The following is a 72,089-nucleotide window of genomic DNA, read 5'->3' on the forward strand; positions in this document are numbered from 1 at the left end:
TATTTCAGTAAAAGTCTTTGCTTCTGCCAAGTTTCCCTTCAGAGCTACAACATTTTTGGATTCAGGATCAGTTGGAGACTTTATTGATGCTTCTTTGATCCACAAGTATCATCTTCCTGTCACTCGCCTTGCCAAGCCCTTGTTCATCTCCTCTGCTAATGGACAAAATCTAGACTGTAAGGTTCACTTCGGTACTGAATCTCTTGTCATGCAAGTGGGTGTATTGCATAAAGAAAATTTTGAATTCAATGTTCTGCCACACTGTACTTCAGAGATTCTTCTTGGCCTTCCTTGGTTGCAACGCCATTCTCCGTAAATGGATTGGAGAACTGGAGACATTATTCGTTGGGGACAATCCTGTCAAAATCTTTGCCTCCAACCTGTTCTGCGTAAAGTTGTTTCTCATCTTCCTCCTTTACCTGGCCTGCCACCACCTTTCCAAGATTTCTCTGACGTTTTCTGCAAAAAACAGGCTGAGTCTCTGCCTCCACATTGTCCTTACGACTGCCCTATTGATCTTCTGCCTGGTACCACTCCTCCTCGTGAGAGGATATACCCTCTATCGGTTCCTGAGACCAAAGCCATGGCTGAGTATATCCAGGAGAATCTCCAAAAGGGATTTATCCTTAAGTCCTCTTCTCCTGCTGGAGCTGGTTTCTTCTTTGTAGGGAAGAAGGATGGCTCACTCCGTCCATGCATTAACTACAGGGGACTTAACAAAATCACGGTCAAGAACCGTTACCCTCTACCTCTTATCTCAGAACTTTTTGACCGTCTACATGGTGCCAAGGTCTTCTCCAAATTGGACTTACATGGAGCGTATAACCTCATTCTTATCCACAAGGGAGATGAGTGGAAAACGGCCTTCAATACTTGTGATGGACATTTTGAGTATCTCATAATGCCATTTGGTCTCTGCAATGCTCCAACTGTTTTTGTTTTTCAAGAGTTTGTCAATAATATCTTCCGTGACCTTCTCTACACCTGTGTTGTCGTATACCTAGATGACATCCTAATCTTCTCTTCCAACTTAGAGGAGCATCGTACTCATGTTCGTCTGGTTCTTCAGTGACTATGGAAGAATCCTCTCTACGCCAAACTGGAGAAATGCATGTTCGAGAAATCTAGCCCTCCGTTTCTTGGCTACATTGTCTCTCACCAGGTCCTGCAGATGGATCCAGATAAATTGTCTGCAGTATTGGATTGGCCTCGTCCTTCGGGCCTACATGCTATTCAACGCTTTCTGGGGTTTGCAAACTATTATCGCCAATTTATCCCACAGTTTTTATTCTTGGTTGCTCCAATTGTGGCTCTCACTAAGAAGGCATCTAATCCTAAATCTTGGCCTCAAGAGGCTGAAGAGGCCTTCTCCCGTTTAAAGTCTGCATTTGCCTCTGCTCCCGTGCTTACAAAACCAGATCCGGAGAGGCCCTTTGCTTTGGAGGTTGATGCCTCATCTATTGGAGCGGTTGCCGTTCTTACTCAGGAAAATTCCAAGGGCAAGACTGTTACTTGTGGGTTCTTCTCCAAGACTTTCTCTCCTGCTGAGAGGATTTACTCCATTGGAGATCGTGAACTCCTCGCTATCAAGCTTACTTTGTACAATCTGGACAAAGGAAAGAAGGCGCTTCATGTGCAGGATCAGCAGATCTTGTATGTGGGGGAAGGGGAGGATATTCCCTAGCCGCTTACCAAAGGTGGTTGTGCGCCCACACACAACAAGGTCTAGCGTGATATGAATGGTAGGGTTCACTGCAGCCCTCCTCGGTAGAGAATGAAACAGGAGTAGGATAACCGTAGATTGAGGAGTTAGTCCGGCGCAGAGAGGAACCGTCAGGCCAAGTTAAAATCAGAGGATTTATTAGATGCAACGCGTTTCGCTGCGCATGCGCAGCTTCATCAGGCATGACAAGGGGAAGCTGGCAACAGGTATATATACCCCCAGCGATTAACCATATATGTACCTTTAAGTATGGTTGTACAGAAATATATATATATATATATATATATATATATATATATACAAATAAGTAAAAAAAGACATATAAAAAACATACAAGCAAAATACAAGTAAAAAAATATGAATATTCTTATGGGGCTCAGTGATGTGAAAACAAAAAGGACCGAAACAAACTTTAGGAAAAAACGCATGTGGTGTGAATATACACCACATGCAAATTATACCTTTGATGTGTGCAATCCAAAGCCGACTAAAAAAGGGGCATGGGAGCACCAAATAAGCAGTCTAGATAGAGACCACGAGATACAGGCAATTCAAACAGACAGAAAGGAATAAATCAAGGAATCACAAGTTGAACTACCCCGTAAATGCAATTAGCCATAGGAAGGTCCGAGACCGTGCAGAAGATGAGAGCCGCGGGATGGAAAGCCGCGGCTATCAAAAACCGCAATGTGCGGTCACTCCTCAGATGGTACCAACATGAGGATTTTCAAAACTAGCAAAGAGGCATCTGCAAGGGATAAAACACAGAAGCTCTAGCACAAGTAAGGAATGGAACAGTAAAAAACAAAAAGTGGGTAAAAGTATACATTATAGTACCATAAGATTAACACTCAGTTACAATTCTATAACAAAAGTACACAATAGAAAATAAAAGAAAACGCTCCAGGGTGAACAGCAGAAATGGAGCACAATGGAACAAGAATCATGTAAGGTAATGATATTATTATTATGAATAACAATGGTTTGGTGATTTATTTTACTGTATCAATGCATTCATTAAAACCTTGAGGAGGTAATGTATGTAATTTGTGAATCCAAAAGGATCCTTTCCTTGATTTATTCCTTTCTGTCTGTTTGAATTGCCTGTATCTCGTGGTCTCTATCTAGACTGCTTATTTGGTGCTCCCATGCCCCTTTTTTAGTCAGCTTTGGATTGCACACATCAAAGGTATAATTCGCATGTGGTGTATATTCACACCACATGCGTTTTTTCCTAAAGTTTGTTGCGGTCCTTTTTGTTTTCACATCACTGAGCCCCATAAGAATATTCATATTTTTTTATTTGTATTTTGCTTCTATGTTTTTTATGTCTTTCTTACTTATTTGTATTTATATATATATATATATATATATATATATATATATATATATATATATTTCTGTACAACAATACTTAAAGGTACATATATGGTTAATCGCTGGGGGTATATATACCTGTTGCCAGCTTCCCCTTGTCATGCCTGATGAAGCTGCGCATGCGCAGCGAAACGCGTTGCATCTAATAAATCCTCTGATTTTAACTTGCCTGACGGTTCCTCTCTGCGCCGGACTAACTCCTCACTCTACGGTCATCCTACTCCCGTTTCAAGCTTACTTTGTAGGAATGGTGACATTTATTGGAAGTTTCTTCTCATCCGGTCAGCATCTACTCCGACCATAAAAATCTTCTATACCTTCAGTCTGCTCAGCGTTTGAACCCCCGGCAGACAAGGTGGTCACTATTCTTTTATAGGTTCAACTTCTTCATTCACTTCCGTCCAGCAGACAAGAACATCAGGGCTGATGCCCTCTCCAGGTCCTCTGACGTCATTGGTCTGGGCTCCACGCCTAGGCATATTATTCCTCCTGACCATTTTATTCCTGCAGCTCCTGCCGAGATTCAGCAAGTTCCTCCGGGAAAATCCTTTGTGCCCGCCAGATTGAGACGCAAGGTCCGGAAATGGGGTAATTCTTCCTTGACAGCAGGACATCTTGGAATACGCAAGACAAGACTCTATTTCTTATCTCCCGGCATTACTGTTGGCCCCATCTTGAACGTGATGTTTCTGATTTTGTACGTTCCTGTGAAACTTGTGCCCGGGAAAAAACTCCTCGACAGAGACTTTACCGATTCCAGAGACTCCCTGGTCCCATATTGCCATGGATTTCATCACTGATTTGCCACCATCTTATAATAACACTGTCATCTGGGTCGTTGTAGATTGGTTTTCCAAGATGGCTCATTTCATTCCCCTACCAGGTCTTCCTTCTTCCCCACAGCTGGCGAAGTACTTCAGTTACATGTCTTTCGTTTACATGGTCTTCTTCAGCATTTTGTTTCGGACTGAGGTGTGCAGTTTGTCTCTAAATTCTGGTGAGCCCTTTGTAACCATCTGGACATCAATCTGGACTTCTCCTTGGCCTACCACCCTCAGTCCAACGCACAGGTGGAGAGGTTTAATCAAATCCTAGAGACTTTTCTTCTGCATTTTGTTTCAGCTCGCCAAGACGATTGGGTCGACCTTCTTTCCTGGGCTGAATTTTCATATAATCCTAAGGATTCCAAGTTCACGAGGTCTTCTCCCTTTTTTGTTGTCTACGGACTCCATCCCCGTCCTCCTCTTCCTCTCCCAGTCTCCTCCAGTGTGCCTGCTGTTGATGAGCTGGTCCGTGACTTCTCTACCATCTGGCAACAGACCAAACAGTTGTTATCTCAGCTTCTTCATGCATGAAGGCACAAGCGGATAAAAGTAGAAGACCTCCTCCGTCCTTCTCTCCTGGTGACATGGTGTGGCTTTCATCCAAGTACATCAGCTTCAAGATCCCCTGTTACAAGCTCGGTCCTCGCTACCTTGGTCCCTTCCAGATTCTACAAAAAATCAACCCTGTCTCCTTCAAACTCTGTCTACCTGTTACGTTACGTATTCCTAATTCCTTCCACGTCTCTCTCATCAAGCCATGAACCCGTTTTCTCAGAACAATGGGAGGGCTACGGTCCTGAGGGAGGAGAGATCTTGGGAGCCTGAGGAAAATATCCCGGACCGTGAGCTTCTCAGAAGTTTTCTGAGTCAGAAAAGGAGGGGGAGACCAAACGGGGGGGGGGAGGGGGGGGGGGAGTACTGTTACGTTATGCGCTCCGGCCACATACACTGGCCATGAGCTCATGGTACCCTTTTCTGATGCTGCCAGCGGGGCTGGGACTTGCATCGCGGGATGTGCCCGCATGCGAGCCCCTGTCCGTTACTCAGCTGGTGCTTCTCCTGCCCCAGCCTCTGTCTCACTGCTCTGGCACGCATGTCCCCGTCCCCTAGGGAGTGCGCACGCCGGAGTTTTAAGATTTAAAGGGCAAGTGCGCTTATTAGTGTGATTCACCTGTGGCTCATTTATATATTCCTCCACCCTCCTCACTCCCCTGCCGGATCTTTGTTGCCTTGAGCCTGAGAGAAAGCATTCCTGTTTCTGCCTTGCCGTGTATCTGATCACTTGCTTTGTGACCCGACCTTGCTTCTCTGCCGCCTGCCTATTGACCTCCTGCTACGTCCTGACTATGCAACCGTGCCACCTGCCCTGACCTTCTGCTATCCAGACTATGAGCTGCCTTATGCCTCCTGTGCCTCGCATCTCCGCAGCCGCCTGTGTGGTAGAGCCGTGGCAGGGGTAGCGACCTGGGTGCCGCCTGCCGCAGCAAGTCCATCCCACTTTGCTGCGGGCTCTAGTGTAAACCAGCGACACCTTAGACTCCTCTCCCTGGTACAGTCCGAGTCATCTGCTACACAGGTCCAGCGGATCCACATCCACCGGGGTTCCTGTCTTCTGAAACGTGAGTGTTACAATACCCAGGATTTTATACTTCGTACACGTCAGAGTCTGGATAGGGTATTGCCGTCACCGTGTATGGTTCCGTCTTCCAGATAGAGTCTAATTTATGGGTTCTTGGAAATTTCCGCAGCCACACTTTAACGTCCAATAGAAGCAGTTTGGCAGAGGCATGACGGTTGTAGTCCTGTTGAGTCCTGTCTTTGTTGAGCCTCGCCCATCTTCTTGCTAAAAATTTCTTTTGCTTCGTGTATTCTTCTCTGGTGGTCTGAGACCCATTCATGGGAGGCTAGCAGAGAGTTATTGAACGGGGCCTGGAGCCCAAACGTCCGGTCTTTAGGAAGCTGTCCATATCGCCCCATCATCAAGTAGAAAGGGGTGTATCCTGTAGAAAAAAGGACTGTATTATTATAAATCTCCAATAATTCAGGCAGTAGACTCTTCATGTCTATAGACTCCCCTGGGGGTGAGAAGCAGTAGTCCAGAGTTTCTTGTAGGCATGGAATTGACACATCTCTTGGAAAAGTTGGACCTTGAAGGCCGTTACACAGTCCTTCAGGACAGACTCTGGATACCCAAGGATTTGCACCCAAGTGGTGTAGGACATCTGGACCGCTGTCTTGGTTGTGAAGTCTTTAATGGGTACAATGACAACCCACATACGGTAGTGATCCACCATGGTGAGAGCATAGGTGTAGCCGGACCGGGTAGGAGACAACTTGACATGGTCTAGCGCAAAAAACTGGTTAGGCCTTTCCATCTGGATAGAATGGAGGGGTGCTCTTGCGTCCTTGCGCACGTTCTTGGTGACATTACAGACAGCACATTCACTGCACCATTTCTTAATGTCGCTCCGCATTCTGATCCAATAGAAACTGCGCCTGACAGTAGCTTCAGTCTAGTGGACTCCAAAGTGTCCCGACTGACTTTGATATGCGTTGAGGACTATCGCCTCTTAGGGGAACCATAATCTGATAAAGCCAATTATCAGAAACCGGATCCAAAGAATTTCGTCACAACAGCCTTTTGTGCACAAACAGTCGCTTCCTCTGTCGCCACAGACTTTCAGCTCATAGTCGGCCCGGCATAGACGGGTTGGTACCTTTTTCGCCAGAAGGTAATCCAACAGATCACCCATGAATTGACTTTTGTCCTGAAGAGTCTTCCAGGTGTACAGGTCTTCTTGAACCTTGGACCTGGGTTCGCCGTCCCTGAGAGTGGTGGCCACATTTTGGTTCACGAATCATTGATAAAAAGCGGGCATCTCCATGTCTACCCGCTCGTCTTTGACAGGGGGTTCTTTGCCGGGGCTAATCCGAGACAGCACATGAAACTATAATTGGCTAATGATAGTGAAACTATAATTGGCTAATCTTGAAGCCCAACGTTGTTCGGTGGCACCCAACTTGGCAGTGTTCAGGTGGGACAATGGGTTATTATCTGTGTAGAAAGTAAATGGCTTGGCAGCCAAGTAGTCTTTAAACTTTTTGGTCTCGGTCCATACTAAAGGGAGAAGTTCTAATTTTAATGAGCTGTAGTTTGCATTGTTCTTCTCTGCTCCTCGCAGGTTATTACTGGCATAGGCAACTACCCGCTCCTGTCCTTCCTGGCCTTGGGACAAGATGGCTCACAGACCTTCGAAACTGGCATCGGTATATAGCCGATACGACTGACTGTTGTCTGGATACGCCAGGATGGGTGGTTCTGTCAGCAAACGTTTAAGAGCTCGGAACGCTGTCTCTTGCTCTTCGGCCCATTCAACAGGTAGTCTTCCATTGTAGTTCTCCTTTGCCATACCCCATAAGAGAGCTGTGAGGGGTTCTGCAATCTGGGCAAAGTGGGGAATGAAGCTGCGGTAGTAGACGGCAAATCCCAGGAAGCTCCTGACATCTTTCACTGTGCACGGGGTAGGCCAGTTCTTGACAACTTCCACCTTTTCAGGATTGGTCTGGACTCCCTCAGCGCTGACAACATGACCGAGGTAGTGTACCTGAGGTTTAAGCAAGTGACACTTTGACAGCCTGATCTTCAACCCATACTTGATCAGGACTTGGAAGACGTCTGAAAGATGACTGAGGTGCTCCAGGTAGGACTTAGAATACACAATGACATCGTCCAGGTACAATAGGACACTTTGAAAATTCAGATGTCCCAGGCATATTTCCATCACACGCTTGAACGTGTCAGGGGCATTACATAGCCCAAAGGCATACTTTTAAACTCGAACAGTCCCATGGGTGTCCCGAAGGTGGTCTTCTCCCGGTCTTCCACAGCCATGAACACTTGCCAATATCCACTGGTTAAGTCCAGAGTGAAGAAGTAAGCAGCCGACCCGAGGGCTCTGAGTGACTTCTCGATCCTTGGCAGAGGATAAGCGTCCTTGTGTGTGACATTGTTCAGCTTCCTGTAGTCAACACAGAAGCGGATGGTTCCGTCTTTTTTCTTGACCAGGACTAGTGGCGCATCCCAGGGACTCTGATTTTCTTGGATGACATCTGCCTTCTTGATAGTCTAATGCATGCCTGGGGTGACCGGGTAGTGTCTTTCCTTCATAGGTGGGCTGTCGCCTGTGAGGATTTGGTGTTGGATCATGGACATATGCCCGAAATCTATGGGGTGTTTGCTAAAAGCTTCATGGTACCTTTTGGTGACATTGATGACTCCCTTGACGTGGTCCCTCCGGGTAGTGTTGTCTCCAACTTGGAGTTGTGCCCACAAGGGCTCGGGAGGACTCAGACTGGATCCTTCAGCCACTTGGGCTGCACACTGTGGGGCCACCATACGTTCTGTTAAGATGACTCTACGAGATACAACTGGGCTACTGGGGTGTATTTGGGTAACACAGTAGCAGCTTCAGACAGGTTGACTAACCGGACTGGAACCATCCCTTTGGTAACAGTGACAAGGCTTCTCACAGCTCGGAGCAAGAGGGGGGTGTTCTAGTTGCAGAGGCTCCAGCAGGGCTTGATAGTCATGCAAGGCATCTACTATTTCAACAAAACAGTTTTTCATAATGTTCATACCCAATATAAACTCAGCAGACCCCTTATATGCCACATTAGTTACAATCACTCCCTGCCCACTAAGTACATGCTCTCCCAAATGAATGGTTGACTCCAAGTATCCATGTCTGGGGACTGGTTGCCCATTACCCACAACTACTCGTAAGTTAAAGGAGTATTATGGTGTTTTTTTTTTATTAACCCCTTCGTGCCCGGGCTGCAAAATGAAGCAAACAAGCTTTAACTCACCTGCCTACGTTCCCCCGTTGCTCCGATGTTGGTGTCCCGTTCTCCAGTCCCTGTCTTCTTCCGTTGATACGCTGAGAGCAGCGTGACTCACCGACCCGCAAGAAGTGGAAGAAGACAGGGATCGGAGAACGGGACACCGACATCAGAGCAACAGTAGAACGTAGGCAGGTGAGTTAAAGTTTGTATTGTTTCATTTTGCATCCCGGGCACGGAGGGTTAATAAAAAAAAGCGCCATAGTACTCCTTTAACATCATCATTCTCACGCAATAAACTAGCATCCCAATGCTGATAGAAAACGTTTTTAGGTATAGTAGACACTTGTGACCCTGTATCTATCAACGCCTCCACTGGTACACCTTCTACAACAATTTTTACATAGGGGCAGGAGGCGACATAAAGTGAGAGTCCTGACTTACAGTAGGTCATTCTGGGATTGGACCTACTGACTGTTTTCCTGAGGGCTGGTCCGCAACCTCTGGGGAAATCTGTTTAAATCCCAACACTGCGTTTTCCAATATCCTGGTTAATTACAATGGGTACAAAATGGTCTTTGAATCCCTGGGGGTCTACTAGGTGGAGGGTTGCGGGGGTTGAAATAGTGGGGAGTAGGAGCAAGGGTAGGTTTTCTATGTAGGGGTGGTTCATGGTGTGGTGGAGCGGACCGGGTGGCAAGCTCCTTCACAGCCTTATTCAGTTGTTCAATGTCCTGCCTGACGCTCTGTAAATCTGAGGTCTGGCAAAGCAGGTGACACTGGGGTGGGGGCTGGTGATGGTGGTGGTATAGATCTGGCTACCGCCCCTCTTGGGCATGTGGACAAGCTCACTCTAACGCAGTCCCAGACCCAATCATTTAGATAGCCAGTCTCTTGAAAGCAGGAATGACATGTTGAGGTTTTGGTCTGCTAACATTCTCAGCTGGACTTTGTCCCACTTATTATGTGCCCCATCAACAAATCTGCCCAGTAACACCTTGTTGCCCTGCTCGGGAGTTATACCATCAAGTTTTTGAACAGTCTCTAGTGCATTCTGTACGGCTACGGCATATGCTCTTAAGGTCTCACCTGGCTTCTGTCGCCTTTCATAGAGCTGGATACGTACCTCTGATGGAGAATGTGACTCAAATACCTGGTACAGTCCTTCAAAGATCTGCTCTACAGTCGCCTTCTCGGAGGTGGGCCAGGTGCGGACTTCCTCTAACGCTGGTCCCTGTAGTTGCCCTGTGAGCAAGTGTACCTGTTGATTAGGAGGGAAAGAGTAAAAGAAAAACATACTCTGGATCCTTTCTTTGAAATCCCTCAGGGTGAAGGGGTCTCCATTGTAGGTAGGGAGGACAGGGTTCCCCATGAATACCAGCGAAGACAATGCAACACCAGGGTTGTTGATGTGGACTGCAGGCAAAACTGTCAACATTCCGGCCGCTAGGGCAGGCGATGATCCCGCTGCTGGAGATAGAGGGACATTGTTGCCCGGTTGATCTGGAGAGCTGGGTTCTGACATCTGGTTGGATTTTGAGTGCGCTGTCACTTTAAGAAGAATAAGGTGCTTTCCCTTTTAAGAAAATTGCTGAAGTGCTGCAGCGGCTTGGACTTGGCTAGTGGGGGTACTATAATGGATGCTTCCCCTTTATTTAGCAGGTACCCAGTAGCAATTTGTCTTGCGACCAAACTTGTGGACACTAGGTTAATGCTGATAGCTACCGGCACCGGAGACTTGATACTGGTGATCTTTGGTTGGTGTTTGCAGAGTCTGTGCTGCATCGGGTGCTTGATAGAAGACAGTGGAGCTGGGTGCAGCCCCCCAGAACCTCCAATATGGCTGCGCGCGGGGAACTTCCTGTTTTGGTCCGGTGGGCAAAATCTTCTCCTGTGCAACACAGGGCGGCTCCTTGGTTCCTCCTCGCTTGATTGAAGAGGCATCATTGCTGGGGACTGATGAGACGAAGCTGCGACCGCTTGCTCGAGAAACACCAGACCAAATTTACCCTTTCAGGTGAAACACCAGGCCAAATTAACCCTTTCAGGTACCGACTCTTTATACTCCACAGTGGCAAACAACAGTCTTTCCTTCCCCTCCCCCTCTATTTCACAAGTGCCACGAGTAAAACACTTATCATAGACAAAGTCCCATGCACTTTCTGGCGCAAACTTTATTCGCATTGGCATGCGATTCTGGCAGACAATACTGGACACAGTTCAGAATAAGGGGAAAGCTTGTGGCATGAGACACACACCCGTATCCTGTTTGTGACGCCAAAAGTTGTGGTGTGGCAGGGTGTGAGGTGCAGGGCAGATGTTGTTACCCTAAGGGTAGATGGCATTAACCCCTTGTATTTGTGATGCCAATGCGTAATTTAGCCTATAAACACCCAAAGGTATACCGCTGGATTCTGGGCTAGGCACAGGGGCAATAAAGACTCCAACGCCAATTTACAGACAACAGCAGCTTTATTGAGGGTAGACAGTTGGCAAAGTCTATACAGCTCAGCCAGGACCCAAGGAGGTGACCAGTGACTCAGAGACCTTAAGGGCTTGCTGGGACTTGTAGTAGGACTAGACAATTTGGTGCATGCCACGTTACTTGACTTGACTGATGGCGGACAATGCTGCAGGTTTAAGCTTACTTGCATTTGACTGTGGCTGTAGGACTTGAGTTGAGGCCTCCAATACTCTGGACACACTCACTAGGCACAACTGACCTCAGCAAAGACTGCATGAAGAGAGAGAGCTAGCTCCACCCAGACTAGGAGGAGACTAGCAGGGAGCCCATAGGTCACTCTTGCGATCAGCTGGTCACTGGTACCTCCAGGGTAACAATGGTATAACTTGTTAAAGATACAATATACAGCATGATGCATAACATATTTACAATGGGGGAAACACTGCAGGGGACCCTTGGGACACGGAGGGACACTACCTGAAAGGGCAGGTAAGGTACGGGGTAACACCATCCCGTACTGAGCCATCACAGTAAGTTCACTAAAGCAAAAATATACACTGTCAAATATAAGAAAGTCAGATACTTTATTATTGGATAAAATATATATACAGGGCATTAAGACAGGTGTTCACTAGTTCTTAGTATCATTAGATAGAAAACTGAATACACCTCTGTTCTGTGGTGAATACTGTCTACATATGTCATAGTGTTATTGTAATGTCCCAGTATGGGATGTTGCCGTACTGTACTTGTGTTCTGTCAGGCAGGGTCCCTACGTGTTCATGGGGCTCTCCTACAGCAAACCCTATAGTATTTACAGGTTATATGTATTATAAGTGTAATATCCCTTTAAGTATTTGTACCACATGATTGTATTGTTACCCAGAGAACCCTAGTGATCAGGTGACTTCCCAAATGACCTATGGGCTCCTTGTACAGCCCCCTATATAATATGGGGAGGGGCTGTAATCTCGCTCTTTTCCATGTTCTCGAGTTCCTGTGAGGTTCAGTGAAGTCAAGTGTTCCAGTGTCTGTGCCCAGCCATTGGAGGCCTCAAGCCTAAATTACTGCAGCCACCAGTCAGTCCTGAGTAAGTCAAGTCATCTCAATTGTCTATCCCCATCTCAAGTCAAGTGATCTATAGTCACCGTGGCCTGCATTATAGTCTGTCAAGTCACTGCAAGTCCCAGCAAGCCCATGAGGTCTCCCTGTGTCACTGGCCACCTCTCTGGGATATTGGCTGAACTTACACCTCACATCACATCCCATGGTGCACCACATTATATTGTTTTGGAGTTTATTTACACTGTTTTTGTTTAAATAACACAGGAACTACATGTTACCATAACTATAACATTGTGGACTCTGAAGATCTTCAGACATACTGATACTTTATTAAATTATGATCTCGTGAAATAGATAGATAGATGAATAGATAGATATGAGATAGATACATAGATAGATATATCCAGATAGCAAGGAGGAGCAGCACACCAGGGATGCAGAGGTGTAGCGGGTGCAAGCGGGCCCAATCGCAGCCCGGGTCACTGGCAGCAGCAGTGATGTATAGTAGAATAAAGTGTCCCGCAGCACTCCAGTAGTGATCAAAATAGGTTTATTACCTCAAGGTAAGATACAACGTTTCGACCGTCACCACGGTCTTTTTCAAGCATGCTTGAAAAAGACCGTGGTGACGGTCGAAACGTTGTATCTTACCTTGAGGTAATAAACCTATTTTGATCACTACTGGAGTGCTGCGGGACACTTTATTCTACTATACATAGATAGATAGATAGATAGATAGATATGAGATAGATAGATATGAAACAGATAGATAGATATGAGATAGATGGATAGATATGTGGTGTCTGGGGTGTTGCAATAGTGAATGAAGGATCTGGTGGTCTTATCCCTTGGTTGTTGTGACACCAGGGTGCAGTTTGCTGAATAGTAATGTTCCTGCCTCCAACCAGCCCACAAATGGGGGGGGGGGGGGATGGCTAATAAACAGGAATGTCCACAGCAGATTTTATGAAGTAAGAGGAAAATTTTACTTTAACTGGTATGCAACAGTCTTTACAATTATGCAGTCTTTCTGAGGGAACCGGGATGCAGGTTCCTCACAGGTTTTGCTGGGACTTGAAATAATGAGCTGTTTATGCAGGCCACTGTGCTACTAATTAGAAGATTTTAGCTGGTAGCAGTCACACAGAATTTGATAGGCTGAGCTTGGTAACTCATGGTTTTAGTGGCTGCAGGTTCTTTCAGGCTTTGGCCTAGAATAATTGAAGGAAGTTATGCTGATTGTGCTTGCTTGATATACAGGAGATGAGAGAGTGCAGGAACAAGAGACAAGAGAGTGAATTTAGTGGTTACAGCCCTTTATATATGAAGGGGCTGGACTAAGCTCATTGGTCAGCAAACCTGTAAGTCCTGAACCCAGTGAACTCTGGGTACATCACATGACCCAGTAAGGTCCTTAAACAATTATACATTACAACTGTACATCACGTGACCTGGGAAAGGTCCTATACATATATATTTCCTATACATTAAATAATATATTAACATAAGTTGTATGAGGTGACCAGGGGTAAGCCCTACAGGAGAGTCCTATGGAAATGGAGGGACTCTAGACAGGGACAGGAAAAGGTCCTGTACCGGGACACCACAAACCCCCTTAATTGAGAAAAGTCGTCCTCGACATAGGTCCCCTAAGGTAGAGGGACGGATTTGTCCAGTCAGTCAAGTCAAGTCTTCTATATGGTCACCGTGACCTGCACTAAAGTGTCTCTACATACTGCAAGTCCCAGCAAGCCTGCAAGGTCCCCCTGTGTCACTGGTCACCTCCTTGGGCCCTGGCTGTACTGCATAGACTTTATCAACTGTCTACCCTCAGTAAAGCTACCGTTGTCTGTAACTTGGTGTTGGTGTCTTCATTGCCCCCATGCCTAGCCCAGGACCAGCGGTATTACCTTTGGGTGTTTAAGGCTGAACCACGCCCTGGTGTCACGACAAGAAGGGGTTAATAACATCTGCCCCTTGGGTTATAACATCTGCCCTGCATTACACCCTGCTGACTCCACAATAGATAGATACAAAGATAGATCAATAGATGGATAGATAGAGTCAGACAAATATAGTTGATATGAGATAGATTAGACAGATTGAGAGAGTAAGCTAGATATGAGACTATGACTTCAGAAAGATCCCTTTTATCTAATATCTATCTATACATCTATATTCTATCATCTATCTATCATCTATCTATCCATCTAATTTCTATCTATCTATCTATCTATCTATCTAAAGCAAATAAAAACGGCACAACCAGAGTCCAAAGAAAATTCAGAAGACGGGGTGCCCGTATACTTGGAACCTGGGTCCACTGGTTCCTCAATCCATACACAGAACAATATGATGCAGCACGCCACAAGGTTGCAGAAAAATGGTGGTTTATTCCATCATGTGCATTGACAACGTTTCACCAGTCTCACACTTGAAAAAGCCAGTATCTATCTATCTATCTCATATCTATCATTTATCTCATATCTATCTATCTTATATCTATCTATCTACAGTGCATAGTGAAAGTCTTTGGCCCCCTTCAACTTTTCGACCTTTTGCCACATTTCAGGCTTCAAACATAAAGATATAAAACTGTAATTTTTTGTGAAGAATCAACAACAAGTGGGACACAATCATGAAGTGGAACGAAATTTATTGGATATTTCAAACTTTTTTAACAAATAAAAAACTGAAAAACTGGGCGTGCAAAATTATTCAGCCCCTTTACTTTCAGTGCAGCAAACTCTCTCCAGAAGTTCAGTGAGGATCTCTGAAAGATCCAATGTTGACCTAAATGACTAATGATGATAAATAGAATCCAACTGTGTGCAATCAAGTCTCTGCACCTGCACTGTGATAGTCTCAGAGGTCCGTTTAAAGCGCAGAGAGCATCATGAAGAACAAGGAACACACCAGGCAGGTCTAAGATACTGTTGTGAAGGTGTTTAAAGCCGAATTTGGATACAAAAAGATTTCCCAACCTTTAAACATCCCATGGAGCACTGTGCAAGTGATAATATTGAAATGGAAGGAGTATCAGACCACTGCAAATCTACGAAGACCTGGCCGTCCCTCTAAACTTTCAGCTCCTACAAGGAGAAGACTGGTCAGAGATGCAGCCAAGAGGCCCATGATCACTCTGGATGAACTGCAGAGATCTACAGCTGAGGTGGGAGACTCTGTCCATAAGACAACAATCAGTCGTATACTGCACAAATCTGGCCTTTATGGAAGAGTAGCAAGAAGAAAGCCATTTCTTAAAGATATCCATAAAATGTGTTGTTTAAAGTTTGCCACAAGCCACCTGGGAGACACCAAACATGTGGAAGTAGGTGTTCTGGTCAGATGAAACCAAAATCAAACTTTTGGGCAACAATGCAAAACGTTATGTTTGGCTTAAAAGCAACACAGCTCATCCCCTTGAACACACCATCCCCACTGTCAAACATGGTGGTGGCAGCATCATGGTTTGGGCTTTTCTTCAGCAGGGACAGGGAAGATGGTTAAAATTGATGGGAAGATGGATGGAACAAATACAGGACCATTCTGGAAGAAAACCTGATGGTGTCTGCAAAAGACCTGAGACTGGGACGGAGATTTGTCTTCCAACAAGACAATGATCCAAAACATAAAGCAAAATCTACAATGGAATGGTTCACAAATAAACATATCCAGGTGTTAGAATGGCCAAGTCAAAGTCCAGACCTGAATCCAATAGAGAATCTGTGGAAAGAAATGAAAACTGCTGTTCACAAACGCTCTCCATCCAACCTCACTGAGCTCCAGCTGTTTTGCAAGGAGGAATGGGCAAAAATGTCAGTCTCTCGATGTGCAAAACTGATAGAGACATACCCAAAGCGACTTACAGCTGTAATGGCAGCAAAAGATGGTGCTACAAAGTATTAACTTAAGGGGGCTGAATAATTTTACACGCCCAATTTTTCAGTTTTTTATTTGTTAAAAAAGTTTAAAATATCCAATAAATTTCGTTCCACTTCATGATTGTGTCCCACTTGTTGTTGATTCTTCACAAAAAATTACAGTTTTATATCTTTATGTTTGAAGCCTGAAATGTGGCAAAAGGTCGAAAAGTTCAAGGGGGATGAATACTTTCCTTATGCACTGTATCTATCTATCTCATATCTATCTATCTTATATCTATCTCATATCTATCTATCTCATATCTATCTATCTATCTCAAATATATCTCATATCTATCTATCTTATATCTATCTCATATCTATCTATCTATCTCATATCTATCTATCTATCTATCTCAAATCTATCTCATATCTATCTTATATCTATCTATCATCTATCTTTTACTGTACAGTACATTTGCTACTCATGTGACTATTACCCACCAAGAACACAAAGTAACTATAATTCTTGCTGCAGTATTGGGACCGAGCCCTCTTTACCTGAGTCCTGCCTTCTATACAGGTCTCTGCCATTGAAGACATCTACTATTCTCTGTTATCAGTCATTACAGGTTTACATTAGATATACAATGATGTTATGTAAAGGATATAAATATGTGTATGTCCTGCACTGTTGGACCCTGGCTATCTAGTAATAGCATCACAAGCAGCTACGTGGCACTATGCTTCCTGACAGGAGCTCCTCACACTCTGTGTATACAGAATATACAGGACATGTCATGGCTAAAATCTTCAGGAACATCCCACCAAAAATGATGATCTTCTGAATATTAAAATGACAAGTCCCAACAACCCCCAGCCTGGGAGCAGAGTGCAGACAACGCTAGCCTGTGGCACTCAGCTCACATTTACAGTTTACACTGACATTTTCTCAATTCTTTCAGCGCTTGCTCGCCCTTGTCCTGAGCTTCATCTTATCCCCCCCCCCCCCCCCAGGGGAACTACAAGTTTGATAGCAGAATTTTGATGAGTCTTGTTAAAAGGGGCCTCATCCAATAGGAAGCAGAGTTTGTGCGTCTCCTGTGGACACCAGGCAGGAGTATATAACTTCTCCCAGGTCCCCAGACTGCTGTGTTCTGGAGGTCTCAGACTTGGATACATCTCAGGATGACTGTGGAAAAGCAGGTTAAAGTCAGCAGCTCTGCTGTGCGCTATGGCGCATCCTATGGAGGCAACAGGCTTTTTGCTTCAGCCAGGAGCAGTGGTAGAGTTGGAGGAGGAATTGGAGGAGGATATGGAGGAGGCTTTGGAGGAGGATATGGAGGAGGATTTGGAGGAGGCTTTGGAGGAGGCTTTGGAGGAGTTGGACTCTCCAGAGCTGTCGGGCTAGGAGCAGGAGCAGGTGGAGCAGGCTTTGGATTTAGAGGTGGTCTGGGTGGTGGTGCTGGTCTGAGAGGTGGGTTTGGTGCAGGAGCAGGGTTTGGGCTAGGAGGTGGCATTGGTGCAGGAGGTAGAGCTGGAGGAGCCTTGGGTGTACTTAAGGGTCGCATAGGAGTTAGAGGTTTCAAGGTAGGCAGCTATGGTGGAGGTCCATCCCTGCTGTTTGCTGGTGGCAGGCCAGGATTTGGGGGACCAGGAGGATTTGGAGGACCAGGGGGACTGGGAGGATTTGGAGGACCAGGGGGACTAGGAGGTGGTCCAGGTGGTCCCGACATCCCATCTATTGACCCATCCCTCCCCTCTGTGGACACTGTTCAAATCACCCGCATGAAAGAGAGAGAGGAACTCCAGGGCCTCAACAACAAGTTTGCAAGCTTCATTGACAAGGTAATTTAATAGGATAATGTCAATTACTGATCTATTTAGTGTAACTACCCCATGTCATGCATTCTTGTACTTTCCTATGACTGTGCATTCTTGTAATGCATCTGACCATGTATTTTTGTACCTACCTCAGACAATGTGTTATTGTACCTATATCTGACTATGATTTCTTGTACCTAGCTCTGACCATGTATTCTTGTTCTTACCTCTGATGATGAATAATAGTTTGGACCATGCATTCTTGTACCTACACCTGACTATGCTTTCTTGTACCTACACCTGACTATGCATTCTTGTACCTACATCTGACCATAGTTTGGACCATGCATTCTTGTACCTACCTCTGTAAACATCTGACACTGATCTACATGTGTACTTACATATTTACATGTGACCATACAATTGTACATTGGTTGCATAACTAATAATGCCCTCATAGTCATACTCTTCTATTTTTTATTTTATTATTTTTTTAACTAAATTATTATATATGCAGAAAAATTTGTCCATATATCTCCAGCAGTTGGAGTATTGATCTTTAGCTACGAAGGCCCACGGATAGATAGAGTAAAATGATAGCATGCTTTCTGCATGCAATCACCAAAGGGGGATCTTAGGATTTTACTGCATACAGTTTTATTATTGAGTTCAGTGTATAAGCAGTATGCAGCAAGCTCTCAAGCTCCCCCCAGTGGTGGCTTCAAAAATGTAGATTTGTATATTTTAGCATGTCTGGAGTTGTAAAACATATGGCTTTGAAAACAATTCTGACATAATACGAGCTGAGCAACACATGATATGTAAAAAATGACATGATACTAAAAGGTAGCCATTCACTTTAAGGGTGCGTTCACACTGAGTAATTCAAGAGGAATTTACTCGAGTAATTCCTCTTGAATTCTCTGCTTAGAAATAATTAACATCTGCTTTGCCATTGACTTCATTGTATTTTATAATAAGTATTATTATGCCATATGTAGTTGCAATGACTTATATGTTGACAAATAAATAAACTGAGTCAATAATACTTGGGTACATTCACTGCAATGACCCTTTAACTTGATAATAACCAGGTACATGCTGCAACAGCTTCTGCGTAAACTTGGGGATGACCCATTATGGGCACTACTGTTGCTGCCATTACTAATTGTCACTCTAGGTCTGTTAGGTGTGTGGATGACCAGACAAAGAAAAGTAGTGGGTTAAAGGGGTACTCTGCCCCTAGACATCTTATCCCCTCTCCAAAGGATAGGGGATAAGATGTCTGATTGCGGGGTCCCAGCTGTGGGACCCCTGTGATCTTGTTGCAGCACCTGGCGTTTGTTTAGAACGCTGGGTGCAGGGGCGGTGGCGATCGCGACATCACGGTCACGCCCCCTCGTGACATCACACCATGCCCCCTTAATCCAAGTCTATGGGAGGGGGCGTGGTGGCCCTCCCTTAGACTTGCATTGAGGGAGCGTTGCGTGGTGTGACATCACGAGGGGCCGCGGCCTTGACATCATGACCCCTGCCGCCCACTCCAAGTGTTTGGAACAAAATGCGGAGTACCCCTTTAAGCCTTGTTGCTCTTTCCTAAAAGAAACCTGTCGGCTGCTCCCTCCCTACAAGAGGGTGCGCTCATGTCCTGGATCACCATCAGGAGACTGGAGATGAGCTCCTCAAATATTCATCTTGTTTGTGATACGACCTCCAGCATAGCATAAAGGGGTTTGATGGCATCAACTGTGCAGTAAAGACCCCATAGTACCTGGAACTATTATGGAGAAACAATTCATCTGGCACTGGTTGTCATTTATCAGCCGATTCATTAGAGTAGATCATGTTATACTTTCTAAGGTGGTGTAGGGTTTTATAGGATTAGTATACACTCTTGCCTTTGGGCTGTGTCTGGTATTACAGTTGATTTGAATGTGGCAGTGCTGTAATGCCAGATATAGTAAAACTTATTAGGGAACCTGCTACCGCCACCCGATGACACTAACCACTGCACTATATGTATATGAAAGCCACAATATTTATTCTTGTTTTTAGGTCCGCAGTCTGGAACAACAGAACACCATTCTGAAAGCCCAGATCAATCTCTACAACAGAAGTGACCCCAGTGGTCCAGCCAACGCCGGAGTGGTCGCAACTACTGCTGTGGCCGGCTACAAAGCCCAGGTTGAAACCTTAACCCAAACCAAGACAGCACTTTTGGCAGAAATTGATCACTACAAGTCAGTGATTGAAGAAATCCAATCCAAGTGAGTGAGCATGAAAGTGTACATCACTAACATAGCGGGGCGCTAGTAATGCCAAAACTAAGCACACATCACACATGACACACATATATCACTCACATACACATACATAACACACACACACATCACACATCACACACATACATCACTCACACACATACATAACACACACATCACACATGACACACATACATCACTCACATACACATACATAACACACACATCACACATCACACACATATATCACTCACATACACATACATAACACACACACATCACACATAACACACATATATCACTCACATACACATACATAACACACAATTCACACATACATCACTCATACACACATACATAACACACATCACACATGACACACATACTTCACTCACACACACATACATAACACACACATCACACATGACACACATACATCACTCACACACATACATAACACACACATCACACATCACACACATATATCACTCACATACATACATACATACATAATACACACATCACACATACATCACTCACACACACATACATAACACACATCACACATGACACACATACATCACTCACACACATACATAACACACACATCACACATCACACACATATATCACTCACATACATACATACATACATAACACACACATCACACATACATCACTCACACACACATACATAACACACATCACACATGACACACATACATCACTCAAACACATACATAACACACATCACACATACATCACTCACACACACATACATAACACACATCGCACACAAATACATCTCACACACACATATTACACATACAGACACACATCTCACTACCACACACTTCGCATTACACACATCCAGACACACATACATACATTACACATATATACTGTACATTACACACACATGACACATATACTGTACATCACACACACAACACATATACTGTACTGTACATCACACACACACACATGGCACATATACTGTACTGTACATCACACACACACATGACACATATACTGTACATCACACACACACAACACATATACTGTACATCACACACACATGACACATATACTGTACATCACACACATGACACATATACTGTACATCACACACACATGACACATATACTGTACATCACACACATGACACATATACTGTACATCACACACACAACACATATACTGTACATCACACACACAGCACATATACTGTACATCACACACACAACACATATACTGTACATCACACACACATGACACATATACTGTACATCACACACACAACACATATACTGTACATCACACACACATGACACATATACTGTACATCACACACACAACACATATACTGTACATCATACACACACAACACATATACTGTACATCACACACACAACACATATACTGTACATCACACACATGACACATATACTGTACATCACACACACAACACATATACTGTACATCACACACACAACACATATACTGTACATCACACTAACATGACACATATACTGTACATCACACACACAACACATATACTGTACATCACACACATGACACATATACTGTACATCACACACACAACACATATACTGTACATCACACACACAACACATATACTGTACATCACACTAACATGACACATATACTGTACATCACACACACAACACATATACTGTACATCACACACACAACACATATACTGTACATCACACACACAACACATATACTGTACATCACACTAACATGACACATTTACTGTACATCATACACACACAACACATATACTGTACATCACACACAGACAACACATATACTGTACATCACACACACAACACATATACTGTACATCACACACACAACACATATACTGTACATCACACACACAACACATATACTGTACATCACACACACAACACATATACTGTACATCACACACACAACACATATACTGTACATCACACTAACATGACACATATACTGTACATCATACACACAACACATATACTGTACATCATACACACAACACATATACTGTACATCACACTAACATGACACATATACTGTACATCACACACACAACACATATACTGTACATCACACTAACATGACACATATACTGTACATCATACACACACAACACATATACTGTACATCACACACAGACAACACATATACTGTACATCACACACACAACACATATACTGTACATCACACACACAACACATATACTGTACATCACACTAACATGACACATATACTGTACATCACACACACAACACATATACTGTACATCATACACACACAACACATATACTGTACATCATACACACAACACATATACTGTACATCATACACATGACACATATACTGTACATCACACACATGACACATATACTGTACATCACACACACAACACATATACTGTACATCACACACACATGACACATATACTGTACATCACACACATGACACACATACTGTACATCATACACACACAACACATATATTGTACATCACACGTATCAATTGCTGCAGAGTGTTACAACATTTTTATTGTATGTTGAGTTTTGACAGCTGGTTGCAATTTATAGCTGATATCTGACCATATGGAATGAAATTGAACTTAATAGAAAGCCAGAAATGCAGCTTGCAGTATTTGTCTGCCTTGATGAAACCTTTTAAAATGTTTAAGCTTAAATAGAAGGGTCCTCAAGTTAAAGACCCTCTTCTAATAGCCAAAGAGCAGATGGAAAGCAGCCACACGGTAGAGAGCAAGTACTGTAGTAAGAACACTTCTCGATCTGTAGGGTTTACTATGTACATTATGTAATGCTTCAAATCTCCTGTGGTGGCGCTGCAGGGAAATGGAACACTTAGGCTTTGTTCTTATCATATAACTGGTGCCTGATCCATCACATGACCTGCAGGGCCTGACAGACACATAGATTATAGCTGTGATTAGTATCAGGATCTTATTAAAAGGGATTGTCCAAAGTGAATATAAAAGTAATTGAAACCGTTTTCTCCACAATTCATCAAATTGGACTTGAATGGGATTCAGTGATATCAGTGATATATTCTGTTTAGTTCTGTTTCTGCTTCAATAAACTAAGCTGAATAATCATTGTGGATTGTAGATTTGATGAGGACAGCTCAAGCACCAAGGGCCTGGAGGCTGAATGGACCACACTCAAAGAGGTAAGATCTATCTACATTATCTCCTATCTACACTATCTATCTATCTATCTATCTCATATCTATCTTTCTATCTATCTCATATCTATCTATCTATCCCATATCTATCTATCTATCTCATATCTATCTATCTCATATGTATATATCTCTCATATCTATATCATATCTATCTATCTATCTATCTCATATCTATCTATCTATCTCATATCTATCTATCTATCTATCCCATATCTATCTATCTATCTATTTCATATCTATCGATCTCTCATATCTATCTATATCATATCTATCTATATATCTATCTATCTATCTCATATCTATCTATCTATCTATCTATCTATTTATTTAGCTCATATCTATCTATCTCACATCTATCTATCTCATATCTATCTATCTATCTATCTATCTATCTATCTATCTATCTATCTATCTGTCTCATATCTATCTATCTACCTGATATCTATCTATCTATCTACCTCATATCTATCTATATATCTATCCATCTCATATCTATCTATCTACCTTATATCTATCTATATATCTATCTCATATCTATCTATCTACCTGATATCTATCTATCTACCTCATATCTATCTATATATCTATCCATCTCATATCTATCTATTTCATATCTATCTCGTATCTATCTACTCATCTACCTTTCTATCTATCTATCTATCTATCTATCTATTATCTATCTATATATCTTTTATATCTATATATCATTTATATTATCCATCTATTGATCTTATATCTATTTATTTCTATATTTATTTATCTCACATCTATATCTATCTATCTACTTATCTACCATCTTTTTCCATCTATCTATATATCTATCATGTCATATCTATCGTTCTATCTAGTCCAGAAGAACAGCACAACCAATCCAATGTTTTTTAGTATCTAGGTTGCATGCCGTCATATGGCTCCTGGTCAGGGATACCAAGACGTCAAGCCAAGTAGAAAGGACCGCAGCACACAAGGTTCCATCCAAATAAAGTGAGTTTATGGCATCCTCAGCAAAACAAAGTGCGACACTTCTCCTGTCTCTCACAGCCGCTTGATAAAGGCGGTGAGAGACCGCAGAAACGTTGCACTTTTTTATACTGAGGATGCCATAAACATTTATTTGGATGGAACCTTGTGTGCTGCGGTCCTTTCTACTTGGATATCTATCTTTCTTTCTATCATGTCATATCTATATATAGTTATAGTATTATAACTTGCTTCTTTGTAAGCTCATGTATTTTTTTCTCTCCCTTCCAGGATGTCGATCACTTGTACCTGACAATCTTTGACTTACAGACCAAACTAACTGGAATTGAGGATCAGATCGCTCTTTCCAAACAGCTCTATGATGCTGTAAGTAATGGATACATGAAGTATAGTATACTCTGTAAGAATATTGTGGTCTCTAAACTATGGCTCTCAAGCTGTTGCAAAACTACAACTCCCAGCATGCCCGGACAGCTGTCAACTGCTGGAAGTTGTAGTGTTGCAATGGCTTTAGGATCATAGTTTGGACACCACTGCTTTAAAAGAACACACATTCATTTTCATCAGGCAGCACAATAGGTTTTCTTTAATAGATATGATCACCCTGTCAGATAGATGTTCTGCGTGTTCCTGATGTAATTCATAATGTCTATTACTTCCATGTTTCCAAATTGCAGAAAGTCAGAGAAGTCCAGACCATCATCACCAGCGGCACAAAGGCAGCCATCTCCATCTCATTCGACAACTACGCCCAAGCTGTGGACCTGTCATCGGCCATTTCTGAAATGAAATCGCAGTATGAATTACTTGTTGCCAGGACCAAACAGGAGGCATTCGCAGCAGCCGAGAACAAGGTAATTGTATCAGTATTTATGACCTACATGACATTGTATCCCTTATATACAGTAAATGCATTGAGCGAAACCGTACATCAGAGTTACAAGATATACCACTAAATTCTACAGTATTCCAAGTCAATAAGCATACGTGACTCAATCTATTGTTTTTGAGTTGTATACAAGGTTGTCTGATCTTCTAGTTTTAGTTGTGAGTTAGAAACTACTAAGCACAGGGGTCAAGTCCTGGAAAAAAAAATCGGGAACTCACCCAAGATTTTCACTCAAGGGCTGGCCCTGCAGGACTCCTGCTAATAGGAACAGTGTTTCTCCTGTAGAAAAAGTGCTGGAACTCCATTCCCATGTGCTCCTGCCAGACTTGAGCCCAAGAACAAACAATCATGAAGGCTCCACTAGATCCTTTTGGAAAAAACAAAATGTCATTCCCTACTGGTCCTTTTTTTTAATGCCATTGCACCTTTCCATTCTAGGACAGAAGGGCCTTGTCTTTGACCTCAGGGGCAATCCAATCCACATCTCCCATTTCCTTGTTTCCTTGCTTACTTACATATTAGTGTCTCTATAGACTGGAAGCCCTAAGCAAGAAGTTCAATTCAACCATGGGAATAAGGGAAAGAAACAGCATGAGACAGACAGCTCCCCCCGCTTCACGCAGTCATGGAGATAAGTGATAAAATGCGGAGTTCTTGAAGCCTACTATTGAACTCAGTCAGAGCCGTAACAATCTGTATGCAATGAGATACGTCTAGTGGTTGCTGTAGGCAAAGTCTATGACTGTTTAATAGGAAGCAGTTCTGTGCCACCCCTCCCCCCACACTCATAAAGATACCAATAGTAGTTATGTGATCAGCCTCTATGGTAGGGATGCCAATGATGGAGATTGATCAAGTGAAGGCCCATAATCGTCTGGCAACAATCGGTCATGTTTACAATACTGATTCAGCTAATTCAGAAAGTCACTAAGCTAAGGAAGAGCGGCATGTTTGTAGCCAGCTTTAACTCTGACTACGTATCCCAAAGCCTTACACTACAATTCAGGGGGGATCGCAGAATTTTTGAACATTCCCAGATTTGACCAATGCAAACCTGCCATTGTTGAGGCTGATATGTGCCAGGAAAACAGCTCAGCCCAGCAAGGGAGGAGTTAACTAGTGCTGCTGAGCAGTACTAGTTAACTCATGGGGAGGTTTGCATACATTATACAGTCATTTATATGGCTGTATAATATAAACAGTCAAGGGAGTGATACTTCCATCTCATTGATGATTCGGGCCACTTCTTTTGTAGTTTCGCCCCACTCTTGAGGTCATCCCTACGCCTTGCTGGGCTGGTGCATGGTGCTCAGACCAGAAGAGTGTTACAGTAAACCAGCAGATTCACTGTTTACTGTGACAATAGAGTTAAGTTGTGCTGCGTAGCAGCTCAACTTGACAATTTTACTGCCGAACACTTTCAGAAAGTTTCAAAACGCTTGCTCAACTCTAGTCCTAGCTGTACACATGCACATTTTGATGGACAACCAGGTCATTTATTAAGACATTTCGATGCCCTATGTGCATGTTACACACAGGAATATTTTAAAAGTAATTAGAAGGATCACAAAGAGTCACTATGCTGGCACCTTCAGTAATTATCTAATTGCTTGGAAATCCTGGCAGTAAGTGTTTAATTTTTCTGCAGCGCCGCCACAGGGGAAATTAGGCATTACACAGTGCTTAGTTAAATCAATGGGTTATCTGTGTAATGTCAAGTTCTCCAGAGCATAAGACGGTCATTATATCCTGTCCCTACTTTGGCCAAAAGAGGAAAAAGCTGAAAAGAAGAAGACTACTTTCAGAACTCACAAAAAGGGTCTAGTGAAATGTGGTTTTAGTCTGGACAACACCTTTAGGACTGGGATAGTTTTAGCAACTCAGTATAGAATCGACTTCTTAAAACAGAATGTATTGCCCTGTATTGCCCGCGTTGATATGATTGCTCTAGTTCTGATGTTTATTATTTTATTTTTTATTACATAATGTTTTAATTGTCTTACAGATCTTCTTGGTATCAGGTTCTACACAGCCAACCGTACAAGCACTTACAGCATTCAAGGAAGAATATAGGACGGTCAAACTCCAGGTTGACGCCGTTCAACGCGAGATTGAGAGGGTTAAGTCTGTGGTAGGTTCTTCAAAGGTCTATAAGGTTAATGTCCAATTGTTCAGGTGCATTACAGGGTGTCAGTGACTCTTGTCTTGGTTTACAGAACATTCAGCTGGAGTCTTCCATCACAGAATCCGAGAGCAGCTCTACCAGCGAGGTTGACACCTACCAAGAGCAGTCCGTAGCTCTTAAAACTCAACTAGATGACATTAGAAAGGTAAGGTTCACAAGTTCCATAGGCAGATCCTTGGTAGGAAACCTCTTAAAGGGGTACTCCACTGGTCAGAGTTCGGAACTAAATATTCTGAAGGCTGTTTTTGAGCTGTGGGGATTGACCACGCCTCTCGTGATGTCACTGCCAAGCCCCCTAAATGCAATTCTATGGGAGGGGGCGTCACGCCCCCTCCCATAGACTTGCATTGAGGGGGCATGGTCGTGACATCACGAGGGGCGTGCCCGATCCCCGCAGCTCAAAAACCACCTTTGGAACATTAAGTTCCAAACAAGGGCAAGTGGAGTAACCCTTTAAAGCCTTTGCAACCTAGAGAATATCCAAAAATATGCAGGAACATATACTAGCATTACAACCAAACACTGGACAACCTGTGGAACCCTTTATGTTTCAGACCATATTGGAGTACTCCTGAGCCAGCAGCTATCCCAAACTATTGGATATTAAATACAGTTATTCTTACTATAACTTTAATTTAAAATAAATAAATAAATAAGTTCAATTACATTTATACCAACAAAAAGTCAAAAATAGATGATATTCGAAAAGAAAAAAAAATTCTGTCCACAGTTCCTTGAAATTTAGCTAAAGAGTAGCGATAAATCCTTGTAATGTCATCCAAAATCAACTGTACATTCAGCTTTATGGTAATCAAGTTCTTGTTATTACTTCATAGCAAATTGCTCACTATGGCCAAGAATACCAGGATCTGCTGGCCGTGAAGATGGGATTGGATGTAGAAATTACAGCCTACAAGAAACTGATGGACAGTGAAGAATTAAGGTAAGAAATCATCAAATAGTTCAGGAAAGGTTATGGGAGTATGACAAAGAGTCCAAATATTATTGTTTCTCATGGAACTATCATGTATGTATCATGTGGCGTGTATACTAAGAGAAGTTTTTGGGCAACTGTGGAATCAGCTTATTGCAACATGGGGAAGGACTTATAACAAGGCCGTATATACCATCGTGGCATTGAGTCCCGTCCTTGTTGGTCCCATTCCTTTTTGTATTGCTAAGAAATTGTACAGAACTCTTCCAGGGAACTGCATGATCAGCAGATTAATGGAAGAGGGTATTGTCCAATGGGTCATGGAAAACAATAGGGAATAAATTCTAGAGCTAACTGCCTTGGGGGGCAAAATTAGACACCATAATGGGAGGCCCATTTTGATATTTTCTATATGGCCCATTTCTTCTATGTACATAACTGACGTACTCTGCTAGAAAACATTTTTTTTTTTAAATGAACTGGTGCCGGAAAGTGAAACAGATTTGTAAATTACTTCAATTTAAAAAAAAAAATCTTAATCCTTTCAGTACTTATCAGCTGCTCTTATGCTCCACATGAAGTTCTTTTCTTTTTGAATTTATTTTCTGTCTGACCACAGTGCTCTCTGCTGACACATTTTAGGAACTGTCCAGAGCAGGAGAGGTTTTCTATGGGGATTTGCTCCTACTCTGGACAGTTCCTAAAATTGACAGAGGTGTCAGAAGAGAGCATTGTGGTAAGGCAGAAAGGAATTTAAAAAGAAAGAACTTCCTGTGGATCATAACAGCAGCTGATAAGTACTGGAAGGATTAAGATTTTTTAATAGAAGTCATTTACAAATCTATTTAACTTTGTGGCGCCAGTTGATTTAAGAAAAAAAAATGTTTTCCAGTGGAGTACCCCTTTAAAATATCTTTGGAATTAAAATTTAGGTAAGTATTTCAATGCTGTACATAGATTCATAATCTGCCATTGCATAGATTGCTTCTTTATTGAGCATATGTCAAGTTATATTATATCTCCTCACAGTCATATGAGTTGTTGGCTGTTTATTGTTCATTTTATCTTAGCTAAAAGTGCAGAGGTATTAAAATGGCGTTCTATGGCCTGCAGCCTGGAATACGTTGCAGTCTTTGCTGTTTTCATTGAGAATCTACTGCCTCGCCTGACCTGCTATTCTCCTTACTGTGAACAGCTGTTTCCATGAACCCGGCTGATGGATAGCTGGTTGTGCTGAGTAACGGAGTGTAGCCGACTGTAAATTAGAGAGCGCGGCTCATACAGCCCCGGAACATACAGTAAGAATGGGACGAATTCATCAGAGCCGGACAGATACGGAAATTTAGGACAGCCAGAACCGGATGAGATTTAACGCTGATTGTTTAACTCTACTGACAAAACAGCAGTAAAATATCAGCCTGAGGGTAGAAAAATCACTATGTATATTTCACATTTGGCTATTTTAATACACAGTCCCTGCATTCCTAGTTTGAAGCATTGCAAAATAAAACATGGCCAAACTCAGATGTTCCTATAGCCCTATAGACTTCAGTGTAATATGATTACATGGATACACAAACAAGGGGCCACATCCCAGCGCTTGGGAATGGTAAGGGTCCTATAGGTTGGCTCATTGGAGTGGCTTTGTCCCCCACATTATGGCATCTCAAACTACATTACTCAGGACATTGTGGGGCCTAGTTTCATCCATTCATCTCAACCCCTCTAGTAAGTTGTTGTGTTTTTATAGAGGTATTCCCCTAGTGGAATTATGCACGGGTTTCCATTGCTGTCAATGGTGTTGGGCAGGTCCACCAGGTCCTAGTGCTAAAGGATTTTGGCTGCAGCTGGTCAGGCAGGATCTTTGACTCAGAGATTTTATAGTGTGAACATACCCTTAATTTGAATTATAACAGTGTAATGTTTATTTTTGCCTGTAGGGGCACTGTAGTAAAATTGAAAACTTCCTGTTTGTCCCCCACTGATCACAGCTGATCACCGGGAACACCTTGTGAGATGTTTATCATAAATATTAGCCCTTAAGCTTAAAAATACTGTAAATATCTGGAATGAACTGTATTACTATACCAGTACCACAGTGTATTACACAGTGCTGATCAGCTGATCACTGGGCCTACTACACAGGGCAAATCGGCTGATCACTGGGCCTATTACACAATGTCAGTCAGCTGATCACTCGGCCTATTACACAATGTCAGTCGGCTGATCACTCGGCCTATTACACAATGTCAATCAGCTGATCACTCGGCCTATTACACAATGTCAGTCGGCTGATCACTCGGCCTATTACACAATGTCAGTCGGCTGATCACTCGGCCTATTACACAGTGTCAGTCGGCTGATCACTGGGCCTATTACACAATGTCAATCAGCTGATCACTCGGCCTATTACACAATGTCAGTTGGCTGATCACTCGGCCTATTACACAGTGTCAGTCGGCTGATCACTGGGCCTATTACACAATGTCAATCAGCTGATCACTCGGCCTATTACACAATGTCAGTTGGCTGATCACTCGGCCTATTACACAATGTCAGTCGGCTGATCACTCGGCCTATTACACAATGTCAGTCGGCTGATCACTGGGCCTATTACACAATGTCAGTCGGCTGATCACTCGGCCTATTACACAATGTCAATCAGCTGATCACTGGGCCTATTACACAATGTCAGTCGGCTGATCACTGGGCCTATTACACAATGTCAGTCGGCTGATCACTCGGCCTATTACACAATGTCAATCAGCTGATCACTGGGCCTATTACACAATGTCAGTCGGCTGATCACTGGGCCTATTACACAATGTCAGTCGGCTGATCACTCGGCCTATTACACAATGTCAGTCAGCTGATCACTCGGCCTATTACACAATGTCAGTCGGCTGATCACTCGGCCTATTACACAATGTCAGTCAGCTGATCACTCGGCCTATTACACAATGTCAGTCGGCTGATCACTGGGCATATTACACAATGTCAGTCGGCTGATCACTCGGCCTATTACACAATGTCAGTCAGCTGATCACTCGGCCTATTACACAGTGCAAATTGATCAATAATTGCCCCAAGGTATAGGCTGAGAGATCAGTCAACAAAAGAGCAAATTCCTTTGCTGACCCCGGGTTTTGACATATGGTATTTGCACATCGCCCTGTGTAGTCATTTCTAGAACAGTGGTCTCCAAACTTTGGACCTCCAGCTGTTGTAAAACTACAATTCCCAGCATGCCCGGACAGCCATTCTAGACTGACTGTCGAAAAATGTATATTGAAAAAAAAATCTGAACATCTGAAAATCTGAATTTATTCAGTCCTGACACTGTCTTGAAGAATTCTGGTATAATCCATTTTAAATTATTTAGCGGAGCAATTTAGAGTGGAGAGGGACTTGTCAGGCAAAAATAAGCAGAGATTGAGAGAATGTGAAAAATATACTGGAGCCAAAAAAAAAAAGCTGGGTTATCAAAATGTGACTGATTATATTACGGCCTCCATAGTCTGTCATAGTATGACAGGTATATTGCCCAGGAGGTCAGGCCGCACTCGGGGGGCAATGTTTTAAACTGCATCGACAGTCAGGTCTTGGCTGTGTATTTGTCTTTTTTTGCCTTCTCTGCCACCGAATGATGCTGTGAATGCAGAAAGCAGAGCGGCAGATATTACTTAATAGACAGCCGCCAAGAAGTAAAAAATCACTCTATGCAGGTGCAGAAGGGAAAAGGGACCATAAAAAAAGGCAAAATAGCTACAATGGATATCAGCGCAACAAAGGAAACTATTGTATGTATTGGTTCCAGCTGAATGACCCTTATTTGCCCTAATTTATATATATATATATATATATATATATATATATATATATATATATATATATATACTATATACTCTTTGTCTCAAGGATAATTTAGTTGCTTTGGGATTTATAATCATTCATCCTTACTGAACTGGAAATCTGCTTTACATGCATTAACTTTCGGGTGATCTTGTGCTGGGTTCATGCTTATACACAGCAGCCAATCGGTATAAAAAGAGATGCAGCATAATAAGTAAGTAAGGTGAGGGGCAGATTAACATGCTGGCCATGTAATGTGATAGATGAGATTAAAGTGTAACTGATTATAAATGATTATAGTGCACTGTGCACAATAAAATAGCATGGCTCTGGGTCTCACATTGGGTGCAAGCAGGGTACTCCATTGAATGCTTGGCTGCTCCATGCAGGTATTTTTTACATGCCGAATTGAAAATGAAAAAGTAGTATAGACAAATGGTTATGGTGCACAATACCGCACTATAATCACTTTTCATTTAACTTTACAATTACACTTTAAAGAAGCCAAAATTGCAAAACACTAATAGGTTAATAGTATTATCCAAATATGGTTCCCTGTATATATATATATATATATATATATATATATATATATATGAAAGGAAAAGAACAGCACATCCAAAAAATGATGAAAAACCATCAGTAGGTGCACACCATCATCTGGGTTTTGGTTAGAGATCCCCATACAAAGATATCCACAGGAACAGACGGCAGCACACAGGAGTAAATGAATCCAGGTGAGATTTTATTCCATCCCCAGGCACAATATTGCAACAGCTGGAGGCACCCTGGTTGGGAAACATTGACCTATACTATATACTACTATATAGTCCAACATGCTGGGAGTTGTAGTTTTGCAACAGCTGGAGGCACCCCTGGTTGTAAAACACTGACCTATACTATATACTACTATATAGTCCAACATGCTGGGAGTTGTAGCTTTGCAACAGCTGGAGGCACCCCTGGTTGGTAAACACTGACCTATACTATATACTACTACTATATAGTCCAACATGCTGGTAGTTGTAGTTTTGCAACAGCTGGAGGCACCCCTGGTTGGAAAACACTGACCTATACTATATACTACTATATAGTCCAACATGCTGGGAGTTGTAGCTTTGCAACAGCTGGAGGCACCCCTGGTTGGTAAACACTGACCTATACTATATACTACTATATAGTCCAACATTCTGGGAGTTGTAGTTTTTGTTTGGGGCAGCTGCTGAACCACAGGCTGTATCAGGGCATGCTGGGAGTTGTAGTTAGTAACCAACTGCAACTCCCGAATTAATTAAAAAAAAAAAAAAAAAGCGATCAAAAAGTCCCATCAAAACAAACATGGTACTGTTAAAAGATCGGGGTGCAAAAAATGATCCCTCATACAGGCCCGTATAAGGAGAAATAGAAAAGTTATAGGGGTCAGAATAGGCCAAAATTTCCCCTGCATATGTGTATCCTGTAATGTTACGCATATATATAATTAATTATACAAATTAGCATGGCCGGTGTTTTTTTTGTTCTTGTTTTTGCAAGGAAAGTGGCAACCCGAATTGTGCTGCTCGGCTGCAGGGACTGTGTTTACTCTTGATATTCTGGCGGTTGCCTCTAAACATTGGCGTAGATTTCCGCATCAAACAAGACCCCAGCTTTAATGTGTTTTCTTCATTGCGCACTTGTTAATGGATTGCTAAAAATAGCCGCGCTGTATTCCAGTAAAATATTACTAGTGAAATAGAGCAGAGCACAGAGCAGCGTAATGCATTGTGTCCTGTGCGGCTATACCATCCCGCGCTGACTGCTATCTTCTTGGCGGTGCAGTATTTTCCAGAGCGGAGGAATAAATATACTTAAACCCTTGTTGGAAGAAATAAAATCATATAAAAGAATAGAGCGGGGATTACGTAACCGATATGCCTGGGAAGAGACAGCGTACAGAATCCATATAATAGCCCTCGAGTAGGAGACGCTGGTGTCTTGACTGGCTCTTGGGGGTGACATTTGTAGAGAGCAGTGGTCTCCAACCTGCGGACCTCCAGATGTTGCAAAACTACAACTCCCTGCATGCCCGGACAGCCAACGGCTGTCCGGGCATGCTGGGAGTTGTAGTTTTGCAACATCTGGAGGTCCGCAGGTTGAAGACCACTGGTATAGGGCTTTCAACGGATTGCTTGTTGCGATCAATAAATCACTTGTAATATACTGCATGTTGACCTACATAGAGGTTACTTACCGTCTGTTTTGTTGCCTGTGTGTAAGTGATCTTCCGACCTGTATTTACATTTCTATCTTTAACCCATTGGAGGCTCCGAGACTATGGAGAACTCTGGGAGTCGATGCTTCAATATAAAAAGTGCATTTCCTTTAAAATAGAACATTTTTAAACATATAGGGGGAGATTTATCAAAACCTGTCCAGAGGAAAAGTTTCCCAGTTGCCCATAGCAACCAATCAGCTCACTTCTTTCATTCTTAACAAGGCCTCTGCAAAATGAAAGAAGCAATCTGATTGGTTGCTATGGGCAACGGGTTAACTTTTCCTTTGCGGTAGATTTATCAAAACCTGTCCAGAGGAAAAGTTGCCGAGTTGCCCTTAGCAACCAATCAGATCGCTTCTTTCATTTTTGAAAAGGCCTGTAAAAAATGAAGGAAGCGATTTGATTGGTTGCTATGGGCAACTCAGCAACTTTTCCTCTCCGAGCCCCCCAACCCCCCCCCCCCCCCCCCCGAGCTTATCTCTAGTCCTTACTTGTATCACTGGGTATTACCATCCCCTTGTCAATGAGGTGTGATCTTACTGTCATTGCTGACAATTTAAGGCAGTGTTTCCCAACCAGGGTGCCTCCAGCTGTTTCGGAACTACAACTCCCAGCATGCCCAGGCAGCCTTGCAACAGCCGGGGGCACCCTGGTTGGGAAACACTGGTTTAAAGGGGTACTCCATTAAAAAAAATAAAAAAATAAAAACAACAACTCCAAGTTCTGTCCTGTACTTACAGAACAGTCTAGCAGTTTACTGACTGATCAGGTTACATGCTGACAAGACAAGTCTATGGAGAGAGGAGGGGCGAAGCTGGTGTTGGGAGGCAGAGTGAATTCAGAAAGCAGAGAGCAGAAACGCAGACCGTTCAGATAACATGCTGACCATACAAGTCTATGGCGAGAAGAGGGACAAGGCGGGAGCTGGGAGGGGGAGTGACTTCACAGAGCAGAGACACAGAGAGAATTTACTAACTAACTATATGTATTAATTCTCACCCCCGGGCTTGATTTGCAGAATGTTCACGACTACTCTATAAAGCCCTCCATGCTGCTGCAGCTTCTTAGGGTGTGAATGGAGATATAGGAGACATAGTAGGATCCTCTTCTGTGTGTGTGCAGTGTATAGGTGACACAGTAGACTTTAGTCCCCACCCACTAGCTAAGGGACAACTGAAAAATAGAGATGGAGCCTGCAGAGGTGAAAACTGATGAAAAAATGCCATATAAAAGTGATATAATGGTCATGTACACACAGGGCAGCTTATCCTTAAAAAAAAAAAGTTACCCGAAATGACAGATACCCTGTAAAGCTTTTTTTAATTCTCCCTACAGAAAGCCACAGGTGCCATTCCTCACAGGAAAATAAATTTTTTTTTCTAAGATTGATAGAGAGAAAAAATGTCAGGAGAGGTTAAGAGTTCTTGAAATCCAGCGAAATTGCTAGCAGAGGTCTTGGCGACCCGAATTAATCTTCGGCCACCTCTTATTGTGAACTCCTCAAAGGCTATTTTACATCTTAAAAAAATAAGCCAGATTTAATTAACTTTAATCCAGACACAGTCTGTTCCACAAATATCAGACATTAGTTCTTGCCATTATTAATGTCACTCGCCTCGGAAAATCATTATTATAAGTTGATGACCCAATAGTTTGCTACAGTTTTTTTTTTCTTTTTTTTTTTTCCCCCGAAAATGTTCTGTATACATAGACTTGTTAAAACTTGTGAAAAGGTCATTGGTTAAAGATGTTTTATACATCTTAATAGAGTGTTTCCAAACCAGTATGCCTCCAGCTGTTGCACAACTACAACTCCCAGCATGCCCGGACAGCCGAAGGCTGTCCGGGCATGCTGGGAGTTGTAGTTTTGCAACAGCTGGAGGCGCATTGGATGGGAAACATTGTCTTCATAGGTCCAAAATTTTGTGCAGATTAATTTCTTATTATATCTATATAGAGGCTTATTTTTAATTGATAGCATTCTGGTTTCCTGCAGCCGCCACTAGGGGAGCTACTGCATACTGTTAATGCATTGAGCTCAATACTAAAACTGTATGCAGTAAGTTCCTTAGCTCCTTAGCTAAAGGAGGCAGCACTAAACCAGCACTGTTGCAAAACTACAACTCCCATCTTTTCCTGATAGCCTCCGATTGTTGCTGGGTGGCTGCCCCTTGCAACACTGATTGTAGGAGGACCCCTTTACACAACCCTAAAGTGTACCTGTCGTTTGCAAAAACTTTTTTTTTTTAATATATAATTTAGATTAACAATTTAGAACAACTTTATATATAAATTTATAATATACATTGGTTAAAAAAAATGTGTATATTTTTCGGTGGAAAAAATGCTGTCTCTGCAGCTATTGTCTATGTGTCTCTATGAAGAGACCAAATACATGAAAGTGAGGGCAGGACAAGTAGGGCTGGGGGCTGGGGGCATGTCACAGAGCCCAGTGCACACGGGCAATAGCCACAGGGACAAAAATATATATACATTTTTTAACTAATGCATTTTACAAATATACATTTAAATGGGCACTCTCATTAAAACTAATTTTTTGAGACTACTTGTCTCATTATGCAAAAGAAAAAATAATATTTGCTGTTGCACAACTAATCTTTTTAATGTACTTTGTTTGAAAAAAAAAAAAAAAAAAGAAGTCTTCTATGTTTTAATTGTGTTTAAAAAAGCTGCCACTAGGTGTCTCCCTACTTGTCCAGAGCACATTCCCCTCCCCCCCCCCCCCCTATGTCTTGCACAGACTTTGGACTCCTGCTGGCCTGGCCCAGTAAGTCCAAAATCAGTAAATGCAGTCTGGAGGGCTGAGGGGGGGGGGGGGGGTGCAGCCTTAGCCAATCATAGCTCATCTCACACACTGAACTGATCTGGGCTGTGTGTGGCAGAGTGAGGGAGGAAGTTCTCCCCTGTATGGCTTCAGATGATGTCACGCCTGCTAGGGAACGCCCCTTCCCAGTCTGTGAATCTGACTGAGACTGAGCAGAAAATACAGAGCAATATCAAGGTAGAAAACTAAAAAATAAGAAAAATTAAGAAAAATAAAGGCAGGGGTGGCTTATCATGATGGGGGTGATCTGGGAGGATTATGAAATTTTACAAGATCATGACGAGTACTCTTTAATGGTATTATCTAAATCAAATGACAGGTACACTTTCAAAATTATAAACAGTTTGAAGCATTTTACTTCTCAAAGTGCTGTAAATGTAAATAGTTTCGCAATTCATCTTCCAGTCCTTAGATATCTAGGACAGCAATTATTTTTAAGGTTATAGATGTCTCCGTTTTCTGTATTAGGTAGATTCTCTAATTACTGTGGATTTCTGGGGTGGTGATAAATGAGGTTGTGAGAAATAACATCAGTTGTTTTATAGCCCAGAACAAACACATTCATTACTTTATTACTTAAAGAAAGACTCCAGCAGCAAGACAAACGATCTCCTTCCCCCTCCCCTTTCTTTCCGTTTCTACTTACTTCTAAAAACAAAAAAAGAATGAATATTGACCATCAACTACGGTACTCTGGGCATGGAAAGGTTGGTCAGCATGTCAACCAATTCTGATTGCCACCAGGGTCACCCACCTTCCCATAGCACAATGCAATCTAAATAATATTTTTATTAATTTCTATATTCGTTAACTCATTTTTCAACACCGTTTTCTGTAAAGGAACATTTCAGGCAAAACACCCTAGTTCAAGGCCCAAGGGGATGGAGCTTGACACAAAGGTTCAGTTTTTGGTGTTCTTTTAATCCCCATCAAGTTCCATCCCCCCAGCCCTGCACTAGGCAAAATCAATAAGCTTTGTCCAGATCATTCCTTTATAGAATAAATATTTTATTGTGATGGTATATCACTATGATTCTTCTCTGGTATGTCACTAGGATATGTCTTCACTGTTGCTGGGTGGCTGCCCCTTGCACCACTGATTGGAGTAACCCCCCCTTTACACTATAGGTCATTGTTGGAAACCACATCCTTAAAGGGGTACTCCGCTGCTCAGTATTTGGAACAAAATGTTCCGAATGCTTAGAGCCGTCGCCAGGAGCTTGTGACGTAATAGCCCTGCACCCTCATGACGTCACGCCCCCTCCCATAGACTTGCATTGAGAGGGCGGGGCGTGACGTCATGCGGGGACGGGGCTGTGACATTAAGAGCTCCCGGCACCGGCTCTAAGCGTTTGGGACATTTTATTCCAAACACTGAGTAGCGGAGTACCCCTTTAAGGACTATCAAATGGTTGAAGCATATTACTGGGATCCTTCCATTGGGAACCTCACCATTCCTTAGAATAAAGGGGGCTAAGCGCTAGTCTAACACTGCTAAAGTTTTTCCTGCATAATGGGGCTCGTAGGGCTCGTAGCCAACTGGTGGTGCAGGGAACTGCAGCTGGCCTAATGCGTTCCCCAGCATAGGGGATGCAACAATAGGCCAATATAACATCCCCTTCATTCAAAGGATCATTGAAGGGAACAAGAAAATGACAGCAGCACACTGCTAGCGCTAAGATATATGCGCAATATAACACGTTAAAAAAAATAAAATAAAAAAAAATAGAGGTTCTTAGCATTCCATTTGGCCAAATAGTGTGTACTATCCCACTACGGTAAGGTCACCTCATTACCTCAGGCCCCAAAGGTCAGAACTCCACCAATCATAATGTAATAACATATCCTAGTGAATGTAGTCACTTCATAAGATGTGTAAACCCCTTCACGCTGTTGAACCCCTGTTGGCTGGTGAATTTTATTACTTGAAATATGGGCATTAGATGATTAATTTAATTTTCTCTTTCTCTGTCTTGCAGACTTAACAGCGGAAGCGGCATCACTGTTCACATGACCAAATCAACCGTAGGAGGAGCTGCCGGAGGTGGTGGTGGAGGAGCTGGACTGGGTGGTGGCTATGGAGGTGGCTTTGGAGGTGGCCTTGGCGGTGGCCTTGGCGGTGGCCTTGGAGGTGGCCTGGGCGGTGGCTTTGGAGGAGGCCTGGGCGGTGGCCTTGGAGGTGGCCTCGGTGGTGGACTTGGTGGCGGCCTTGGTGGTGGACTTGGCAGTGGTCTCAGCTTGAGCCTTGGCGGTGGAGGAGGAGGAGGATATGGATTTGGTTCTAGCTTTGGAGGCGGATTACAGTATGGAAGCCTTAACTCCAGCTCAAGTAAGTGTGAGAATATATTTAAATAACATTTATGAATTTTTGTATAACTGTATGACAAAACGGTATTGTCTTTACATGATATTGTGCCAACGTCATTCAGAACTTGCTGCAATTGGATGTCATCGTTGGGACCCCCTGCAATCTCCCATACGGGGCCCCGACTCTCCGACCAGATAGCGCGTGTCGACCACTGCGCGAAGCGACGGCCGACACCGCCCCCCCCCCCAATACAGTGCTATGGCAGAGACGGAGATTGCTGAAGGCAGTGCTCCGGCTCTCCCATGGAGTTGTATTGAGGGGTCATGTCCACCGGTGGTTGACAGGCCCCTTTCCTGCGAACTGCCGCGGTCCCATAAAGGAGACCATGGGGGGTCCCACCACAATCTGACACTTATCCCCTATCCTTAGGATAGGGGATAAAATTTCCAATCCTGGAGTACACCTTTAATGTCATATCCTAGAGCATATCCCTAACCGCCTGTTGAGGTTGAAGAACACTATCCTAGCTATTTGCCACCAATGTTTGTGCGGAGTCATCCGCTGCAATACCAACCACAACCATAAAACCACTATGGTGGCTACATATAGCAAACATAAACAGACTTTAGTCTTTCTGTAAGACACCGACCTACACATTTACCTTACAGATATAACACACCGTAAGCTTGTAATCACAATATCCCTTCCATTGCTCCAGTTCAGAATGAATCTTTTTATACTTGGAAATGTTTGGATTAGTGTAATGATGCAAAATGTAATTTCATGCATTGAGGGACTTATCCATTATGCAGTTAGGATATAGTAGTTTATAAGATACAGGAAGGAAGTATATTTACATAACTTTACACACACACACACACACACATATATATATACATATATATATATAACTCAAAATATGCATTGACTCATTGCAGCAAGCCTTATACCACCTGTGATAACTCTGCTATAGAGTCGTACTGGATCACAGCTACATCCATGACCCATATACAGTTACATATGACAAACACTGAATGAGCCATATGGAGAAGGAACCACAAATCTAATCCTGAATCCTTGATTTGCTATATTCATATCCACCCCCACCATGTACTGTATATCCACATATAGCATCCTAGTCCCTTAGAACAGTCGTCTCCAAACTGTGGACCTTCATGTGTTGCAAAACTACAACTCCCAGCATGCCCGGACAGCTGTTATCTGTCTGGGCATGCTGGTTGTTGGAGTTTTGCACCCAATGGAGGTCCACAGTATAGAGACAACTGCCATAAGGAACATCATGTCTTCCAGAGCTGTCACATCTTTGGACATAGTGAAAAAAGACATATTGAACATAGTGAGGAAGCAAAACACTATGGGGTACTCCAACATCAGAAGTATATAGCATGGCTTGACTGTCTGCCCCAGTTCTGAAACCAAAAATCAATCTGGGGGTCTTGTACTTTCTTGTCCTTCTTCCTGATTGAGCAGCTGCTCAGTTCTATAATTCCCAGAATGCATTGCTTTCCCTCAGCTCTTCATCATAGTCCTCCCTCTCTGTAGTCTCATCCAGAGCTCTTGTAAAACATCTATTTTTACAGCAGACTTTAAGTTGCAGCACCTGTTATTCATTCCCTGTCTGCTTCTCTGCCTGTGGTTTTGTTCAGCACAAGGCAGCATGCCATAAACACACGTCATTCTCCCTAAATGTCCCAATATATATATATATATCTATCAGTTTGAGCACGCAGTCATAAAACCGGACAGCTCCTTTAATGGTAGATGATGTCCGAGATGATAGGGAAAGTGTTGTATTATATCTGCATCTGACCAATGAATTGCCTGCCTTCTTTTCCAGTATCCACTTCCACTGCTTTTTGAAGATCAGGAATGTGTTATTGAAGAACAGCCTCTATTACGAATTTCTGAGAAATCCCATTGAACCACCTTGCTGTGATAATAGAAACCCAGCTGGATTTTTCTCCATACAAAAAAATAAAAATAAAATAAAAAGTTACTGTATATCTGCACTTAACGGGCTTCCAGAGAAGACGACATCGCTTTAAGATCCTCTTTGATTTTCTAACACGGGACTTTGTTGTATTGTTCGTATTGACCATTTTGTATTATGCTTCTTCTGTGTAAGCTTATGGTGATTTTAGGCTTTACATTTGTTGATAGTTTTTTTTTTTCCATTCCTTTCCTGTTCCATTTTTCCACCAAAGGATAAATTATACATGTAACCCCGCGCTTGCCACATAAATCTCTAATTACTGAGCTGCAGGAAATTTAGCCTAATCTGGGAATTATCACTGAGCTATGGACTGCTGAACAGACAAGGGCAAATCTCCTCCACACTGCATGTAATGCGGAAAGCGTGCAATAATATACTTGCGGTATGTGTCATGACGGAGATTGACGTGCTGCCAAGAATTACACTTTCAACTTCCAGGTACAGGCACCATGTTTTGTTTTTACATAAAGGAGCGTGATAGAGTCTCCCGCAGAGTCCTTGTATCCAGAGAACATTTAGCAGATCCCTGTGCGAATAAGGGCTTTATGTTTTCAAAAATGTAAAGAAATCAAAATAAAAGCATTTCTTAAAGATTGACGTGTGGGTTATGAGTTTCTTTAATAACTGCTAAATATCACCGCCCTTGAATTCTTTCTTGAGCCGTGTTCTGCAGACCAGGGACATGCACACACACGGGGAGATTTATCAAAGGATTTAGACTGGTCACACTCCAAACTCCACTATGGCCAAGACCAAAGGGCTGTCGAAGGACACCAGAAACAAAATTGTAGACCTGCACCAGGCTGGGAAGACTGAATCTGCAATAGGCAAGAAGCTTGGTATAAAGAAATCAACTGTAGGAGCAATTATTAGAAAATGGAAGACATACAAGACCACTGATAGGGGGAGATTTATCAAATTATTTAGACTGGTTTTTCCCGTCTAAATTTTGTCGCACAGAAAGTCGCAGTCTAAATATGTGCGACTTTTTTGCGACTTTTGCTTTAGAGAATTTTTAGAACATGATGCATTCTAGTCTATTTTAGACGGAAAAATGCATTGGTGCTGAATTTATCAAAAGCGACTTTTCAGCGACAAGTCCCATTGGCTGAAAGTACGCCAAAATGTCAGACCATGCTGGAGCAGGTTTAAATACAGTCTAAAGCACGGGTGTCAAACACAAGGCCCGCGGGCCTAATCATGTGGCCCACGTAGCCGCCGCCAGCCGCCAGCCTTCACCAAAGTCTGCCCTCTAGCGATCCTCCTTTGGTCCTCCTGGTCCTCCGCCTCTATGGTTGTACGCACGGGACGTCAGTGACGTCCCGTGCGTACAACCATAGAGATGCGGGAGGACCAGGAGGACGGCAGGATCATCGCAGGAGGACGCTCTCCGGCCGGGGCCTGGTAAGTGACTGGCGCCGCGTTATCTTCTTCTCTTCAACATTCCGCTCATCGCTCGACCGGTCCTGGCACCTACTGTTATGGTCCGGTGACCGGATCACAGTGGGGGCAGCACACAGACATACAGCCTCCAGCCATACACTGTATATGGCTGGTGGCTGTATGTCTGTGGGGAGGGAGGGAGGGAGGGGGGGGTGCTGCCATCCTAATGTGGGGGGAACTATACTGCCAACTAATGTGGGGGAACATGCTGCCTACCTAATGTGGGGGGAACTATACTGCCTACCTAATGTGGGGGGAACGATACTGCCTACCTAATGTGGGGGGAACTATACTGCCAACCTAATGTGGGGGAACTATGCTGCCTACTAATGTGGGGGGAACATGCTGCCTACTAATGTGGGGGAACATGCTGCCTACCTAATGTGGGGGGAACTATACTGCCTACCTAATGTGGGGGGAACTATACTGCCAACCTAATGTGGGGGGAACTATACTGCCAACCTAATGTGGGGGGAATGTGGTTGATTGAGGTCATCAAATGAAGATAGAAGAAAAGGTCCGGGTTGTTGCAGGCGCGTACCGCAGAGATAGGATCGGCATCAGGTATTGAATGTAAAATATCTTTAATGATTGCCCAATTTTTCAAACGCGTTTCGAGGCGTGCGCCTCTTTGTCAATGAACATAGGCTTCATGAAGCCTATGTTCATTAACAAAGAGGCGCACGCCTCGAAACACGTTTGAAAAATTGGGCAATCATTAAAGATATTTTACATTCAATAGCCGATGCCGATCCTATCTCTGCGGTATGCGCCTGCAACAACCCGGACCTTTTCTTCTATCTTCATTTGATAACCTAATATGGGGGAACATGCTGCCAACTAATGTGGGGGAACATGCTGCCTACCTAATGTGGGGGGAACTATACTGCTAACCTAATGTGGGGGAACATGCTGCCTACCTAATGTGGGGGGAACTATACTGCCTACCTAATGTGGGGGGAACTATACTGCCAACCTAATATGGGGGAACATGCTGCCTACTAATGTGGGGGAACATGCTGCCTACCTAATGTGGGGGGAACTACAAGGTACTGTACATTGCGGTAGGAGGGGTAGTCTTATATGGTGAGCATATCCCAAACTCTACATTTTAACTGTAAAAGTTGGGGGTCGTCTTATACACCCAGTCGTCTTGTACGCCAGCATATACGGTATGTGGAGGGAGGGGGGGAGGGGTCCTACAGATACAACCGGCCCTTTGAGGGTGACCAAACTGCTGATGCGGCCCCCGATAAATTTGAGTTTGACACCCCTGGTCTAAAGCATAGATCTCGAAGTCCGTGCGCAGAATTTATCAAGAGCCGTGCGCCTTTTGATAAATTAGGCGCACAATAGACCAGCCTAACGCTCTGTAGTTTGGTCTATATTGATGCGGGACATAGACAGCTTTGATAAATCTCCCCCATAGACTCTAGAGGGGGCTTGAGCCCCTGCCCTTTTAATGCACCTGCCCTATAATGCCCCTACTGATTTGGACTGACATGGTTTTTACAAACATTTTTTAATTAGAAGTGCCCTTTTTTTTTCTACTTGAGCCCCTGCCCCACAAAATGTCTATGCACATCACTGCTGTGTACTAGTAGCATAAGGTAGCCCTACAGTGTCTAGGACAGTGTTTCCTAAGCAGAGTGCCTCAAATACAACCATCAGCCCGGACAGCCTTTGTAGCAGTGCTTCCCAACCAGGGGGCCTCCAGCTGTTGCAAAACTACAACTCCCAGCATGCCCAGACAGCCTTTGGCTGTCTGGGCTTGCTGGGAGCTGTAGTTTTGCAACAGCTGGAGGCACCCTGGTTGTCAAGCACTGCTTTGGAGGCACACTTGTTGGGAATCATTGCTATAGACAACAACACATCTTGTTGCGCCAAAAGGATCTGAACTGATTCTGCTGCAGATGCTCCTTGAGGTGGGGCTCAGTGCATTGAGATTTATACAGCAAAAGCCACATTCACAGGGCAGTATGTTATTCATTTCGCCCCCAAAACAAGAAGCAGTGCAACTATTTCTACTTTTTATACTTTGGAATGCCTGGTTTTGACTCACATATATCGATGCAAAATACAGACCTGAATTCTACAGTGTAAAAGTGGCTTAACACTTCAATAGAAGCTGTTAAAGGGGTACTCCGCTGCCTCAGCCTTCGGAACATTTTGTTCTAAACGCTTGGAGGGGCGGCGGGGGTCATGACCTCATGGCCACGCCCCCATTGAGGGGGTGGGGTGTGACCTCAGAATCGGCGTGGTCGTGACATCACGAGCCCCACGCCACCACGCAGCGATCTAAATGAACGCTGGGTGCTGCACAGAGATTGCGTGGGTCCCAGCGTACAACCATAGAGACGCGGGAGGACCAGGAGGACGGCAGGATCATCGCAGGAGGACGCTCTCCGGCCGGGGCCTGGTAAGTGACTGGCGCCGCGTTATCTTCTTCTCTTCAACATTCCGCTCATCGCTCGACCGGTCCTGGCACCTACTGTTATGGTCCGGTGACCGGATCACAGTGGGGGCAGCACACAGACATACAGCCTCCAGCCATACACTGTATATGGCTGGTGGCTGTATGTCTGTGGGGAGGGAGGGAGGGAGGGGGGGTTGCTGCCATCCTAATGTGGGGGGAACTATACTGCCAACTAATGTGGGGGAACATGCTGCCTACCTAATGTGGGGGGAACTATACTGCCTACCTAATGTGGGGGGAACGATACTGCCTACCTAATGTGGGGGGAACTATACTGCCAACCTAATGTGGGGGAACTATGCTGCCTACTAATGTGGGGGGAACATGCTGCCTACTAATGTGGGGGAACATGCTGCCTACCTAATGTGGGGGGAACTATACTGCCTACCTAATGTGGGGGGAACTATACTGCCAACCTAATGTGGGGGGAACTATACTGCCAACCTAATGTGGGGGGAATGTGGTTGATTGAGGTCATCAAATGAAGATAGAAGAAAAGGTCCGGGTTGTTGCAGGCGCGTACCGCAGAGATAGGATCGGCATCAGGTATTGAATGTAAAATATCTTTAATGATTGCCCAATTTTTCAAACGCGTTTCGAGGCGTGCGCCTCTTTGTCAATGAACATAGGCTTCATGAAGCCTATGTTCATTAACAAAGAGGCGCACGCCTCGAAACACGTTTGAAAAATTGGGCAATCATTAAAGATATTTTACATTCAATACCCGATGCCGATCCTATCTCTGCGGTATGCGCCTGCAACAACCCGGACCTTTTCTTCTATCTTCATTTGATAACCTAATATGGGGGAACATGCTGCCAACTAATGTGGGGGAACATGCTGCCTACCTAATGTGGGGGGAACTATACTGCTAACCTAATGTGGGGGGAACTATACTGCCTACCTAATGTGGGGGGAACTATACTGCCAACCTAATGTGGGGGAACATGCTGCCTACTAATGTGGGGGAACATGCTGCCTACCTAATGTGGGGGGAACTATACTGCCTACCTAATGTGGGGGGAACTATACTGCCAACCTAATGTGGGGGAACATGCTGCCTACTAATGTGGGGGAACATGCTGCCTACCTAATGTGGGGGGAACTACAAGGTACTGTACATTGCGGTAGGAGGGGTAGTCTTATATGGTGAGCATATCCCAAACTCTACATTTTAACTGTAAAAGTTGGGGGTCGTCTTATACACCCAGTCGTCTTGTACGCCAGCATATACGGTATGTGGAGGGAGGGGGGGAGGGGTCCTACAGATACAACCGGCCCTTTGAGGGTGACCAAACTGCTGATGCGGCCCCCGATGAATTTGAGTTTGACACCCCTGGTCTAAAGCATAGATCTCGAAGTCCGTGCGCAGAATTTATCAAGAGCCGTGCGCCTTTTGATAAATTAGGCGCACAATAGACCAGCCTAACGCTCTGTAGTTTGGTCTATATTGATGCGGGACATAGACAGCTTTGATAAATCTCCCCCATAGACTCTAGAGGGGGCTTGAGCCCCTGCCCTTTTAATGCACCTGCCCTATAATGCCCCTACTGATTTGGACTGACATGGTTTTTACAAACATTTTTTAATTAGAAGTGCCCTTTTTTTTTCTACTTGAGCCCCTGCCCCACAAAATGTCTGTGCACATCACTGCTGCGTACTAGTAGCATAAGGTAGCCCTACAGTGTCTAGGACAGTGTTTCCTAAGCAGAGTGCCTCAAATACAACCATCAGCCCGGACAGCCTTTGTAGCAGTGCTTCCCAAACAGGGGGCTTCCAGCTGTTGCAAAACTACAACTCCCAGCATGCCCAGACAGCCTTTGGCTGTCTGGGCTTGCTGGGAGCTGTAGTTTTGCAACAGCTGGAGGCACTCTGGTTGGGAAGCACTGCTTTGGAGGCACACTTGTTGGGAATCACTGCTATAGACAACAACACATCTTGTTGCGCCAAAAGGATCTGAACTGATTCTGCTGCAGATGCTCCTTGGGGTGGGGCTCAGTGCATTGAGATTTATACAGCAAAAGCCACATTCACAGGGCAGTATGTTATTCATTTCGCCCCCAAAACAAGAAGCAGTGCAACTATTTCTACTTTTTATACTTTGGAATGCCTGGTTTTGACTCACATATATCGATGCAAAATACAGACCTGAATTCTACAGTGTAAAAGTGGCTTAACACTTCAATAGAAGCTGTTAAAGGGGTACTCCGCTGCCTCAGCCTTCGGAACATTTTGTTCTAAACGCTTGGAGGGGCGGCGGGGGTCATGACCTCATGGCCACGCCCCCTCAAAGCAAGTCTATGGGAGGGGGTGTGGCGGCCGCCACACCCCCTCCCCTAGTCCTGCATTGAGGGGGTGGGGTGTGACCTCAGAATCGGCGTGGTCGTGACATCACGAGCCCCACGCCACCACACAGCGATCTAAATGAACGCTGGGTGCTGCACAGAGATTGCGTGGGTCCCAGCTGTGGGACCCCCGCAATCAGACATCTTATCTAGGGTCTCAGGGCTGAGTACCCCTTTAAATCAATATGCATTGAGCTCCTCCTTGTGGTGACAGCAAAAAAATTTAGTTTTGTCATGTACTGTGAAAGATCGCAGTCTGATGACCAGAATTGACACCTGTGAATTTGGGGTTATTAGTTCTACCAACCAGGTCGGGACTTGAGGCCATAATACAGACACAAAAGTGCTTCCATAAAATGCCTGTGTGAAACCTGCCTAGGTGGAAGCAGAGAATTAAGAGCATTTCGGGTAGATTTCTCTGGAAAAATACGATGTTTGGGATAACACATACGATTTGTGAAGCACCCATGCCACTTTTTCCTCAAAATAAATGTGTTAGAAAGGCGGCCATGGTTCCATAAATGCTACAAGCTTGACTCCATTATGAGTTTCCACCACTTTACTATATAGAAAAATGCCACAAAACAATGGCAGGTCCAACCTGGAGTTATGTTTGGCCAAGGTCAGATTCATCAACAGTAAACCAAGAAAAGGCACTCAACAGTCTTTTTAGGGTGAATGCATCTTCTCCAAAATCATATGAACTACTATAAAGAGACTACAATTCATCAAGAGGGGAAGTTCCTAACTAGGAAAACACTATCTGAAAACTCCAACACCTATAGTGGGGCAAAAAAGTATTTAGTCAGCCACCAATTGTGCAAGTTCTCCGACTTAAAAAGAATTTATTTGCAAATTATGGTGGGAAATAAGTATTCGGTCACCTACAAACAAGAAAGATTTCTGGCTCTCACAGACCTGTAACTTCTTCTTTAAGAGTTGCCTATGTCCTCCACTTGTTCCTTGTTATCAGTATAAAAGACACCCGTCCACAACCTCAAACAGTCACACTCCAAACTCCACTATGGCCAAGACCAAAGAGCTGTTGAAGGACACCAGAAACAAAATTGTAGACCTGCACCAGGCTGGGAAGACTGAATCTGCAATAGGCAAGCAGCTTGGTGTGAAGAAATCAATTGTGGCAGCAATTATTAGAAAATGGAAGACATACAAAGCCACTGATAATCTCCCTCAATCTGGGGCTCCATGCAAGATCTGACCTCTTGGTGTCAAAATGATCACAAGAACGGTAAGCAAAAAATCCCAGAACCACACAGGGGGACCTAGTGAATGACCTGCAGAGAACTGGGACCAAAGTAACAAAGGCTACCATCAGTAAGACACTACACTGCCAGGAACTCAAATCATGCAGTGCCAGACGTGTCCACCTGCTTAAGCCAGTACATGTCTGGGCCCATCTGAAGTTTGCTAGAGAGCATTTGGATGATCCAGAAGAGGATTGGGAGAATGTCATTTGGTCAGATGAAATCAAAGTAGAACTTTTTGGTAAAAACTTGTCATTAGGGATGAGCGAATCAAATCTGACATCCGAATCCGTTAAGAATTTCAGGAAAAATTTGATTTGTAACTAATCCGAATATCGCCATGATTTGATGAAACAAATTGCTTAATTAAACTCCATTTAGTGCGTTACGGGCTCCACGGCATCTAAAATGGTGGATCCACATGTGAGGACATAGAGCAAGGATCTCCGGGAAGGCGGGTAGGCGGGATGACCCTGAATCACATGCAGCATGCAGCCTATCAGCAGCCAGCCCTGTGATGTCACAGCCCTATATAATTGGCAGCCAACTTGCAGCCAGCCATTCCAGTGTTTTATGTCAGCGAGAGCGTTTTATTGCAGAGAGAGATAGAGCAGTGTGTGTGTGTGTGTTGCACAGAAAAACAGTTTCACAGCAGTGATTCAACACAAGCCCACTAGAGAGATTCACCTGCTATTAGTGCATAATAATACTTTATTGGGCTGTACTACACAGCGACTCTGGACTGCATCACTAGTGTGTACTACAATAGTCTTGAGCAGCATAAGCCATATTCCCAAGCAACATTATACTACAACTCTAAAGCTAACCAGTTAGGGTGAGCATAACAAGCCATAGTCACCTGATTTCAGTGCCTAATACAGGTTGCGTAGCAGAGCATATTTTCCTCTCATAAGTGTAACCTGTGCGTACATAGGTGGTGTACGTTTTTTTTTCCTGTCAGACTAATTTGGGCCTACTTACTGAGAAAGGCCAGCCAAAGCTACACACTTGTTTCTGTAGTCTAATACAGTTTTAAGCATAGTGGAGCACATAGTCCTCCTCTCATAAGTGTAAACTGTACGTACACCTACATGGTGTCCTTTATAAATGTTCCTGTTAAACTAATTTGGGCCTAGTTACTGTGAAAGGCCAGCCAAAGATGCACACTTGTTTTTGTAGCCTTATACAGTTTGTAGCGCAGCGTATGGTCCTCCTCTCATAAGTGTAAACTGTACGTACACCTACATGGTGTATGATTTTGTTTCTGTTAACGTCATAAGGGCCTAGTTGCTGTGAAAGGCCAGCCAAAGCTACACACTTGTTTTTGAAGTCTAATACAGTTTTAAGCGTAGTGGAGCGTATTGTCCTCCTCTCATAAGTGTAACATGTACATACTCAGCTGGTGTATAAGTATGTCAGGCAGAGAAGTGCCAGGACATGCACAGAGGAGTGGCAGAGGCCTTAATTCATCAGGCGCAAGCAGAGGTCGCAGCAGAGTAGGGGCATGTGGCAGCAGAAGTTGCAGCGAAAGGTCTGAGCTCTCAGTGTCAGCTAGCCGTCGTGTCTCGACCAGCAACCCAGTAGCCGTGATTGATTGGTTCACTAGGTCATCCACTTCGTCCCAAGTGACATTCGATACCTCCAGTCTCTCTCATTGTGCCGCCATATGGTCTCATACTGCTGCCACATCCAGACTCTGTCATAGTGCCCCCCTATGGTTTCATCATGCTGCTGCCACCTCTAGGCTCTGTTATTGTGCCACCATGTGATATCCTTGTTATATTGATCTTGTAGTTTGACAGCATTTTTTCTAAGTAAATGCTCCTGAGAGAGGCAGTAGCTCGCCTCGCGACGGACCACCAGTTTGATTTTACGATACAAGTACAAGCTTTTTCACTGCTGCAACTTATAGCAGTATGTGCCCACTCATCCAACAGCGCAGAAGCTGAATGTGCTCCTGTCCAAGTTGCTGATGCTGCAGTCCCTCCCTTTTCTAGTGGAGGGCTCTGCACCTTTCAGAGAACTGATGGTTTGTGCTGAGCCGAAGTGGAGTGTCCCAAGCCCAAGCCGCGAAAAAGGCAGTACCAGCCCTGCACAATTTTGTGGAACAGAAGGTGGGCCAGCCCTTAATCCTGTCGGTGTGTACCAAAGTTCATGGCAGCGCCGACGTGTGGAGCTGTAACTATGGTCAGGGACAATACATGTCTTTTACGGCCCACTGGGTGAATGTGGTTCCTGCACAGCCACAACAGCAACCTGGACAGGTCACACTGCTTTCACCTCCACAGCCTCAGGCCGTTGGTCCTGTGACAGTGTGCGACTCCACCTTCTCATCCTCCACCGTGTACTCAGCTTCCACTGCATGGACAAGTCTCAGTGCCCCTATAGCATACCATGTGTGCAGGGCACTGCGGTGTCACAATTTTCTTCCTTGGCTAATGGAGTCACACAGGGGAGGAACTGCTAAAAGTGATTCATCAAGAAATTAAATTATGGCTTACTCCACGAAAACTGGAAATGGGAACCATGGTGACCAACAACAGGAAGAACATCTTGTCTGCGCTGCGTCAAGGAAGCCTGAGCCATGCGCCCTGCATAGCACACGTGTTCAATCTGGTTGTCAAGCAGTTCCTGAAGTGTTCCCCCCTTCTTCAAGATATCCTAACAATCGGAAGTAAACTTTGCATGCACTTCAGGAACTCGTACACCGCAAAGCACACCCTCCTTGAGCTGCAGCATCAGAACGGTATCCCCCAACATAGTCTGATTTGCGACGTTTCCACATGTTGGAATTGCACCCTCCATACATTGGACTGACTATACGAACAGATAAAAGCCATCACCGATTTCTTGAGGATCCACGCGGATAAGGGGACTCCCCTGTGTAACTTCAATGTCAACCACTGGTAGCTCATACGTGACATCTGCCGTTTGCTCACGCCCTTTGAGGTAGCCACATTGTTAGTCATTCACCATGGTTTTTGGGATGAATGACGTCATTCCACTGCGTCATTTCCTACAACAGATGGTGGGAACGATGGCTTGTCAGGGTACTGGAGACGTGGCGCCTACATCTTACGGCCACATGAGCCCTGTGGGGGCTGAACTGGAAGAGGAGGAGGAGAGGTAGGGGGACAGTGGAGCACATGCAAGGTTTTGTGAAATGGGTGGTTTTTATAGACATCTGACAGGAGAGGAGGAGCAGGAGCAGACTGTGGAGTTACAGGGTGATGAGGAAGACGAGACAGAGGACCCAGACACATGTGGTCTCCTCATGCTGCTGGCACATTGCATAAAACTTTTTATGTTAATCTATTTTAAATCTTCAATTTAAATAAAAAAAAATATCTTTAATCTTTTCAATTGGGAGGCCCTATGGTCTCGTCAGGCTGCTGCCACCTCCAGGCTGGGACATTCTGCCACTATATGTCTCCTCATGCTGCTGCTACCTCCAGGCTGTGTCATTCTGCCACCATATGGTCTCCGCATGCTGTTGGCACATTAAATTAAACTTTTAAAATTTTAATCTATTTAAAATCTTCAAATTAAATTAAAAAAATATCTTTAATATTTTTAATTGTGAGGCCCTATGTTCTCATCGGGCTGCTGTCACCTCTAGGCTCTGTCATTGTGCTGCCATGTGACTCCTTGTTTTATTGGGTTTTGTGGTCATACAGTATTAGTTCAATGTAAATGCTTCGGGCACCCGGGACATTAGACTTGTGAATCTAATCAAAATCTTCAATTTAAATAAAAAAAAATTTCTTCAATCTTTTCAATTGTGAGGCTCTATGGTCGTTGTCCTATATTACATGTGGAATTACCACAAAAATCCAATGAAACAGGTTGGAGCAATAACAATCAACCATAACTGATTAAATGAAACATTCGCATTTTCATAATCGGGAGGGAGGGCACTGAGAGGCAGGGGCTGGAACAGGTGGTAACTTGCCTTGCGGAGGACCGCCAGCTCGATTTTAAGATACAAGTACGAGCTCTTTCACTGCAGCAACTTCTAGCAGTGTGCGCCCACTGGGGCAGAAGCTGAATGTGCTCCTGTACAAGTTGTTGGTACTGCAGTCCCTCCCTTTTCAAATGGACACTCAGAGCATGGGGGTACGCTGATGGGCAGGGGCTGGAACAGGTGGTATTTTGCCTAGCGGCGGACCGCCAGTTTGATGCTTACCAGAATAGTTCCTCAAAAAAGGATTTTAAAAACTTCAAATAAATTAAAATTAAATAAAATAAAAAAAATCTCTTTAATCTCTTCAATTGTGATGCCCTATGGTCTCCCAACCCTGTTGCCACATCCAGACGATCTGCGGCAGTGATTCTAATAGTGATGCCTGTATTCGGCATGTCATACTGAATAACAGTATTATTTCACTAACACAGCACACACCCTATGCGTGTTACGACAAGGTAATGTGTTCAACACCCCTATTGAGGCTCTCTGTAGCCCAGAACTAGCTGTTTTTAATAGCAATTCACTGCAAATAAATTCGGACCAAACCAATTTTTTTCGGCAAATTTTATCGAACCGGCTGAATCGAATTTTCAAAAAATGTGCTCATCTTTACTCGTACATCTTTACTTCGTACATCTTTACTTTGCTCGTGTTTGGAGGAGAAATAATGCTGAGTTGCATCCAAAGAACACCATACCTACTGTGAAGCGGGAGGGGGGGGGGGGTGGAAACATCATGCTTTGGTGCTGTTTTTCTGATAAGGGACCTGGACGACTAATCTGTGAACAGGAAAGAATGGATGGGGCCATGTAACGTGAGATTTTGAGTGAAAACCTCCTTCTATCAGCAACGGCATTGAAGATGAAATGTGGTTGGGTCTTTCAGCATGACAATGATCCCAAATACACCACCCGGGTAACAAAGGAGTGGCTTCATAAGAAGCATTTCAAGGTCCTGAAGTGGCCTAGCCAGTCTCCAGATCTCAACCCGATAGAAAAAATTTGGAGGGAGTTGAAAAGTGTATGTTGCCCAGTGACATCCTGAAAACATCACTGCTCTAGAGGAGATCTGCATATAGGAATGGGCCAAAATACCAGCAACAGTGTGTGAAAACCTTGTGAAGACTTACAGAAAACGTTTGACCTCTGTCATTGCCAACAAAGGGTATATAACAAAGTATTGAGATGAACTTTTGTTATTGACCAAATACTTATTTTCCACCATAATTTGCAAATAAATTCTTTAAAAATCTTACAATATGATTTTATGGATTTTTTTTTCTCATTCTGTCTCTCATAGTTGAGGTATACCTATGATGAAAATTACAGGCCTCTCTCATCTTTTTAAGTGGGAGAACTTGCACAATTGGTGGCTGACTAAATACTTTTTTTCCCCACTGTATAAGAATCTGTTATAACATTTATGCTTTCATTTAAAATTTTATACAGCATTTCCACATTGTGCTCAGATCACCACCCAATGTGGACTATTTGTAGAAGGACTCTGGCTGTACTGGGGTTACTGGAGCACGGACTGTGCGGTCCGCTTCCCGTATGCAGCAGATGAATGGAGAAGGAGGTCCAGCTATAAGATAATTTGCTGTTAAAACATAGCTTTTACAGATTTATATTAAAAACAAGGGGAAAAAAACAAAACCTAATAGTGCATTAAAAATAACACGCCAACGCGTTTCGAGCTTAGGGTGACGGTTTACATACACTCATAGGTAAGTGAAAGACTGACCTGAGAATACCCGCGAGGTGCCGGGCGGCAGGGTCAGCGTGTGACAACAGATCCGGTAACTCCTAGTTGCAACACATACAAAACCTGGTGGGGATACTAGTGTTGCAACTAGGTAGACAGGGCCCATAGCAACATTGTATTATATCATAACATGGCCAGTTAAGAAAGCAATGAGTTCAAACAACCCATGCACACTTCATACAAACACAATGGCCCTCATTTACTAAGAAAATCGGGTTGTAAGTCTATGTTGCTTTCTTACCCGACTGCTTTTTCCCCTGGTATTTATTATTATGTCGCATCCTGTTTGTCGCACGTGGGTTTTGTTGGTTTTGGTTTCCAACTCCTCTGAGCTGTCGAGAAAAAATCCACAACAATTCAACAAATTCGAGTTGGAAACCTTAATAAATACGTGGGAAAGCTCAGAAATGTCGGGTTACGCCCCTTTTTCGGGTTTGGGAGAATCCACATCGGGTCCGTCGGGAAAAAATGTTGCATCGTGTCGCAGACTGGCGCACGATGTCTGCGACATTGTCTGCGCCAAAAAAACCCGACAAAAGAGGTCGGGTTTAGAATAGTAAATGAGGGCCAATATGAGTGAAGGTATGTTAGCATATGGTTTCGGTATGTTAGCAAAGGTTTCTGCAGTAATATCAGGAAGTATTACATTACTGAGAGAGTAGTGGATGCATGGAATAGCCTTCCTGCAGAAGTGGTCGCTGCAAATACAGTGAAGGAGTTTAAACATGCACGGGATAAGCATAAGGCTATCCTTCATATAAGATAGGGATAGACATAAGGATATCCTTCATATAAGATAGAGATAGACATAAGGCTATCCTTCATATAAGATAGGGCTAGACATAAGGCTATCCTTCATATAAGATAGGGACAGGCATAAAGCTATCCTTCATATAAGATAGGGATAGGCATAAGGCTATCCTTCATATGAGATAGGGATAAGCATAAGGTTATCCTTCATATAAGATAGGGATAGACATAAGGCTATCCTGCATATAAGATAGAGATAGACATAAGGCTATCCTTCATATAAGATAGAGATAGACATAAGGCTATCCTTCATATAAGATAGGGATAGGCATATGGCTATCCTTCATATAAGATAGGAATAGTCATAAGGCTATCCTTCATATAAGATAGGAATAAGGCTACCCTTCATATAAGATAGGGATAGGCATAAGGCTATCCTTCATATAAGATAGGAATAGGAATAAGGTTACCCTTCATATAAGATAGGGATAGGTATAAGGCTATCCTTCATATAAGATAGGGATAAGCATAAGGCTATTCTTCATATAAGATAGGGGTAGGTATAAGGCTATCCTTCATATAAGATAGGGATAAGCATAAGGCTATCCTTCATATAAGATAGGGATAAGCATAAGGCTATTCTTCATATAAGATAGGGGTAGGTATAAGGCTATCCTTCATATAAGATAGGGATAAGCATAAGGCTATCCTTCATATAAGATAGGGATAGGCATAAGGCTATCCTTCATATAAGATAGAGATAGGCATAAGGCTATCCTTCATATAAGATAGAGATAGGTATAAGGCTATCCTTCATATAAGATAGAGATAGGCATAAGGCTATCCTTCATATAAGATAGGGACAGGGACTATTGATAGGATTCAGATTATTGGGCAGACTAGATGGGCCAAATGGTTCTATATAGATAATCAGTGTCCGCACTGTTTGGCAATGGCTGCACATGATGTATCGCATCCTACACACAGCACATAATATCCAACTACAATGTGGGAGGCATTTTTGGCATAGTTACCAAAAAATTATGTATATAATGTGAAGACACAAAATATTTTTTCACACCTATTAACTTTGGTTATCTCCTGCATGTCAGCATAAAAACTAAGTGCAGTAACACACAATACGGCCAAACGGAAAAAAAATGCTGGTGTTGAACGATATATTGCATCAATAGGTTATTAGCAAGAAAAGTTTCAATATATAAGCGCATGATACTGCCAGAATAACATGTGCGGAATACATAAGAGAATAGATTTCTATAATATATCAATTGATTAACCCCTTCAGGACCAAGCCCATTTTGGCCTTAAGGACCGGAGCGTTTTTTGCACATCTGACCACTGTCACTTTAAACTTTAATAACTCTGGAATGCTTTTAGTTATCATTCTGATTCCGAGAATGTTTTTTCGTGACATATTCTATTTTAACATAGTGGTAAATTTTTGTCGATACTTGCATCCTTTCTTGGTGAAAAATCCGTAAATTTGATGAAAAATTAGAAAATTTTGCATTTTTCTAACTTTGAAGCTTTCTGCTTGTAAGGAAAATGGATATTACGAATACATTTTTTTTTGATCACATATACAATATGTCTACTTTATATTTGCATCATAAAATTGATGAGTTTTTACTTTTGGAAGACACCAGAGGGCTTCAAAGTTCAGCAGCAATTTTCCGATTTTTCACAAAATTTTCAAACTCGATATTTTTCAGGGACCAGTTCAGGTTTGAAGTGGATTTGAAGGGTCTTCATATTAGAAATACCCCATAAATGACCCCATTATAAAAACTACACCCCCAAAGTATTCAAAATGACATTCAGTCAGCGTTTTAACCCTTTAGGTGTTTCACAGGAATAGCAGCAAAGTGAAGGAGAAAATTCACAATCTTCATTTTTTACACTCGCATTTTCTTGTAGACCCAATTTTTGCATTTTTACAAGGGGTAAAAGGAGAAAATTTTTACTTGAATTTGTAGCCCAATTTCTCTCGAGTAAGCACATACCTCATATGTCTATGTAAAGTGTTCGGCAGGTGCGGTAGAGGGCTCAGAATGGAAGGAGCGACAAGGGGATTTTGGAGAGTACGTTTTTCAGAAATGGTTTTTGGGGGGCATGTTGCATTTAGAAAGCCCTTATGGTGCCAGAACAGCTAAAACCCCCCACATGGCATACTATTTTGGAAACTAGACCCCTCGGGGAATGTAACATGGGATAAAGTGAGCCTTTATACCCCACAGGTGTTTCACGACTTTTGCAAATGTAAAACAAAATAATAATTTTTACCTAAAATGCTTGTTTTCCCAAAAATTTTACATTTTTAAAAAGGGTAATAGCAGAAAATACCCCTAAAAATTTGAAGCCCAATTTCTCCCGATTCAGAAAACACCCCATATGGAGGTGAAAAGTGCTCTGCTGGCGCACTACAGGTCTCAGAAGAGGAGTAGTCACATTTGGCTTTTTGAAAGCAAATTTTGCTCTGGGGGCATGCCGTATTTAGGAAGCCCCTATGGTGCCAGGACAGCAAAAAAAAAAACCACATGGCATACCATTTTGGAAACTAGACCCCTCGGGGAACGTAACAAGGGGTTAAGTGAACCTTTATACCCCACAGGTGTTTCACGACTTTTGCATATGTAAAAAAAAAATTTTTTTTTACCTAAAATGCTTGTTTTCCCAAAAATTTTACATTTTTAAAAAGGGGTGAAAGCAGAAAATACCCCCCAAAATTTGTAACACAATTTCTCCCAAGTACGGCGATACCCCATATGTGACCCTTAACTGTTGCCTTGAAATACGACAGAGCTCCAAAGTGAGAGCGCCATGCGCATTTGAGGCCTAAATTAGGGATTGCATAGGGGTGGACATAGGGGTATTCTACGCCAGTGATTCCCAAACAGGGTGCCTCCAGCTGTTGCAAAACACCCAGCATGTCTGGACAGTCAACGGCAGTCCGACAATACTGGGAGTTGTTGTTTTGCAACAGCTGGAGGCTCCGTTTTGGAAACAGTGGCGTACCAGACGCTTTCATTTTTATTGGGGAGGGGAGGGGGGCTGTGTAGGGGTATGTGTATATGTAGTGTTTTTTACTTTTTATTTTATTTTTTGTTAATGTAGTGTAGTGTTTTTAGGGTACAGTCGCACAGACGGGGGTTCACAGTAGTTTCTCGCTGGCAGTTTGAGCTGTGGCAGAAAATTTGCCGCAGCTCAAACTTGCAGCCAGATACTTGCTGTAAACCTCCGCCCATGTGAGTGTACCTGTACATTCACATGGGGGGGGAACATCCAGCTGTTGCAAAACTACAACTCCCAGCATGCGCTGACAGACTCTACATGCTGAGAGTTTTCGTTTTGCAACAGCTGTAGGCACACTGGTTATGTATCACTGAGTTTGTGACCTTACTCAGTGTTTCAAAACGAGTGTGCCTCCAGCTGTTGCAAAACTACAACTCCCAGCATATACGGTGCATGCTGGGAGTTGTAGTTTGCAACAGCTGGAGGCACACCAGTCGAAACACTGAAACACTGAGTTAGGTAAAAAAAAACTCTGAGTTTCACAACCAGTGTGCCTTCAGTTGTTGCAAAACTACAACTCTCAGCAGTCACCGACAGCCAACGGTCATGTTGGGAGTTGTAGTTATGCAACCAGCAGATGCACCACTACAACTCCCAGCATGCACTTTAGCTGTTTGTGCAAGCTGGGAGTTGTAGTTATACAACAGCTGAAGGTACACTTTTCCATAGAAAAAATGTGCCTCCAGCTGTTGCAAAACCATAAGTCCCAGCATGCCCATAAGGGAATGCTGGGAGTTGTGGTGGTCTGCCTCCTGCTATTGCATAACTACAGCTCCCAGCATGCCCTTTTTGCATGCTGGGAGCTGTTGCTAAGCAACAGCAGGAGGCTGTCACTCACCTCCAACGATCCTCGCCACGCAGGTCAGTCCCCCGTCGTCGCCGCTGCTCCTGGGGCCCCGATCCCAATATTGACGCCGGGGATCGGGGTCCCCAGCACCCGGGGTGCACGTCCTGCACCCGCTCACGTCCTCTGGAGGAGGGGCGGAGAGGGTTGCGGGAGTGACACCCGCAGCAGGCGCCCTGATTGGTCGTCCGGTAATCGGGTGGTCGGCCAACGAATCAGGGCGATCGTGAGGTGGCACCGGTGCCACCTCACCCCTGCAGGCTCCGATCAGCCAGTAATTCCGGGTCACCGGGTCACTGGAGACCCGATTGACCCGGAATAGCCGCAGATCGCTGGACTGAATTGTCCAGCGATCTGCGGCCATCGCCGACATGGGGGGGCATAATGACCTCCCTGGGCGATATGCCGGGATGCCTGCTGAACGATTTCAGCAGGCATCCGGCTCCGGTCCCCAACCGGCTAGCGGTGGGGACCGGAATTCTCACGGGCGTATGGATACGCCCTGCGTACTTAAGGACTCGGAATGCAGGGCGTAACCAATACGCCCTATGTCCTGAAGAGGTTAAACCATATGCAAATAATAAAGGTTTAGAAGATAAAAAATAAGTGGCACAAGCCCACGGATCATCTCAGTGGCACACATAGATTGTATCAAAGGGCTTGTTGGCTACAGCCCAGAATAAACCAACTGTATGTGGAAAATTTACTATTTCAGTCATTTTGCTAACAAGGTGGACCACACATAATAGAAAAAAATAATAATCAAAAAAGGGGGAAAAAAGAGGGAGGGAAATACAAAAAGTAATCAATATAAATGGATAATTATGACAAATAACAGTTTCATTTTACCCTTTTTTTTTCACTTTGGTTTTCGTGGACATGCACGAAATTTATCATTTGGTGCAAGTTGTTAGTAATTTTGGCTCAAATGTTGAAATCAGCCGTTCCCAGCGCCTTTTACACAGAACTTACCGCCACAGAGGACGCGTATTTTACCCTGTAGAGCACCCATTTCGGAGTTCCTCCTGCAGTATATCAGCAAGCGACATGAGTTATTTTCTTTTGTGGGGTTTATAGTCACCATGTGAAATGGATTTTATTTTCATTGTGAATTCAGGTAGAAGAAACAGACATGGTGCACATCTACAATCTTGTATAATGATCTGATTGCTTGTCAGCATAATATCAAAAACTAACAGGTTGTTAGTATACATTTTTCATCAAAAGGTACAAGCCCACTCGCCACGTCAAGGCCACCTATTTAGAGTGGGTCCCTAACGTCCCTAGCATAAAATGGCGCAGCACCGGGCGGCGACCACCACCGCCGCGGCACCAGTGCCCACGGGGGGGACGACCCACTGGCAGAGCGGCCCCAATGCCACTCAAACCAGTCTATGGGCCGCACTCACCCACAGACACGGCGCCACGGCAGCAACGGACGCCGCACAGCACCACACCAGAGTGAACAAGGTGTAATAGCTCACTTACCATGTGCTCCCAATCAGAGGTTTGAGTGGCATTAGGGCCGCTCTGCCAGTGGGTCGTTCCCCCCCCCCCCCCGTGGGCACTGGTGTCGCGGCAGTGGTGGTCGCCTCCCGGTGCTGCGCCATTTTATGCTAGGGACGTTAGGGACCCACTCTGAATAGGTGGCCTTGACGTGGCGAGTGGGCTTGTACTTTTTGATCAAAAATGTATACTAACTACCTGTTAGTTTTTGATATTATGCTGAGAAGCAATCAGATCATTATACAAGATTGTAGATGTGCGACCATGTCTGTTTTTTCTACCTGAATTCACATTGGATTTTATTTTCAACTTGGGTAGTTTTTTTTTTTTTGTTACTTTAGTGCAGTGGTCTTCAACCTGCGGACCTCCAGATGTTGCAAAACTACAATTCCCAGCATCCCCGGACAGCCGTTGGCTGTCCGGGCATGCTGGGAGTTGTAGTTTTGCAACATCTGGAGGTCCGCAGGTTGGAGACCACTGCTTTAGTGCTTACCTTTCCTGAACCTGTGCGGCCATGTCCAATGCTGGCTCAACGGAGGGTGAAGGTTCCTCAGAGACAACTATGTTGCAGGATAGTATTGAGCAGCCCAGGAGGCGTCGCTGTTTTCACAAAAAAAAATGTTTAATGTACTTTGACGCCTTTACATTTTCTGACATTGCTAAGTGTGTTTTCCATGTGCAAAATTTCTTGGCGGGGATTTGCGCCCCAAAAAAGACGGGATTTGCGCAAAAATTGCGACAAAGATCGATTGGCGCAAATGATGAATTACTGACTAAAGTTAAAATCACACACAGGACCGAGTGATTTTGAGAAATTGTAAAAATGATAGTGGAGAAGATGCGCCAAACTTTGGCGCAAAAAGACACTGCGCCAAAGTATTGCGCCAAAGTTACATTAAAAAAAAACACATAAATCCTTTCATAAATACCCCCCGATGTGTTTGGTGAGTCCAGAAGTGGACCTGGTACCTACAGCAGCTGCGGATGGTATAATGCCCCTCATATGTTCAGTTTCCTTGTGGTGCACCCCACATATTGTAGTGCACAATTTTTGGAGGTGGCCAGATATATAACATGGTTAGTGTTGCAATTAATGAGTCCTTTGATCGAATGGGTACGTTTAGTGGTAGTAGATGTAACGTTTTTTTGTATTTGTAATATATCTGCAGGCGGAACATCGTGACTGGTTACATTTATAGCATCCAACCCTCCGCCTTATAGTGGCAGGTAGAGATGAGCGAACTTACAGTAAATTCGATTCGTCACGAACTTCTCGGCTCGGCAGTTGATGACTTTTCCTGCATAAATTAGTTCAGCTTTCAGGTGCTCCCGTGGGCTGGAAAAGGTGGATACAGTCCTAGGAGACTCTTTCCTAGGACTGTATCCACCTTTTCCAGCCCACCGGAGCACCTGAAGGCTGAACTAATTTATGCAGGATAAGTCATCAACTGCCGAGCCGAGAAGTTCAGGACAAATCGAATTTACTGTAAGTTTGCTCATCTCTAGTGGCTGGCATCGACTCTGTCCTGGAGAAAATAGGTGTTTGGTTGGACCATCTCCTGCAGCCTCTTGTTACCAGGACTATGGGTTATATACAGGATGCCAAGACCCTATTAAAGGCTGTAGTGTCTATGCTTCGGAAAAACGAAAATACATGGATGTCTTGTGACGTGGCTGCTCTCTATACATGCATATCCCACAATAAAGCCATTGAAGCTGTTAAATACCACGTGACAAAATACAGCAACTACTCATCTGATTTGATACAATATACACTTGATATTCAGTTTTTTTTGTCTTAACACATAATTTATTTTCTTTTAATGTCCAATTTTTTTCTTTAGAGCTTTGGATGCCCGATGGGTGCCACGTTTTCCCCGTCGCTGGCTAACCTCTATATGTCCCACTGGGCGGAGGTCTACCTCTATGTGGCCATCAATACCCATCGATTTTCAGTGGGGTGGTATGGCCGTTATATTGACAACCTCCTCCTGGTGAGGACGGGGACACAAAAACAAACGGTTTTGTTTTTTGAATATCTGATTCACAATGATTTTAATTTGAAGTTTATTTGCAATTTGGAAAATAACACCATCAATTTTCTGGATGTTACTTTAACTGGAGACTGTGAGAACAACGTCAGACACACTAGCATGTACCGTATGCCAACCTCGGGCAACATACCGTATATACTCGATTATAAGCCGACCCGAATATAAGCCGAGGCCCCTAATTTCACCCCAAAAACCCAGGAAAAGTTATTGACTCAACTATAAGCCTAGGTTGGGAAATACATCATCCACCCATGTAATCATCCAGACCCCCGTCATTAACACCCCCATCATCATCACCCTGTCATCATCCCCCCATCATCATCACCGCCTGTCATCATCCCCCTGTCATCATCCCACCCACCCCCCCTTCATCATCACCACCTGTCAACAGTGGTCTTCAACCTGCGGACCTCCAGATGTTACAAAACTACAACTCCCATCATGCTAGTTTTGAAACATCTGGAGGTCCGCAGGTTGAAGACCACTGCGGCCTTCGTTTTCATCCAGACCCCCCCCCCCCCTCGGCGGGAAGGAAGGGTTAGCTGGTCCGGGCCATCTGTGCTGCAGGGACCGTCTGGTGGGGAGGGATAGTCGTTCCGGGCTGTCCACCTTTACCGGGAGGGCATCTTCTCCGCGCTTCAGGCCCGGCCCCGGAATAGTGACGTTGCCTTGACGACGACGCACAGGGACGTTCATGCGCGTCGTCAAGGCAACGTTACTAGTCCGGGCCCGAAGCGCAGAGGAGAGGCCCTCCCGGTGAAGATGGACAGCCCGGAACGACTATCCCTCCCCACCGGATGGTCCCTGCAGCACAGATGGCCCGGACCAGCTCACCCTTCCAACCTGCCGAGCGGAGGTGAGTACAAAACTAAAGGGGTTGGGTGGGGGGTCTGGATGATGACGAAGGCCTCAACCTGCGGACCTCCAGATGTCTCAAAACTAAAACTCCCAGCATGCCCGGACAGCCGATCGTGTTAAAAAACTCGGCTTATACTCGAATATATACGGTAATTCTCCACGCGAAAAGCTGCCACCCATGTCCCACGGTGAGGAATTTACCTATAGGGGAATATGTGAGGGCAAACAGGGCATCCTCATCTATGGAAACATACAAGAATACTGTGCATGATATCAGCAAACGCCTACAAGCCCGTGGATACCAACCTATGGTACTGCATAGAGCTAAAGCCAATGCTGAGTGTAAAACCAGAGCCTAGTATTTACACAGCACTTCCAAAAATCAGAAACAATGCTCAGAACAGTCTCAGGCAAAAATAACCTTCCCAAAACCATATTCTGTGGACTTTTACAATAAATGCAAGATGGTACAGAAACATCTGCCTGCTCTACATTAGGACTTGACTACTGCTAGTATTTCACAAACCGGAGTTAGGTTTGTGGCCAGACGAGCTAGATCTCTATGGGACCAATTATCACCTAGCGAGTACATGAGACAACATATAAAAACACTTGCCTATCCACTACTGGATGCTATAAATGTAACCAGTCACGATGTTCCGCCTGCAAATTTATTACAAATACAAAAAAGTTACATCTACTACCAGTAAACGGACCTATACGATCAAAGGACGATCAAACCATGTTATATATCTGGCCACCTGCAAAAAATGTGCACTACAATATGTGGGGTGCACCACAAGGAAACTGAACATATGAGGGGCATCACACAATCTTCAGCTTTTATAAGTACCAGGTCCACTTCTGGACTCACCAAACACATCAGGGATGTACACTCGGGTGATGCATCCTGTATACAAATTACAGATATTGAGAAAGTCCAGCAACACCGCCGCTGAGGGGACTGGGCTCGTTTAGTCTTTACACGGTAGGCATTCTGGATATTGTTCCCGTGTACCAAACGGACTCAATTACTGTAATGACCTATTGTATATCTATTAGATTGGGTTCCTTCTAAAATCCATCCTAGGTGATTTGTCATAATCATCCATTCATATTCATTACTTTTTGTTTTTCTTTTCCTCTTTTTTTTTTTCCCTTTCTTGATTATTATTTTTTTCTATTATGTGTGGTCCACATTGTAAGCAAAATGACTGTAATAGTAAATTCTCCACATACAGTTGGTTTATTCTGGGCTGTAGCCAACAAGCCCTTTGATACAATCTATGTGTGCCACTGTGATGATCCGTGGGCTTGTGCCACTTATTTTTGATGCTTTATACTGTAGTGGCGGATGAGAGGATACTGTCTTGTGGTAGTGTAGGGTATTTAGGGTGTTGCTGTTCAGAATAGTTAAGGGCGCTGTTAACCCTTGTCACTTGTGATGCCAGGGTGAGGGTTAAATACTGGGTTTCTTGATAGGCCTATTGCTACCCTTCCCCAGAGCAATAGGTGATGCAGCAATAAAGGATTGTCCATAACCGCTGTTAACTGAAAATTGAGGAATTTCTGAGCATGTAGTAACAGTCCAGATAACAGAGTCTCTTTACATACGCTTGAGCAGCGATTGACAGTCGGTTGGGATCAGATAAGCCCAATTCAGCTTCTGTAGAATTGTATTGCAGAGATCCGCTGGATTTAGGGGAGTAATTAAGTCCAGTGATCTTGCGATGAGTGCGGGGAATTACTTAGTATATCCCCTATGCTATAGGCCTAGGCCGCATGGCTTTGGCCTAGTAAATTGTCTTGTAAGCAGCGGAGGTCCTACCTCTTCCAGAGTCAGCAACCCAACACAGGAGAGAGATGCTTCTTGCTTGGCAGCACAGGAACAAGAGAGAGATTAATGGCTGCAGCTCCCTTATATGGGCATGGGCTGAGCCGTTTTGGATTGGTCCAATCAGCTGTCACTCACCATCGCATTGCATTGTGGGTGATCACCTAACTACAAGCACCAAAGGTCCTGTAGCAAAACCATAGAGTTCTAACCTCATCACGTGACCCGCAGGTCCTGCTACGCTTGAACAGGTAGACAACTAAATATATACATATTTATCCTTATGCTTATATTAATATTAAATAGAACTGCTATATAGTCATCGACTAAGTGAGAGGTGACAAGGGGAAAACTACAAAAGAGGGACCCCAACGTCCTAAGGACTATGACTATGGGGACCTCTGTACAGGTAACGTATACAATACGGTACCGGGACACCACAAACCCCCTTACTTAAAATTAGTCAACCTCAACGCCTGTCCCCTAAGGCAGAGGAACTAGGACTAGAACAGGAGTATACCTATAATTTTTCTATACGTCCTGACAAAACCTAAGTAAACATTACATACGTTCACATTCTCTGGATACTTTTACTAGTATCTTCACTAGACAATATTGAATCTATCTAGACATTTTGAAGCTTTCTAGACAGTGATGAAGCTATCTAACCTTTAGTTTCTAGCTCCTTAGACATTTTATAGCTCTCTATAACATTTATGAGGCTAACTAGACATTTATATACAGCTCTCTATAACCTTTAGTCTCAAGTGGTCTATACACTTTGAAATCTCACCACATTTTTTCTTTTTGCCATGATGAGTCACCTGTTAGTACACAGAAGGGTATATTGGCTTGCCTGAGGCTATCTACCAATAAGAACGGCTACTAGGGTCTATCGGCTACACGCTACTAACCCCTAGAACACGACAGTATAACCTAACCAGGTTACCTTTAGAAATACGTGTTTAATTCTATACTCGCAAGAGCACCTACTGGCCAGGTAGAGCATCTCACACACGTAATACAGAGAAGAGAAATATGAGTGTATCTAACAATGGCAGGAATTGGGTATCAATATGCTACAATTCCTAAGTGTTTTCTTGAATGTGAGATATATTTTATTTTGGTGTATGTACTGAAGTAGACTGAGGTAGTACATTTAAGTAAGCAATTTGGTGTACTGAAAAGATATAGGTAGTACATTGAAGTGAGTCATTGAAGGTACTATGTGTGCATGTACTGAATGTGAATCTTGGTACCTTAAGGGTAGTTTACCCTGTGTAGTCCTTTGAGACTGTCGCAACACCACCTCTGAGTCATCAGGAGTCTCTTCACTTGGTGATTCTTCAGAAACTTCAGTCCCCGAGGGACCAGCTGGAGGGCTGGAAACAGAAGCAACATCTTCGGTTGGACTGGGAGATTCTCTGAAGTCAGGTGGAGAAGGTGCATCAAGACTTGGAGCAGTCACAGGAGCAGGACTGATGTTTGGTGTAACAACCAATGGTGGTTGACAGGGAGCAACAGCTATTGGCAACTGGCTGGGTGGAACGGCTACTGGCAACTGTCTGGGTGGAGCAACCATTGGCGGCTGGCTGGGTGGAGCTGGAAACGGTATACCCCAATACATGGTAGGCTGATGAGAGGGGAACAAAGGAACGTCCATAGTGGGATAAATTCCCTCTCCCAGCACATATTCTCTCACTGGCCTTGCTGGAGGTGGAGTAGGCAGAGTAGGTGGAGGTGGTCCAAGCACATCTTCTTTCAGGCACACATTTATTCTGTTTCTGTGGACCACCTGCTGCTTGAACCCTTCTTTCTGTATCTCATATACATCCGTGTCAGGGTAAGGGATCGCAGTAATGGTATAGGGTTCCATTTCCCACAATGAGTGGAATTTATGGGTCCTAGAGAATTTTCGGAGCCACACCTTATCTCCAAGCTGTAAGGGCTGAGCTGATGGACCAAGTGCCCATGGACTTCGCCCATTTTTTTTCTCAACAATGTTTTTGGCCTCCTCTATCCTCCGTTGATGCTCCGACACCCAACTTTGGGAAACCTGAGGGCACTTGTTAAAAGGGGCCTGCAGCCCGAAGGTCCGATCCTTTGGCAATTGGCCGTGTCGGCCCATCATCAGGAAAAAGGGCGTATACCCTGTAGAACAGTGAACAGTGTTATTGTAAATTTCCAGGAGTTCAGGCAACAACCGGGGCCACTCTTCGTGCTTTGAGACAGAGGCAGCTTGGAGCATTTGGATGAACACTTGATTGATCCTCTCACAGAGCCCATTCCCCTGGGGATGGTAGGCCGTTGTCCGGAGCTTCTTGCAGTCATGCAACTGGCAAAGTTCTTGGAACAACTGGGCTTCAAAGGCGGTTCCCCGATCCGTTAGGACCGATTCGGGACACCCCAGAGGTTGGATCCAATGACGATAGAAGAGCTGGGCAGCCGTCTTAGCGTTGAGGTCCTTGACAGGGACCACAACCACCCACTTAGAGTAATGGTCCACCATGGTCAGGGCATGGCAGTAGCCAGACCGAGTGGGGGCCAACTTCACATGATCCAAGGCAACAATCTGGTTCGGTCTCTCTCCGTACAGATGGGATGTAAAGGGGCCCTTGCGTCCCTCCGGGGATTCTTGATAACATTGCACACGGAGCATTCAGCGCACCATTTCTCGATGTCTCCCCGCATCCCTATCCAGTAAAATCTTTTTCTGACGGTGGCTTCAGTCTTATGGACCCCGAAATGCCCGGACTGGTCATGATAGGCATTCAGGACCATGGCTGCATCTCTTCTAGGGACCACGATCTGATATATACGATCCCCGGAAACTGGGTCCAGGGAATTTCGGTATACCAACCCCTTATGCAGGAACAGGCGATTCCTCTGTCGCCACAGCCATTTCAATTCAAAGTCCCCTTGTGTCTTGTGAAGCCGAGTGGGCACTTTCTTGTGGAGGCAATAGTCCAAGAGTTTTTCCGCTGCGGTACTTGATGTGGAAATCATAGTTGGGCAATCGGGAGGTCCAGCGTTGTTCAAGAGCCCCCAACTTAGCAGTGTTCAAATGGGCCAAGGGATTGTTATCAGTATAGACTGTGAAGGGAGTAGCAGCCAGATAGTCTTTAAACTTCTTAGTAATGGCCCGACCAAGGCCAGGAGCTCCAGTTTGAAGGAACTGTAGTTGGCGTCATACCTTTCAGCGCCCCGGAGGTGTCGGCTGGCGTAGGCAATTACCCTCTCTTTGCCATCTTGTACCTGAGATAAGACTGCTCCCAGACCTTCGAAGCTAGCGTCTGTATATAAACGGAACGGCAGGCTGTAGTCAGGATAGGCCAAAATAGGGGGTTCCGTGAGGAGGTATTTCAGGGCTCGGAAGGCATTTTCTTGATCTTCGGCCCACTGTATGGGTAACCTCCCATTATAATTCTCCCAGGCAGTGCCTCTCAGTAACTCGGTCACTGGTCCAGCAATTTGGGCAAAGTGGGGGATGAAGCGTCGGTAATAACCAGCAAATCCCAGGAAACTTCGGACGTCTCGCACTGTCTTGGGTGTAGGCCACTCTCTCACAGCACTCACTTTATCCGGATCAGGCTGGACTCCTTGGGCACTGACAACATGTCCCAGGTAGTGTACTTGCGGCTTCAACAAATGACACTTGGAGGGTTTAACCTTGAGTCCATGTTGGATAAGGACTTGGAAAACTTCTTTCAGTGGTCCAGATGTTCCTGATATGTCCGGGAATAGACAATGACGTAATCTAAATACAACAGAACACTCTGGAAGTTGAGATGTCCTAAACATCGCTGCATTAAGCGTTGGAAAGTAGCCGGTGCATTGCACAGTCCAAAGTGCATGCTTTTCAACTCGAAGAGTCCCATGGGGGTCACAAATGCTGTCTTCTCTCTATCCTCCTCCGCCATCGGTACCTGCCAGTAACTACTTGTCAAGTCCAGTGTGGAAAAGTAGGCGGCGGACCCTAGTGCAGTCAAGGATTCTTCAATACGGGGGAGAGGATAGGCATCCTTGTGAGTTATGCCGTTCAATTTCCGGTAATCTACACAAAAGCGGATAGTCCCATCCTTTTTCTTCACAAGGACCAAAGGTGCGGCCCAAGGACTCTAGCTTTCTTGGATAACATCAGCCTCTTTCATTTCCACGAGCATCTTCTTTATGGTCTGATACATTCCAGGAGCAACAGGGCGATGCCTCTCCTTAATGGGTGCACTGTCCCCAGTGAGAATCCGATGTTTGATCATCATGGTCCTGCCAAAGTCTGTGGGGAACTTGCTGAAAGCCTCTTGATATTGTTTAGCTACCTGGATGACTCCTTCCACCTGCTCCTTGGGGGTGTCTTCATCCCCTATTTATAGTTGGACCCACCGAGGTTCCGCAGGAGTCTGATCATGTCCTTGTCGGGCCACTTGGGACTTCGAGACTAAATCTCTTGCGCCTAAATGGTGCAGTTTAGCCACAGGGGTATACTTAGATAGCCGGACGGCAACTTCAGAGAGGTTAATGAGTCTTACCGGAACTTTCCCATTTCGTACTGTCACTAGGCTTCTAGCTGCTCGCACCAAGGGAAAATATTCCAGCATGATGGGTTCCAAGAGCGCTTGGTAATCCTGATTCTTCACCCCAGGTCGGGCACAACACCATATGACTGTCTCCGTTTGTGGTTGTAAAGTAACAGCACGTATGTCTTGGATCCTGGCTCGACAGATTTCTCTCTGATGATTCACAAACTTCTGTTCTGCTTGGAGGATCTTGAGGTGGTGTTGCGCGGCTCGCCGGCCTGGAGGTGACATGTGAGGGAGAGATGCATGCAGTAAATAGACAATATCATCAAAACAGTGTCTCATAATGTTCCTAAGATGAAGTCAGCTGCCCCTTCATCCCTAACACTGGTGACAATCACACCCTGCCTTTCCAACACATGCTCTCCCACCTTCACCGTGGGTTCCCAGTAGCCTTGCCTGGGTACTGGTTTCCCGTTCCCTGCGATTACTCTAAACTCTGCTTCTTTAGGCTCACACAACCTTTCTGGACCCCAATACTTATAGAAAACTCCCTGCGGAATAGTGGACACCTGAGACCCAGTATCTATTACAGCTTGCAACCGGATACCTTCAACTATCACCTGTACATAAGGGCAAGGAGCAACATACATAGACAGTCCTTTCTTGTTGCCGGTTGGTTCTGGACCTTCATAAGCTAAAGCCCAGCATTGGCTCTTCCAGTGTCCATTCTTGTTACAATAACTACAAACAGGTCTCTGACTCCCAGGCGGTCTCACAGGAGGGGTATCAGGTGGATTGGCAGGGCGGGGGTCAGATTTCCTAGGTGGGAGTGTTGTAGGTCTAGGGGGATTGGGCAAGACGGCCATTTCTTTAAAGGCCTGGGCTAACTGTTCAATGTCCTGTTTAATGTCTTGTAAATCAGCTGTCCAAGGGCTAGGGGTAGGTGTTGTAAGAGCAGGCTGAGAAGGGACAGGTGACTGGGGCGAGGGCCCCAGGGATTCTGTAGCAGGGACACTAGCCTCCTCTGTCTGGGGTCCTGATTCAATCACCTTAACCGCTAGTCTCTTAAAAGCTGGGAAGGCCATGTCGGGATTTTGCACAGCTAACATCCAAAGTTGGGCATTGTCCCACTTATTCTGTGCCCCCTCTATAAAACGGTCCATCAGCACTCGGTTACCCTGATCGGGTGTAATGCCATCCAGCTTTTGCACCGCCTCTAATGCGCTCTGTAAAGCTACTGCATATGCTCTGAGAGTCCTCAGAGGGGGAATGAGATTCAAACACCTGAGAGAGTCCTTCAAAAATCTGCCCCACTGTGGCTTTGTCAGCCGCTGGCCAGGTGCAAAGTTTCTCCAAGGCAGGTCCCTGGAGCTGTCCCAGAAGCAACTGTACCTGTTGATGAGGAGAAAGTGCATAAAACCCGAAGATGCTGTAAATCTTCTTCCTAAAGTCTCTCAACGTGAAGGGATCTCCGCTGTACGTGAGAAGAACGGGGTTTCCCAGGAAGACAGGTACAGCAACAGGGGCTCCCAACATGTGGGGAACAGCTGGGGATCAAGGTGGATCAGGACTTGCTCGGGGTGAAGGTCTTGCCGTTGGTGCCACAGGACGACTACGTAGTTGTCGGTCAGGCAG

General features: G+C 44.2%; 1 protein-coding gene across 1 annotated transcript; it reads left to right on the plus strand.

Annotated features, from left to right (window-relative positions):
- Positions 1-17,343: 17,343 nt before the first annotated feature.
- Positions 17,344-42,307, plus strand: LOC130357371 (thread biopolymer filament subunit alpha-like). Its single transcript, XM_056560059.1, has 10 exons — positions 17,344-18,003; positions 20,035-20,246; positions 23,401-23,461; positions 24,728-24,823; positions 25,135-25,311; positions 27,352-27,477; positions 27,563-27,676; positions 28,368-28,474; positions 39,396-39,745; positions 41,583-42,307. Exons 1-10 carry the CDS (start codon positions 17,344-17,346, stop codon positions 41,603-41,605), a joined length of 1,926 nt encoding a protein of 641 aa, XP_056416034.1. The 3' UTR covers positions 41,606-42,307.
- The last annotated feature ends 29,782 nt before the right edge of the window (positions 42,308-72,089 follow it).

Source organism: Hyla sarda, chromosome 2 (assembly GCF_029499605.1).
Source record: "Hyla sarda isolate aHylSar1 chromosome 2, aHylSar1.hap1, whole genome shotgun sequence".
Classification (NCBI taxonomy): domain Eukaryota; kingdom Metazoa; phylum Chordata; class Amphibia; order Anura; family Hylidae; genus Hyla; species Hyla sarda.

Excerpts from the sequence above, each read along its gene's own strand:
- LOC130357371 (XM_056560059.1), top strand. The coding sequence starts at position 17,344 with ATGACTGTGGAAAAGCAGGTTAAAGTCAGCAGCTCTGCTGTGCGCTAT. Across the intron at positions 18,004-20,034 it reads TTGCAAGCTTCATTGACAAG|GTCCGCAGTCTGGAACAACA; the intron begins GTAATTTAATAG and ends TCTTGTTTTTAG. Across the intron at positions 23,462-24,727 it reads AATGGACCACACTCAAAGAG|GATGTCGATCACTTGTACCT; the intron begins GTAAGATCTATC and ends TCTCCCTTCCAG.